At 55.1% G+C, this 56,414-nt stretch overlaps 3 protein-coding genes across 3 annotated transcripts; 2 read left to right on the top strand and 1 right to left on the bottom strand.

Moving 5' to 3' along the window:
- Positions 1–8,896: 8,896 nt before the first annotated feature.
- Positions 8,897–10,228, top strand: LOC122154141 (the record flags this gene model as incomplete). Its single annotated transcript, XM_042800734.1, has 2 exons — positions 8,897–9,246; positions 9,281–10,228. Coding segments are annotated over 2 exons (741 nt in total), but the record flags the coding sequence as incomplete, so codon positions are not given.
- A 5,074-nt stretch (positions 10,229–15,302) lies between these two features.
- LOC122154187 lies at positions 15,303–17,994 on the bottom strand. The gene is made up of 2 exons (XM_042801305.1): positions 17,420–17,994; positions 15,303–17,037 (listed from the first exon to the last, which is right to left on the bottom strand). The coding sequence occupies exons 1-2, from the start codon at positions 17,435–17,437 to the stop codon at positions 16,030–16,032; spliced, it is 1,026 nt and encodes a 341-aa protein (XP_042657239.1). The 5' UTR covers positions 17,438–17,994; the 3' UTR covers positions 15,303–16,029.
- A 1,964-nt stretch (positions 17,995–19,958) lies between these two features.
- On the top strand, positions 19,959–21,290 carry LOC122154140 (the record flags this gene model as incomplete). Its single annotated transcript, XM_042800733.1, has 2 exons — positions 19,959–20,308; positions 20,343–21,290. Coding segments are annotated over 2 exons (741 nt in total), but the record flags the coding sequence as incomplete, so codon positions are not given.
- Between the last annotated feature and the right edge of the window lie 35,124 nt (positions 21,291–56,414).

Here is a 56,414-nt window from a genome sequence, read left to right as displayed (position 1 = left end):
TTGATGTCAAAGATATGTTTTCATGGTTCCCCTGCAGGAAGGGGACCGTGATCGTTTTGCCTTCACATGGGAGGGACAACAATGTACCTTCACTCACCTCCCTCAGGGCTGTAAACATGCTCCCACGTTAGCACATCGTGCTTTGGCCTCAGAATTAGACCAAATTCCTCTGGAATCAGGAGTTAGAGTATCAGTGTATTGATGAAGCTTTGATAGGAGGGGACGAAGCTATCCAGTCCAGGTAACACAGAAAAGACGGTACAAACACTTAGTCTCTGGGACTCCAGATAGCCAAGGAGAAAACAGAAGCTGCTGCGGATGAGGTGAAATTTTTAGGGATAGGGTGGGAAGGGGGTCAGTTTGTATCTCACCGGACACCCTGTCAGTACTAGATCAGGTAAAGATTCCAGAAAAGAAAAGGGAGCTGCGGCACGCCTTGGGTTTATTGCTCTTTTGGAGAAAACACATCTGAGACTTTGCGATAACTGCACGGCTCTTACACAATCTGCTGCGAAAAGGAGCAGCTTGGGAATGGACTCTTGTACGTGATGAAGCATTACTGCTTTTAGTGTTTGAAGCAAGTGCTCACCAGGCTTTGGGTCCTACCCACCCCACTGACCCTGTCCAGGTTGAATGGGGTTTGCACGCTCGGGATTATCAATTCATTGTTGGCAAAAGGGACCAGAAGGTCCTATCCAAGCAATTGGATTTTACCCCAGGAGCTTTAAGGATGCTGAGAAGCAATATTGCGGGTGGGAAAAGGATTCTTGGTTGTGAGCTTAGCTCTTAGAGAAGCGGAGTATGGGATAGTGGAACGGACTAACAGGCTCTTAAAGCATTGCTGAAACCTCACGAGCCATGCTGAGGGGAATGCCTTTGGGATGTGGTTAACCAGGTCAATGATCGCTGCGGGGTAAACGGATGACCCCGCCTAAATGCCTTTTGCCCTAAAGCCCCGACTTTAACCCCAAAGCCCCAGACTCTCGGTGCTCCTGAAGGAACGGTTTTCTCTCCTGGGCAGCCAGTGCTGGTAGAACTGCCAACTAGAGGAGCCGTCCCTCTCATACTCACTGAACCCCTTAACAGGTATGCCTGGAAGGCAAAGGATGCCTGTGAAAAAACTCACAAAATCAACTCTAGGTGGATTGTTCCCTCCTTTTAACCCGAGAAGCTAATTTTGTTTTTTCATTATTTTAGAAGAAGAAAACAAGGGAGCAAACCCAGACAGGCGCATGGCCAAAGTCTGTGTTATCTGCGGTTGTGTTGTTTTACGAACTTCTCTGTAAGGGTGAGGAAGGGCCAACCCCCCCCCTCCCTCCGACCCACACAATCCCCTTGAAGATAATGAATTTATTTTGTTAGCAGAACACGGTGAGTAAAACTTTAATTTGAGTCACTTTGCAGGGGACCTTTAGGGCTGTCAAGTTGGCCGTGGACCTCCACACCCCTCACTGCAGCACAAATTGTAAGCAATTATAGTGAAACCGATAGCACCGCCTGAGACAATGATGAGACATGACCAATCCAATTTCTGCGGTGCGTAGACGTTGCCTAAACCGGCCCGAGGAGGGAGGGTTAATGTGGGGAAAAGCAAGTGTCAGTGGGCACTTACGCATAAATTGATTAACAAGGATAGTGGCATTCGTGTATGGATGTGGGTTAATGAAGCTGGGCGCAATAAAGGATTTGGAGGATTTTGGTCAAATGAAAACGAAAGCCTTGTTGCTCCAGGGCCCGATGGCCAGAGTTTTATCCAAAACTGTGAGTGAGAAAACCACAGGTGCCTGGTATTGTACCATCCAGATGAAAGGCTATCAAAGAAGTAGAAGCAATACCTTTTTTAGCCCTTTGGGAAATGATAATGCGACTTATTCCCAGAACCCAAAGGCCCCAGTTGGACCGTTTGCTAGCAGTGCCAAAGCCAAAAAGGGACAGTATTGGATTTGTGGACATACTGCCTAGAAACAACTGCCAGCAAACTGGTCAGGAATTTGTCACGTTGGGATCATCTGGCCTCTATTTTTAATTCTTCCAAAACCAGGTGGTTCCCAACTGGGCATAAGGCTATACGATACCTTAGGTGACAAAGGTGTTGCTCGCAATAAGCGATCTCTTGAGGCTGATATTTTTGCGGGACGCAAAAGGGGGAAAACGAGTGGCCTCCCGAGAGAATAATAGAACATTGCGGGCTGGCCACTTGGAATCCCAATGACCGGATAGCAGGGGCAAGGAACCAATTTATAATCTGAATCGCATAATTCGGTTGCGAGCGGTTCCGGAGATTATTACCAGCAAAAGCACCAGTGCTATAGATCTTTTGAATCAACAATCTCAACAGATGCACACCGCAATCCTGCAAACCGCATGGTTTTGGATTGTTTCTTGGCCAAAAAGGAGGGGTATGTGGAAAATGAAATGTTTGTAACTGTTGTCTGGAAAGCAGTGATGTAGGTGAAGTGGTTCTTCAGTTAACCATGGACATTCGGAAAATAGCCCACGTCCCCACTCAAATATGGAACGGTTGGAATGGTGAATTATGGTCTTGCTTACCGCGGACTCCAGGGGTGAAACAACTTTTATTTCAGCTGTTGTGCAGGCTAGCAGCTGCAGTGCTTTTACCCTGCAATACCATGCCTGGTACGGTTAATCCAGAGCGTTGTGAGCAACATGCAAGCAATTGCTGTGACTTCGTCTGACGGAACAAATCAGGTTAGATTTGTGAAACAAGACAAGCATGAAACCATCCAAATCGTATGAGTTGTAGCTTTTGCTTTTTACTTCTTTTTTTCCTTTCCCCTCCTCCTCCTCTTTCTCTTTCTCTTTTTCTTCCCTTGTTCTATACCACCCTCGAGTGTTGGCAATCTTGAGCCACGGGGTGGAGAAATTGGTGGACACAGACAGAAATTGATTAGCTTTGCCTAACTTTGGGGTAGAAGATTCTATACCCAGACTGCACATGCACCTTAGGCAAAAGGGGGGTGTGGAAATCGATTTTCTTGCTGCACGTGCCATTCCAGACCCCGGCGGAGCAAAGCAATGGATGTGCAGACCATGAGGGCCTAAACTACATGGCATCGAGGCAAAAGTGTGGAATGCATGCCTGCAATAACCTGAATTTTTTATATGACCTTAACCTTCCAAATATTTGCTCTAAAAGTCCTTTTGACAGTGGTGTTTTGCCCTTATAAATGCCCACCCTGTAATAATCCACGTAAACAATCTCTCCCCTTTTCTTCTGATGCCACCGAACCTTAAAAAAAAAAAAAAAAAAGTCGGTTTATAGCACACTCTGGTTTTATAAAGTTTGTTAAACATGTTATACTTGTTGCCAGTTGTTAACTAGATGATATTGGTGACGGTGTTTATACAGTTAATTCCTTGCGCACTACCTCTTTCCTTCTCACTTTCTCCTTCTACCATCACAGAAAATCCTCCGTGAGACAGCACTGTCGAGTCACGGGGTGCTGTCAGAGACTGTATCGCTTTGTTTGCCTCGACATTGCTGGAGCAAAATCACCAATACCACCACTGCCATAGCAACGGAGCTACCTCACCCCCGCGCAGGCGCCCAGACCGGGGATCAGAAACCACCTCCCAGTGACAGAGTTGGGCATGCGCACCACTGCTAGTGGTAGGTGGGGTTACGGGAATGAAATAGGGACGAGGGCTGAGAGTAGGGGCTTTCTTCTCCACATCATCACCGCTCTGCTTCTCCTCGCCACCATCATTGCTTCACAGGCACCTCTCACTTTTGCTCTACGGACCCATCTTCTAACCATACTGTTGGGCATCATTTGCGTGGCGGTAGATATCACAAGAAACTATTTACCCTTTTGAGCCTTAATCCTGTTGCCGAGAATACGAGCGGAACCCTGCTCTGGTCTCTGAGCGGCTTGCAACACCCCAGCATCGGAAAACTTTCTCCCCCTCGTACTCGGCCTCAGCCAGTCCGGAGGGGTAACGAGGAGAACAGGAGTTCCCCGGAGCTCCAGGAAAGGCAAGGGAGGGCTCTGGGTGGCACGCGAGGGCACGCGGCGGGCTGAGGCAGGTGCCCCGAGGCACGCAAAGGGCTGGGGCTGGGCACTGAAAGGCACACGAGGAGTCCTGAGCCGCACCAGGGGGCACACGGAGGGCCCTAGGGGCCTGCAAAGGGAAATGGAGGGCTGTGGGGGCACCAAAAAGCAAACGGCGCAACCTCAGTTGCCCCAGAAAGGGTCGTGGCGGGGGGCCTGAGGGGAAATGGAAAGGCCTTGAGAGAGGCCTTGAGGAGGCCACGGGACGGCCTGGCTTGAATGAAGGTAGGCTGTCCTGGTTCGGGCTGGAATAGAGTTCCTCTTTGGTTTTGGTAGCTGGAGGAGTGCTGGTGGCACACTGAGAGTTCAGGGACTCTCCAGCTCCGCGTGCCCCGCCTGTGTGCAGGCACGCAAGAAGCAGGGAGGGAACACAGCTGGAGCCCTGGGCCCGGACTGGCCGATACTCCATGTCATGTGACGTTATGCTCACCCTATAAAGGAAGGAATGGGCGGGAAGGTGCACGCTCTCCTTTCTGGGATGGCTCCTGTGGCATCTTTGTGTTTCGGGATCGCTAGCCGGGAAGGGGCAGGGTGTCGGTCGGCGGGTGATGAACAATTAATTGCATTGCACATTACCCGTTTCTACTGTCACCATATTATTTTATTACAATTCCGCTTATTAAGCAGTTTTTATCTCAACCGCGATTCTCCCTTTGCCCCTCCAATTCCCTCCCCATTCCCAAGTGGGGGTGGGTAGGCGAGTGACTGCGTGGTGTTTCGCTGCCGACCAGGCTCAAACCACGACATAGGCACAAGGCGAGCACTCGGGAGTCAACTCTTATTGGAAGCACAAGGCTGTAAGGTCCGTCTTTGCTGCCTGCTGGAGTTGCCCAGGGGCTCTCCAGCTCTCTTGGCCACACACCTGCTGAGGCCATTGTCCGCAAGTCTCCCAACTAACGCCCTCGTTTGTACATGGGCTGCTGGGGCTTGCCTTGGACGAGCTCAATGTTCACCAATCTGTGCCGTGCTCCTGTCTGGACAGGGGGCTTCAGAGCCGCCAGAGGGACGGGCTGCCTGGGAAAGGGTGGGCCCAAGGAGGGAAGGGCGTCCTCAGCGGGATAGCTCTCCTTTCCATCTCGTTGGAGCCAGGGGGTTGCGACAGGCCTTCCAAAATTCAATTTCAGTGTCAGTGCAGGCCCAGGTGCACACGTCCACACTAATACAGTGTCAACGCTGTCATCAGGTATGGTCCTTGGAGCCAAAGATGTGGCTAAGGCTGTTGGCATTGGCTTCATTTCTAATTTCTTTTTCCCCGTTCCAAGCACCTCAGGGACAACGGTTCTACCATAGCCAGTCCGCTCTGCATGGCGCTGCTGAACTCTCGAGATGGCACGTTGGATGCTTTCCCTGACAATCGTGTGGCAGAGTTGCGAGACTTCAGCAGCGGCTGCATTTGGCAGCGGTGGTAACACAGGCAACTTTGCTCCCTTGCTGGCTTCCAGGCTCTGCTGTTCAGATGCTCCGGGGAATCCTTCTCCTTCTTCCAGGTGCAGCCTTGAGAAAGGCGTCTGGGATGGCTGTGGCTCTCTCTTAGGGAGATTCACCGTCTCCAACACTTGCTGCACTGCAGTCTCAGACAGCTCTTCAAGCTTCTGGGCTCCTCCTGCAGTTTGCTGTTCAAATGCAGCTTCGAACACACCATTTGCAAGGATGCCTGGCGGAATCCTCTCGGAGTCAGCGTCACTACTGAGCCTCCAGGGCGGCTTGGCACCTTCCTCTCCCTGCTCAGGTTGGGAGCACGTTTGGCGCCGTGATCTCAGGGAGACTTTTCTGCTCCTGGGTTGAGGTGGGCAAGATGTTTTTCGAGGCTGCAGCAGCCGCTCTGCCTGGCGAGAAGTGTCCACAGCTCCCGGCACCTTGGGGGCATCCTTTAATTCGGGCAGGTGCTGCTGAAGCCTTCCCTGAAAGGGGACGACACCGGGTCACTGTGGCTCGCTGCAGCCCGGACGAGCGCTCAGGGCCCGGCGTGCTGAGGCTTCACACGGGCCCAGGCCAGCGCTCCGCTTCAGCCACGCGACGAGGGCCGAAGAGAAGGGCTTCTTCCCTCAGGACGCCGCACGCTTGCCACCCACGACCTTCCTGCCCATGCCCACCCCAGCACCCTGCGTGAGCTCAGCTCCGAGCCGGGCAGTGCCTTTTCCCCGCCACCCCAACGCCCGGCCCACCAGCAGCACGGCCCTCACCTCTGCTGCACTGACCGCCTCCCCGAGATGCAGCCAGCACAGCCCCAGCCCTGGGCAGCATGCCGCTCGTGTTTGTCCACTAACACTCTGCTTTGCCTACCTCTGCTTGCCTGGACATTTTCTTTGCCTCCAGCTTGAGAGTGCTCAGATATTGCCTGTATTCATTGAACTCTTTGAGATTGCAAATCACCTAGGGAGCAACGAGAGGAGAAATCAGCCATGCACTCTCAAGCCAGCTACGCAGAGCGCCTCCCCGAAGCAGCCCGAACCTGGTGGGCGAGAAGGTGCCCCCTCTGAACCCACTCCCTCTTTGCTCGGGGAAGACCACTTGGGGGGAACCGGTTTGATCAACCTGACGATGTCAAAACCTACTTTGCCATCGCTGGTGACATAACCGGCCCTCTTCAGGCTCCTAAAGTTATGACTGCGCCTGTGGTACGCCTCCAGATGTGGGTCGTGCAGGCAGTTGTACTCCGTGCTCAAGAGGCGACAGTATGGATCTCCCAGGTTAAAAGTACAGGAGGGCCGGTGAAGCTGGAAGAGAGATGTTGCCGAGTCAGAATGGGGCAAGAGAGTGTTCTTGGGAGGGAGGGATGCTCTTGTGAGCTCCTCAGGCACACGGGGTGGCACTTCCAGTCCTCCGAGCTATAGCCTAATCCCTGGAGTCCTTCCCACCCAGAGGAAAGGTCTCCCTACTACAGAGACTCTGCAACAGAGAAGTAACCCTGCGCCTAGATGCTCTGTCTGGTGGCAGAAGAGAGCTCTTTTCTACCCCTTTCTACTTCCTTTACCTTTTCCCCCAGCTTTCCCCTGCTGAAGAGAGGCCTGGAGCCGCGTGGCACAGGGATCTTGACCCCGAGTGGGAGGTCCAGCAGCTCAGGGTCCAGCAGCCTGGGACCGTCCTCCTCTTTCCAGGTGCTGTCTTCTGTGCCCGAGCTAAGGAAACAGAGACACTCAGCTGCTAGATGAACAACAAGCCTCCCGCACAGCTGTGGAAGACAAGGCACATCCGAGGCCCCAGAGCAGCCCCGCCATGCCCCGGGCTGCCTGGCTGAGCCCTCTCCATGGGCCCGCTGCTCACCTCTCCCCTCTCTCCCCGGGTGTTCAGCCGTGCCTCTGCCTTTCGGACGCCAGCAGCGCGACGATGTTCCATGGCTCCTTCCAAGAGCTCTCCTGGCGCTGCGACCCTGCGCTGTCTCCTCTTGTTGCAGAGGCACCCAGCTGCTGCCGCTTCAGCCGGTCTCCCAGCCAGCGGCTCTATATATAGCGGCTCGCTGGCAGTCTGGCTGATGCGCATCATGGTGTTGTCACATTGCTGCATTGTGACATCACCGCTTTGCCACTCGACGTGATGTTGTATGACAGTTGCCGTGTAACCGCCGGACTGGTGTGCACCCGCCCGGGTGGGGGTCCCGCCTGGAGGCCCCTCTGGCCAGGCCTGTGGGCCGGCCGCTCTTGCTGACCCGGCCTTGAGAGGTCACCTCCCCCGGCCCCTTCCCACCTCAACGGCTCTGCCATTCTGAGCAGCAAAGCAGGCGTCCTCACCAGCCGGCAAGAGACGCCAGCAACCGCCACACCAACGATGCTCACGTTTGGCGCGGCGTTATCCCCTTTGTCTTTTCAGAAGAAGCTCCCTGGAAAAACTTTAATATGAAACATAAGGCAGGACGCAAAAGGAATACAGTGGTGGACCTGGTTGTCAAATCTATTTCTTTCTCCTGCCCCATGTCAGAGACTGTGCTGGTTTGTTTTCCTTGACGTTACTGGAGCAAAATCACCAATACCACCAGTGCCATAGCAACGGAGCTACCTCAGCCCCGCGCACCCGCCCAGACCGGGGGTCGGAAATCACCTAAATCTCCTGGTTTGGAAACCACCTCCCAGCAACGGAGTTGGGCATGCGCACCACTGCTAGTGGTAGGTGGGGTTACGGGAATAAAACAGAGAGGAGGGCTGAGAGCAGGGACTTTCTTCCCCGCACCATTACTGCTCTGCTTCTCCTTGCCACCGCCATCGCTTCTCCTCGCCACCATCATTGCTTCACGGGTGCCTCTCACCTTTGCTCTACAGACCCATTTTCTAACCAGACTGCCGGCCGTCAGTTGCGTGGTGGTAGCTATTGAAAGGAACCCTTTCCCCTTCCTCTTTCTCCCTTTCTCCCTTTCTCCCTTTCTCCCATTCTCCCATTCTCCCATTCTCCATTTCTCTCTTACTCTCTTTCTCTCTTTCTTCTCCTTTTGCACTTGTGACAGGCAAATAAAGTTCTGCAGCACTTGACTCCGTTTTGATTCTTAATTCTGTTCCTGGGAATACAAGCGGAACCTCGCTCCGGTCTCTGACCGGTTTGCGACACTGTAATTGGCATCACGGACAGGATTCTCAGAGAAACGGGAAATGCCCAGTTACTTTATCCGGGGTTTCTGTGAGTGTGTGGCTGAGGCGTACTTTGGTAGGAAAGTAACTTTTTAAGGTGTGTCCTCCTGAGAGTGATAGAGGGGGAATTGTGAATTTAAGGTGTGACCCTCTCAGGACGAAATAACCCCCCTTTGGTGAAATGGGTGCTTGCACACTTGTTGATGTTCCTGACCATTCTTCACTGAACGAATGGAATGTGGATGTAGATAAACCAATGGCTTTTTGGGAACCTATCGTGCTCGCCCGTCTCCCCAAGGGCGAGAATGGGTGAAAAATCATTGGTTCCGGCCACAGAGTATAGTGGATAGGATCAGGGTAGTGCAGGAGTCTACAGTTAGGCGTGGGAAGGGAGAAGCCATAATTTGTGCTGTTTTGGGAGCAAGTTTGACAGCGGCCATAGAGGATAGGAGGCAGAAACTGTGTCAAGATAATACTGTGGTAGACTCTCTGGAAAGAACACTTGCATCGCTACGAGAGCAGTTAAAAGAGACCAAGCAGGTGTTAGAGGAGGAAAGAACCCAAAATTCTGTACTAAAGAACGCATTGAGAGACGAATTGTGGAAAGAAAGCGACTCGTTTGGAGGGGTAGAGAGGTGGAGGCAAAGTTAGAAGTCCCCAGGGGGGCTTGCAGAAAGCAGAGGGCACGGTAGGAAATCTTCCTCATATGCACCCCGTAGTTAAGACGGAGTATTTGCATGACGCAGATGATGACCATCCCCAAATTGTTACTAAAGAGGTTCCGTTTACAGAGACTGAATTAAAGAAGGATTTTGCAAGGTCTCCAGAGGAATCAGAAACAGCGTATTGGGCCGTAGGGCTGAACCCTGTGGAGAGGGGAGAGCCCCTAGCTACAACAGGTACGGTGGATCAACTGGTAGAAAGTGTGCAAAAGGCGGCTTGTTTGCAGATGATGTATGATAGAGAACTTAAACCTAACCAGGGCTCTCCGATGGTGATGCCTGTGGATCCAGAACGGACAACTCCTCTAACCCGAGTGTGACAATTTACAAATACCCAAATGAAATAGCTTGAATTTTAGAATCTGATCTTGAATTTTGGTTATGTGGGTGATACAGAGTTATAGTAGCTATGAGAACAGAAGGTACGTTAAGTTCTGAGGCATGAGCAACTAGTATCGTGCTTGCCTCGATTACTGTGGAAATAGCTATGGACTTTGAATTAAAACAAGGGGTGCCAGGAAAAACTGGCCTTGGCTTGGGAGATCAGCCAAAGGATGAAATGAGCACGCGCACGGATGGAGGTCAGCCGGCGGACACAGTGAGGAAGACTATCGGCGACCACCAGAGGACGCCCGTCCAACATAACCACGCATGGATTAGAGGCATTTGCATATGATAATGATTTCCAGGAAATAACAAGAGTATGCTAATCACTACTCTCCCCCCAGTCTATTCAAATCAATCAGTAAAGATGACCGATGATTTCTGTAGAATAGGAATACGGGTAAGGTGAGGTAAGCGAAAGCCAATCATTAGTAGGGTCAAATTAAACTTTATGAATTTTGTTGATCTCACGTGAACCATGACTCTGCTGAAAAAGTGTGTAACTATGTTGTACTTTGTACCTGTTGGTGAACACATCTGTGGTAGAGCTATCCCCCCTGTTCCCCAGCACTGGAATAAAGGAGTGCCTGTTTATCTACTTTGTGTAGATCAGTTCTATTGGCGATTGCAACCGCTAACAATAGGGCCACGGAAGAAACCAGTAACTTTTTTCATTGATACAGGGGCACAAATCACCACACTGATGTGGACTGAGGCAGAGCAATGTGGAATTCCCACTTCATCTAAAAACCTAACCGCTCTAGATGTTTTGGGGGAAACCCGATCGGTATCTGTGGTCTTGGAAACATCGTGGTTGCCCGGGGAGGAAGACTCAGTTAACACCAAGGCTGCAGTAGGCCCGTTCCCAACAAATGTCTTGGGCGTAGAGGTATTGAAGGGCAGACAGTGGTATGATACTCCGGGAGACTCGTGGTCCTTTGGCACTCCTCAAATCAGAAGATTAGCTGAAATGTCCTGGACCGAAGTGTGCCTGTTGCAAGTGGCGCCTGCCTTGCCCCCTTCCAAGATAACTAATGTGAAACCCTCCCCGTTGCCGTTAGGGGCCCGAGAAGGGATAGCCCCCGTGACTGAGGATCTTAAACAATGGGGAATCTTAATGTTTACTCACTCCCCGTATAATTCCCCAGTGTGGCCAGTGCGTATACCGAACGGGAAGTGGAGACTGATGGTAGATCATCGTCGACTCAGTGCTAATACTGGCCCCTTGATGGCAGCAGTGCCTAATATAGCTGAACTAATCTCACAAATTCAGGAACAAGCTCACCAGGTGATGGCCACGATTGATGTCAAAGATATGTTTTTCATGGTTCCCCTGCAGGAAGGGGACCGTGATCGTTTTGCCTTCACATGGGAGGGACAACAATGTACCTTCACTCACCTCCCTCAGGGCTGTAAACATGCTCCCACGTTAGCACATCGTGCTTTGGCCTCAGAATTAGACCAAATTCCTCTGGAATCAGGAGTTAGAGTCTATCAGTGTATTGATGAAGCTTTGATAGGAGGGGACGAAGCTATTCCAGTCCAGGTAACACAGAAAAAGACGGTACAACACTTAGAGTCTCTGGGACTCCAGATAGCCAAGGAGAAAACAGAAGCTGCTGCGGATGAGGTGAAATTTTTAGGGATAGGGTGGGAAGGAGGGTCAGTTTGTATCTCACCGGACACCCTGTCAGTACTAGATCAGGTAAAGATTCCAGAAAAGAAAAGGGAGCTGCGGCACGCCTTGGGTTTATTGCTCTTTTGGAGAAAACACATCTGAGACTTTGCGATAACTGCACGGCTCTTACACAATCTGCTGCGAAAAGGAGCAGCTTGGGAATGGACTCTTGTACGTGATGAAGCATTACTGCTTTTAGTGTTTGAAGCAAGTGCTCACCAGGCTTTGGGTCCTACCCACCCCACTGACCCTGTCCAGGTTGAATGGGGGTTTGCACGCTCGGGATTATCAATTCATTGTTGGCAAAAGGGACCAGAAGGTCCTATCCAAGCAATTGGATTTTACCCCAGGAGCTTTAAGGATGCTGAGAAGCAATATTGCGGGTGGGAAAAGGGATTCTTGGTTGTGAGCTTAGCTCTTAGAGAAGCGGAGTAATGGGATAGTGGAACGGACTAACAGGCTCTTAAAGCAATTGCTGAAACCTCACGAGCCATGCTGAGGGGAATGCCTTTGGGATGTGGTTAACCAGGTCAATGATCGCTGCGGGGTAAACGGATGACCCCGCCTAAATGCCTTTTGCCCTAAAGCCCCGACTTTAACCCCAAAGCCCCAGACTCTCGGTGCTCCTGAAGGAACGGTTTTCTCTCCTGGGCAGCCAGTGCTGGTAGAACTGCCAACTAGAGGAGCCGTCCCTCTCATACTCACTGAACCCCTTAACAGGTATGCCTGGAAGGCAAAGGATGCCTGTGAAAAAACTCACAAAATCAACTCTAGGTGGATTGTTCCCTCCTTTTAACCCGAGAAGCTAATTTTGTTTTTTCATTATTTTAGGAAGAAGAAAACAAGGGAGCAAACCCAGACAGGCGCATGGCCAAAGTCTGTGTTATCTGCGGTTGTGTTGTTTTACGAACTTCTCTGTAAGGGTGAGGAAGGGCCAACCCCTCCCCCTCCCTCCGACCCACACAATCCCCTTGAAGATAATGAATTTATTTTGTTAGCAGAAACAGTGAGTAAAACTTTTAATTTGAGTCACTTTGCAGGGGACCTTTAGGGCTGTCAAGTTGGCCGTGGACCTCCACACCCCTCACTGCAGCACAAATTGTAAGCAATTATAGTGAAACCGATAGCACCGCCTGAGACAATGATGAGACATGACCAATCCAATTTCCTGCGGTGCGTAGACGTTGCCTAAACCGCGCCCGAGGAGGGAGGGTTAATGTGGGGAAAAGCAAGTGTCAGTGGGCACTTACGCATAAATTGATTAACAAGGATAGTGGCATTCGTGTATGGATGTGGGTTAATGAAGCTGGGCGCAATAAAGGATTTGGAGGATTTTGGTCAAATGAAAATGAAAGCCTTGTTGCTCCAGGGCCCGATGGCCAGAGTTTTATCCAAAACTGTGAGTGAGAAAACACCACAGGTGCCTGGTATTGTACCATCCAGATGAAAGGCTATCAAAGAAGTAGAAGCAATACCTTTTTTAGCCCTTTGGGAAATGATAATGCGACTTATTCCCAGAACCCAAAGGCCCCAGTTGGACCGTTTGCTAGCAGTGCCAAAGCCAAAAAGGGACAGTATTGGATTTGTGGACATACTGCCTAGAAACAACTGCCAGCAAACTGGTCAGGAATTTGTCACGTTGGGATCATCTGGCCTCTATTTTTAATTCTTCCAAAACCAGGTGGTTCCCAACTGGGCATAAGGCTATACGATACCTTAGGTGACAAAGGTGTTGCTCGCAATAAGCGATCTCTTGAGGCTGATATTTTTGCGGGACGCAAAAGTGGGGGGAAAACGAGTGGCCTCCCGAGAGAATAATAGAACATTGCGGGCTGGCCACTTGGAATCCCAATGACCGGATAGCAGGGGCAAGGGAACCAATTTATAATCTGAATCGCATAATTCGGTTGCGAGCGGTTCCGGAGATTATTACCAGCAAAAGCACCAGTGCTATAGATCTTTTGAATCAACAATCTCAACAGATGCACACCGCAATCCTGCAACACCGCATGGTTTTGGATTGTTTCTTGGCCAAAAAGGGAGGGGTATGTGGAAAATGAAATGTTTGTAACTGTTGTCTGGAAAGCAGTGATGTAGGTGAAGTGGTTCTTCAGTTAACCATGGACATTCGGAAAATAGCCCACGTCCCCACTCAAATATGGAACGGTTGGAATGGTGAATTATGGTCTTGCTTACCGCGGACTCCAGGGGTGAAACAACTTTTATTTCAGCTGTTGTGCAGGCTAGCAGCTGCAGTGCTTTTACCCTGCATTATACCATGCCTGGTACGGTTAATCCAGAGCGTTGTGAGCAACATGCAAGCAATTGCTGTGACTTCGTCTGACGGAACAAATCAGGTTAGATTTGTGAAACAAGACAAGCATGAAACCATCCAAATCGTATGAGTTGTAGCTTTTGCTTTTTACTTCTTTTTTTCCTTTCCCCCTCCTCCTCCTCTTTCTCTTTCTCTTTTTCTTCCCTTGTTCTATACCACCCTCGAGTGTTGGCAATCTTGAGCCACGGGGTGGAGAAATTGGTGGACACAGACAGAAATTGATTAGCTTTGCCTAACTTTGGGGTAGAAGATTCTATACCCAGACTGCACATGCACCTTAGGCAAAAGGGGGGTGTGGAAATCGATTTTCTTGCTGCACGTGCCATTCCAGACCCCGGCGGAGCAAAGCAATGGATGTGCAGACCATGAGGGCCTAAACTACATGGCATCGAGGCAAAAGTGTGGAATGCATGCCTGCAATAACCTGAATTTTTTATATGACCTTAACCTTCCAAATATTTGCTCTAAAAGTCCTTTTGACAGTGGTGTTTTGCCCTTATAAATGCCCACCCTGTAATAATCCACGTAAACAATCTCTCCCCTTTTCTTCTGATGCCACCGAACCTTAAAAAAAAAAAAAAAAAGTCGGTTTATAGCACACTCTGGTTTTATAAAGTTTGTTAAACATGTTATACTTGTTGCCAGTTGTTAACTAGATGATATTGGTGACGGTGTTTATACAGTTAATTCCTTGCGCACTACCTCTTTCCTTCTCACTTTCTCCTTCTACCATCACAGAAAATCCTCCGTGAGACAGCACTGTCGAGTCACGGGGTGCTGTCAGAGACTGTATCGCTTTGTTTGCCTCGACATTGCTGGAGCAAAATCACCAATACCACCACTGCCATAGCAACGGAGCTACCTCACCCCCGCGCAGGCGCCCAGACCGGGGATCAGAAACCACCTCCCAGTGACAGAGTTGGGCATGCGCACCACTGCTAGTGGTAGGTGGGGTTACGGGAATGAAATAGGGACGAGGGCTGAGAGTAGGGGCTTTCTTCTCCACATCATCACCGCTCTGCTTCTCCTCGCCACCATCATTGCTTCACAGGCACCTCTCACTTTTGCTCTACGGACCCATCTTCTAACCATACTGTTGGGCATCATTTGCGTGGCGGTAGATATCACAAGAAACTATTTACCCTTTTGAGCCTTAATCCTGTTGCCGAGAATACGAGCGGAACCCTGCTCTGGTCTCTGAGCGGCTTGCAACACCCCAGCATCGGAAAACTTTCTCCCCCTCGTACTCGGCTCCAGCCAGTCCGGAGGGGTAACGAGGAGAACAGGAGTTCCCCGGAGCTCCAGGAAAGGCAAGGGAGGGCTCTGGGTGGCACGCGAGGGCACGCGGCGGGCTGAGGCAGGTGCCCCGAGGCACGCAAAGGGCTGGGGCTGGGCACTGAAAGGCACACGAGGAGTCCTGAGCCGCACCAGGGGGCACACGGAGGGCCCTAGGGGGCCTGCAAAGGGAAATGGAGGGCTGTGGGGGCACCAAAAAGCAAACGGAGCAACCTCAGTTGCCCCAGAAAGGGTCGTGGCGGGGGGCCTGAGGGGAAATGGAAAGGCCTTGAGAGAGGCCTTGAGGAGGCCACGGGACGGCCTGGCTTGAATGAAGGTAGGCTGTCCTGGTTCGGGCTGGAATAGAGTTCCTGTTTGGTTTTGGTAGCTGGAGGAGTGCTGGTGGCACACTGAGAGTTCAGGGACTCTCCAGCTCCGCGTGCCCCGCCTGTGTGCAGGCACGCAAGAAGCAGGGAGGGAACACAGCTGGAGCCCTGGGCCCGGACTGGCCGATACTCCATGTCATGTGACGTTATGCTCACCCTATAAAGGAAGGAATGGGCGGGAAGGTGCACGCTCTCCTTTCTGGGATGGCTCCTGTGGCATCTTTGTGTTTCGGGATCGCTAGCCGGGAAGGGGCAGGGTGTCGGTCGGCGGGTGATGAACAATTAATTGCATTGCACATTACCCGTTTCTACTGTCACCATATTATTTTATTACAATTCCGCTTATTAAGCAGTTTTTATCTCAACCGCGATTCTCCCTTTGCCCCTCCAATTCCCTCCCCATTCCCAAGTGGGGGTGGGTAGGCGAGTGACTGCGTGGTGTTTCGCTGCCGACCAGGCTCAAACCACGACATAGGCACAAGGCGAGCACTCGGGAGTCAACTCTTTATTGGAAGCACAAGGCTGTAAGGTCCGTCTTTGCTGCCTGCTGGAGTTGCCCAGGGGCTCTCCAGCTCTCTTGGCCACACACCTGCTGAGGCCATTGTCCGCAAGTCTCCCAACTAACGCCCTCGTTTGTACATGGGCTGCTGGGGCTTGCCTTGGACGAGCTCAATGTTCACCAATCTGTGCCGTGCTCCTGTCTGGACAGGGGGCTTCAGAGCCGCCAGAGGGACGGGCTGCCTGGGAAAGGGTGGGCCCAAGGAGGGAAGGGCGTCCTCAGCGGGATAGCTCTCCTTTCCATCTCGTTGGAGCCAGGGGGTTGCGACAGGCCTTCCAAAATTCAATTTCAGTGTCAGTGCAGGCCCAGGTGCACACGTCCACACTAATACAGTGTCAACGCTGTCATCAGGTATGGTCCTTGGAGCCAAAGATGTGGCTAAGGCTGTTGGCATTGGCTTCATTTCTAATTTCTTTTTCCCCGTTCCAAGCACCTCAGGGACAACGGTTCTACCATAGCCAGTCCGCTCTGCATGGCGCTGCTGAACTCTCGAGATGGCACGTTGGATGCTTTCCCTGACAATCGTGTGGCAGAGTTGCGAGACTTCAGCAGCGGCTGCATTTGGCAGCGGTGGTAACACAGGCAACTTTGCTCCCTTGCTGGCTTCCAGGCTCTGCTGTTCAGATGCTCCGGGGAATCCTTCTCCTTCTTCCAGGTGCAGCCTTGAGAAAGGCGTCTGGGATGGCTGTGGCTCTCTCTTAGGGAGATTCACCGTCTCCAACACTTGCTGCACTGCAGTCTCAGACAGCTCTTCAAGCTTCTGGGCTCCTCCTGCAGTTTGCTGTTCAAATGCAGCTTCGAACACACCATTTGCAAGGATGCCTGGCGGAATCCTCTCGGAGTCAGCGTCACTACTGAGCCTCCGGGGCGGCTTGGCACCTTCCTCTCCCTGCTCAGGTTGGGAGCACGTTTGGCGCCGTGATCTCAGGGAGACTTTTCTGCTCCTGGGTTGAGGTGGGCAAGATGTTTTTCGAGGCTGCAGCAGCCGCTCTGCCAGGCGAGAAGTGTCCACAGCTCCCGGCACCTTGGGGGCATCCTTTAATTCGGGCAGGTGCTGCTGAAGCCTTCCCTGAAAGGGGACGACACCGGGTCACTGTGGCTCGCTGCAGCCCGGACGAGCGCTCAGGGCCCGGCGTGCTGAGGCTTCACGCGGGCCCAGGCCAGCGCTCCGCTTCAGCCACGCGACGAGGGCCGAAGAGAAGGGCTTCTTCCCTCAGGACGCCGCACGCTTGCCACCCACGACCTTCCTGCCCATGCCCACCCCAGCACCCTGCGTGAGCTCAGCTCCGAGCCGGGCAGTGCCTTTTCCCCGCCACCCCAACGCCCGGCCCACCAGCAGCACGGCCCTCACCTCTGCTGCACTGACCGCCTCCCCGAGATGCAGCCAGCACAGCCCCAGCCCTGGGCAGCCTGCCGCTCGTGTTTGTCCACTAACACTCTGCTTTGCCTACCTCTGCTTGCCTGGACATTTTCTTTGCCTCCAGCTTGAGAGTGCTCAGATATTGCCTGTATTCATTGAACTCTTTGAGATTGCAAATCACCTAGGGAGCAACGAGAGGAGAAATCAGCCATGCACTCTCAAGCCAGCTACGCAGAGCGCCTCCCCGAAGCAGCCCGAACCTGGTGGGCGAGAAGGTGCCCCCTCTGAACCCACTCCCTCTTTGCTCGGGGAAGACCACTTGGGGGGAACCGGTTTGATCAACCTGACGATGTCAAAACCTACTTTGCCATCGCTGGTGACATAACCGGCCCTCTTCAGGCTCCTAAAGTTATGACTGCGCCTGTGGTACGCCTCCAGATGTGGGTCGTGCAGGCAGTTGTACTCCGTGCTCAAGAGGCGACAGTATGGATCTCCCAGGTTAAAAGTACAGGAGGGCCGGTGAAGCTGGAAGAGAGATGTTGCCGAGTCAGAATGGGGCAAGAGAGTGTTCTTGGGAGGGAGGGATGCTCTTGCGAGCTCCTCAGGCACACGGGGTGGCACTTCCAGTCCTCCGAGCTATAGCCTAATCCCTGGAGTCCTTCCCACCCAGAGGAAAGGTCTCCCTACTACAGAGACTCTGCAACAAAGAAGTAACCCTGCGCCTAGATGCTCTGTCTGGTGGCAGAAGAGAGCTCTTTTCTACCCCTTTCTACTTCCTTTACCTTTTCCCCCAGCTTTCCCCTGCTGAAGAGAGGCCTGGAGCCGCGTGGCACAGGGATCTTGACCCCGAGTGGGAGGTCCAGCAGCTCAGGGTCCAGCAGCCTGGGACGTCCTCCTCTTTCCAGGTGCTGTCTTCTGTGCCCGAGCTAAGGAAACAGAGACACTCAGCTGCTAGATGAACAACAAGCCTCCCGCACAGCTGTGGAAGACAAGGCACATCCGAGGCCCCAGAGCAGCCCCGCCATGCCCCGGGCTGCCTGGCTGAGCCCTCTCCATGGGCCCGCTGCTCACCTCTCCCCTCTCTCCCCGGGTGTTCAGCCGTGCCTCTGCCTTTCGGACGCCAGCAGCGCGACGATGTTCCATGGCTCCTTCCAAGAGCTCTCCTGGCGCTGCGACCCTGCGCTGTCTCCTCTTGTTGCAGAGGCACCCAGCTGCTGCCGCTTCAGCCGGTCTCCCAGCCAGCGGCTCTATATATAGTGGCTCGCTGGCAGTCTGGCTGATGCGCATCATGGTGTTGTCACATTGCTGCATTGTGACATCACCGCTTTGCCACTCGACGTGATGTTGTATGACAGTTGCCGTGTAACCGCCGGACTGGTGTGCACCCGCCCGGGTGGGGGTCCCGCCTGGAGGCCCCTCTGGCCAGGCCTGTGGGCCGGCCGCTCTTGCTGACCCGGCCTTGAGAGGTCACCTCCCCCGGCCCCTTCCCACCTCAACGGCTCTGCCATTCTGAGCAGCAAAGCAGGCGTCCTCACCAGCCGGCAAGAGACGCCAGCAACCGCCACACCAACGATGCTCACGTTTGGCGCGGCGTTATCCCCTTTGTCTTTTCAGAAGAAGCTCCCTGGAAAAACTTTAATATGAAACATAAGGCAGGACGCAAAAGGAATACAGTGGTGGACCTGGTTGTCAAATCTATTTCTTTCTCCTGCCCCATGTCAGAGACTGTGCTGGTTTGTTTTCCTTGACGTTACTGGAGCAAAATCACCAATACCACCAGTGCCATAGCAACGGAGCTACCTCAGCCCCGCGCACCCGCCCAGACCGGGGGTCGGAAATCACCTAAATCTCCTGGTTTGGAAACCACCTCCCAGCAACGGAGTTGGGCATGCGCACCACTGCTAGTGGTAGGTGGGGTTACGGGAATAAAACAGAGAGGAGGGCTGAGAGCAGGGACTTTCTTCCCCGCACCATTACTGCTCTGCTTCTCCTTGCCACCGCCATCGCTTCTCCTCGCCACCATCATTGCTTCACGGGTGCCTCTCACCTTTGCTCTACAGACCCATTTTCTAACCAGACTGCCGGCCGTCAGTTGCGTGGTGGTAGCTATTGAAAGGAACCCTTTCCCCTTCCTCTTTCTCCCTTTCTCCCTTTCTCCCTTTCTCCCATTCTCCCATTCTCCCATTCTCCATTTCTCTCTTACTCTCTTTCTCTCTTTCTTCTCCTTTTGCACTTGTGACAGGCAAATAAAGTTCTGCAGCACTTGACTCCGTTTTGATTCTTAATTCTGTTCCTGGGAATACAAGCGGAACCTCGCTCCGGTCTCTGACCGGTTTGCGACACTGTAATTGGCATCACGGACAGGATTCTCAGAGAAACGGGAAATGCCCAGTTACTTTATCCGGGGTTTCTGTGAGTGTGTGGCTGAGGCGTACTTTGGTAGGAAAGTAACTTTTTAAGGTGTGTCCTCCTGAGAGTGATAGAGGGGGAATTGTGAATTTAAGGTGTGACCCTCTCAGGACGAAATAACCCCCCTTTGGTGAAATGGGTGCTTGCACACTTGTTGATGTTCCTGACCATTCTTCACTGAACGAATGGAATGTGGATGTAGATAAACCAATGGCTTTTTGGGAACCTATCGTGCTCGCCCGTCTCCCCAAGGGCGAGAATGGGTGAAAAATCATTGGTTCCGGCCACAGAGTATAGTGGATAGGATCAGGGTAGTGCAGGAGTCTACAGTTAGGCGTGGGAAGGGAGAAGCCATAATTTGTGCTGTTTTGGGAGCAAGTTTGACAGCGGCCATAGAGGATAGGAGGCAGAAACTGTGTCAAGATAATACTGTGGTAGACTCTCTGGAAAGAACACTTGCATCGCTACGAGAGCAGTTAAAAGAGACCAAGCAGGTGTTAGAGGAGGAAAGAACCCAAAATTCTGTACTAAAGAACGCATTGAGAGACGAATTGTGGAAAGAAAGCGACTCGTTTGGAGGGGTAGAGAGGTGGAGGCAAAGTTAGAAGTCCCCAGGGGGGCTTGCAGAAAGCAGAGGGCACGGTAGGAAATCTTCCTCATATGCACCCCGTAGTTAAGACGGAGTATTTGCATGACGCAGATGATGACCATCCCCAAATTGTTACTAAAGAGGTTCCGTTTACAGAGACTGAATTAAAGAAGGATTTTGCAAGGTCTCCAGAGGAATCAGAAACAGCGTATTGGGCCGTAGGGCTGAACCCTGTGGAGAGGGGAGAGCCCCTAGCTACAACAGGTACGGTGGATCAACTGGTAGAAAGTGTGCAAAAGGCGGCTTGTTTGCAGATGATGTATGATAGAGAACTTAAACCTAACCAGGGCTCTCCGATGGTGATGCCTGTGGATCCAGAACGGACAACTCCTCTAACCCGAGTGTGACAATTTACAAATACCCAAATGAAATAGCTTGAATTTTAGAATCTGATCTTGAATTTTGGTTATGTGGGTGATACAGAGTTATAGTAGCTATGAGAACAGAAGGTACGTTAAGTTCTGAGGCATGAGCAACTAGTATCGTGCTTGCCTCGATTACTGTGGAAATAGCTATGGACTTTGAATTAAAACAAGGGGTGCCAGGAAAAACTGGCCTTGGCTTGGGAGATCAGCCAAAGGATGAAATGAGCACGCGCACGGATGGAGGTCAGCCGGCGGACACAGTGAGGAAGACTATCGGCGACCACCAGAGGACGCCCGTCCAACATAACCACGCATGGATTAGAGGCATTTGCATATGATAATGATTTCCAGGAAATAACAAGAGTATGCTAATCACTACTCTCCCCCCAGTCTATTCAAATCAATCAGTAAAGATGACCGATGATTTCTGTAGAATAGGAATACGGGTAAGGTGAGGTAAGCGAAAGCCAATCATTAGTAGGGTCAAATTAAACTTTATGAATTTTGTTGATCTCACGTGAACCATGACTCTGCTGAAAAAGTGTGTAACTATGTTGTACTTTGTACCTGTTGGTGAACACATCTGTGGTAGAGCTATCCCCCCTGTTCCCCAGCACTGGAATAAAGGAGTGCCTGTTTATCTACTTTGTGTAGATCAGTTCTATTGGCGATTGCAACCGCTAACAATAGGGCCACGGAAGAAACCAGTAACTTTTTTCATTGATACAGGGGCACAAATCACCACACTGATGTGGACTGAGGCAGAGCAATGTGGAATTCCCACTTCATCTAAAAACCTAACCGCTCTAGATGTTTTGGGGGAAACCCGATCGGTATCTGTGGTCTTGGAAACATCGTGGTTGCCCGGGGAGGAAGACTCAGTTAACACCAAGGCTGCAGTAGGCCCGTTCCCAACAAATGTCTTGGGCGTAGAGGTATTGAAGGGCAGACAGTGGTATGATACTCCGGGAGACTCGTGGTCCTTTGGCACTCCTCAAATCAGAAGATTAGCTGAAATGTCCTGGACCGAAGTGTGCCTGTTGCAAGTGGCGCCTGCCTTGCCCCCTTCCAAGATAACTAATGTGAAACCCTCCCCGTTGCCGTTAGGGGCCCGAGAAGGGATAGCCCCCGTGACTGAGGATCTTAAACAATGGGGAATCTTAATGTTTACTCACTCCCCGTATAATTCCCCAGTGTGGCCAGTGCGTATACCGAACGGGAAGTGGAGACTGATGGTAGATCATCGTCGACTCAGTGCTAATACTGGCCCCTTGATGGCAGCAGTGCCTAATATAGCTGAACTAATCTCACAAATTCAGGAACAAGCTCACCAGGTGATGGCCACGATTGATGTCAAAGATATGTTTTTCATGGTTCCCCTGCAGGAAGGGGACCGTGATCGTTTTGCCTTCACATGGGAGGGACAACAATGTACCTTCACTCACCTCCCTCAGGGCTGTAAACATGCTCCCACGTTAGCACATCGTGCTTTGGCCTCAGAATTAGACCAAATTCCTCTGGAATCAGGAGTTAGAGTCTATCAGTGTATTGATGAAGCTTTGATAGGAGGGGACGAAGCTATTCCAGTCCAGGTAACACAGAAAAAGACGGTACAACACTTAGAGTCTCTGGGACTCCAGGTAGCCGAGGAGAAAACAGAAGCTGCTGCGGATGAGGTGAAATTTTTAGGGATAGGGTGGGAAGGAGGGTCAGTTTGTATCTCACCGGACACCCTGTCAGTACTAGATCAGGTAAAGATTCCAGAAAAGAAAAGGGAGCTGCGGCACGCCTTGGGTTTATTGCTCTTTTGGAGAAAACACATCTGAGACTTTGCGATAACTGCACGGCTCTTACACAATCTGCTGCGAAAAGGAGCAGCTTGGGAATGGACTCTTGTACGTGATGAAGCATTACTGCTTTTAGTGTTTGAAGCAAGTGCTCACCAGGCTTTGGGTCCTACCCACCCCACTGACCCTGTCCAGGTTGAATGGGGGTTTGCACGCTCGGGATTATCAATTCATTGTTGGCAAAAGGGACCAGAAGGTCCTATCCAAGCAATTGGATTTTACCCCAGGAGCTTTAAGGATGCTGAGAAGCAATATTGCGGGTGGGAAAAGGGATTCTTGGTTGTGAGCTTAGCTCTTAGAGAAGCGGAGTAATGGGATAGTGGAACGGACTAACAGGCTCTTAAAGCAATTGCTGAAACCTCACGAGCCATGCTGAGGGGAATGCCTTTGGGATGTGGTTAACCAGGTCAATGATCGCTGCGGGGTAAACGGATGACCCCGCCTAAATGCCTTTTGCCCTAAAGCCCCGACTTTAACCCCAAAGCCCCAGACTCTCGGTGCTCCTGAAGGAACGGTTTTCTCTCCTGGGCAGCCAGTGCTGGTAGAACTGCCAACTAGAGGAGCCGTCCCTCTCATACTCACTGAACCCCTTAACAGGTATGCCTGGAAGGCAAAGGATGCCTGTGAAAAAACTCACAAAATCAACTCTAGGTGGATTGTTCCCTCCTTTTAACCCGAGAAGCTAATTTTGTTTTTTCATTATTTTAGGAAGAAGAAAACAAGGGAGCAAACCCAGACAGGCGCATGGCCAAAGTCTGTGTTATCTGCGGTTGTGTTGTTTTACGAACTTCTCTGTAAGGGTGAGGAAGGGCCAACCCCTCCCCCTCCCTCCAACCCACACAATCCCCTTGAAGATAATGAATTTATTTTGTTAGCAGAAACAGTGAGTAAAACTTTTAATTTGAGTCACTTTGCAGGGGACCTTTAGGGCTGTCAAGTTGGCCGTGGACCTCCACACCCCTCACTGCAGCACAAATTGTAAGCAATTATAGTGAAACCGATAGCACCGCCTGAGACAATGATGAGACATGACCAATCCAATTTCCTGCGGTGCGTAGACGTTGCCTAAACCGCGCCCGAGGAGGGAGGGTTAATGTGGGGAAAAGCAAGTGTCAGTGGGCACTTACGCATAAATTGATTAACAAGGATAGTGGCATTCGTGTATGGATGTGGGTTAATGAAGCTGGGCGCAATAAAGGATTTGGAGGATTTTGGTCAAATGAAAACGAAACCCTTGTTGCTCCAGGGCCCGATGGCCGGAGTTTTATCCAAAACTGTGAGTGAGAAAACACCACAGGTGCCTGGTATTGTACCATCCAGATGAAAGGCTATCAAAGAAGTAGAAGCAATACCTTTTTTAGCCCTTTGGGAAATGATAATGCGACTTATTCCCAGAACCCAAAGACCCCAGTTGGACCGTTTGCTAGCAGTGCCAAAGCCAAAAAGGGACAGTATTGGATTTGTGGACATACTGCCTAGAAACAACTGCCAGCAAACTGGTCAGGAATTTGTCACGTTGGGATCATCTGGCCTCTATTTTTAATTCTTCCAAAACCAGGTGGTTCCCAACTGGGCATAAGGCTATACGATACCTTAGGTGACAAAGGTGTTGCTCGCAATAAGCGATCTCTTGAGGCTGATATTTTTGCGGGACGCAAAAGTGGGGGGAAAACGAGTGGCCTCCCGAGAGAATAATAGAACATTGCGGGCTGGCCACTTGGAATCCCAATGACCGGATAGCAGGGGCAAGGGAACCAATTTATAATCTGAATCGCATAATTCGGTTGCGAGCGGTTCCGGAGATTATTACCAGCAAAAGCACCAGTGCTATAGATCTTTTGAATCAACAATCTCAACAGATGCACACCGCAATCCTGCAACACCGCATGGTTTTGGATTGTTTCTTGGCCAAAAAGGGAGGGGTATGTGGAAAATGAAATGTTTGTAACTGTTGTCTGGAAAGCAGTGATGTAGGTGAAGTGGTTCTTCAGTTAACCATGGACATTCGGAAAATAGCCCACGTCCCCACTCAAATATGGAACGGTTGGAATGGTGAATTATGGTCTTGCTTACCGCGGACTCCAGGGGTGAAACAACTTTTATTTCAGCTGTTGTGCAGGCTAGCAGCTGCAGTGCTTTTACCCTGCATTATACCATGCCTGGTACGGTTAATCCAGAGCGTTGTGAGCAACATGCAAGCAATTGCTGTGACTTCGTCTGACGGAACAAATCAGGTTAGATTTGTGAAACAAGACAAGCATGAAACCATCCAAATCGTATGAGTTGTAGCTTTTGCTTTTTACTTCTTTTTTTCCTTTCCCCTCCTCCTCCTCCTCTTTCTCTTTCTCTTTTTCTTCCCTTGTTCTATACCACCCTCGAGTGTTGGCAATCTTGAGCCACGGGGTGGAGAAATTGGTGGACACAGACAGAAATTGATTAGCTTTGCCTAACTTTGGGGTAGAAGATTCTATACCCAGACTGCACATGCACCTTAGGCAAAAGGGGGGTGTGGAAATCGATTTTCTTGCTGCACGTGCCATTCCAGACCCCGGCGGAGCAAAGCAATGGATGTGCAGACCATGAGGGCCTAAACTACATGGCATCGAGGCAAAAGTGTGGAATGCATGCCTGCAATAACCTGAATTTTTTATATGACCTTAACCTTCCAAATATTTGCTCTAAAAGTCCTTTTGACAGTGGTGTTTTGCCCTTATAAATGCCCACCCTGTAATAATCCACGTAAACAATCTCTCCCCTTTTCTTCTGATGCCACCGAACCTTAAAAAAAAAAAAAAAAAAAAGTCGGTTTATAGCACACTCTGGTTTTATAAAGTTTGTTAAACATGTTATACTTGTTGCCAGTTGTTAACTAGATGATATTGGTGACGGTGTTTATACAGTTAATTCCTTGCGCACTACCTCTTTCCTTCTCACTTTCTCCTTCTACCATCACAGAAAATCCTCCGTGAGACAGCACTGTCGAGTCACGGGGTGCTGTCAGAGACTGTATCGCTTTGTTTGCCTCGACATTGCTGGAGCAAAATCACCAATACCACCACTGCCATAGCAACGGAGCTACCTCACCCCCGCGCAGGCGCCCAGACCGGGGATCAGAAACCACCTCCCAGTGACAGAGTTGGGCATGCGCACCACTGCTAGTGGTAGGTGGGGTTACGGGAATGAAATAGGGACGAGGGCTGAGAGTAGGGGCTTTCTTCTCCACATCATCACCGCTCTGCTTCTCCTCGCCACCATCATTGCTTCACAGGCACCTCTCACTTTTGCTCTACGGACCCATCTTCTAACCATACTGTTGGGCATCATTTGCGTGGCGGTAGATATCACAAGAAACTATTTACCCTTTTGAGCCTTAATCCTGTTGCCGAGAATACGAGCGGAACCCTGCTCTGGTCTCTGAGCGGCTTGCAACACCCCAGCATCGGAAAACTTTCTCCCCCTCGTACTCGGCTCCAGCCAGTCCGGAGGGGTAACGAGGAGAACAGGAGTTCCCCGGAGCTCCAGGAAAGGCAAGGGAGGGCTCTGGGTGGCACGCGAGGGCACGCGGCGGGCTGAGGCAGGTGCCCCGAGGCACGCAAAGGGCTGGGGCTGGGCACTGAAAGGCACACGAGGAGTCCTGAGCCGCACCAGGGGGCACACGGAGGGCCCTAGGGGGCCTGCAAAGGGAAATGGAGGGCTGTGGGGGCACCAAAAAGCAAACGGAGCAACCTCAGTTGCCCCAGAAAGGGTCGTGGCGGGGGGCCTGAGGGGAAATGGAAAGGCCTTGAGAGAGGCCTTGAGGAGGCCACGGGACGGCCTGGCTTGAATGAAGGTAGGCTGTCCTGGTTCGGGCTGGAATAGAGTTCCTCTTTGGTTTTGGTAGCTGGAGGAGTGCTGGTGGCACACTGAGAGTTCAGGGACTCTCCAGCTCCGCGTGCCCCGCCTGTGTGCAGGCACGCAAGAAGCAGGGAGGGAACACAGCTGGAGCCCTGGGCCCGGACTGGCCGATACTCCATGTCATGTGACGTTATGCTCACCCTATAAAGGAAGGAATGGGCGGGAAGGTGCACGCTCTCCTTTCTGGGATGGCTCCTGTGGCATCTTTGTGTTTCGGGATCGCTAGCCGGGAAGGGGCAGGGTGTCGGTCGGCGGGTGATGAACAATTAATTGCATTGCACATTACCCGTTTCTACTGTCACCATATTATTTTATTACAATTCTGCTTATTAAGCAGTTTTTATCTCAACCGCGATTCTCCCTTTGCCCCTCCAATTCCCTCCCCATTCCCAAGTGGGGGTGGGTAGGCGAGTGACTGCGTGGTGTTTCGCTGCCGACCAGGCTCAAACCACGACATAGGCACAAGGCGAGCACTCGGGAGTCAACTCTTTATTGGAAGCACAAGGCTGTAAGGTCCGTCTTTGCTGCCTGCTGGAGTTGCCCAGGGGCTCTCCAGCTCTCTTGGCCACACACCTGCTGAGGCCATTGTCCGCAAGTCTCCCAACTAACGCCCTCGTTTGTACATGGGCTGCTGGGGCTTGCCTTGGACGAGCTCAATGTTCACCAATCTGTGCCGTGCTCCTGTCTGGACAGGGGGCTTCAGAGCCGCCAGAGGGACGGGCTGCCTGGGAAAGGGTGGGCCCAAGGAGGGAAGGGCGTCCTCAGCGGGATAGCTCTCCTTTCCATCTCGTTGGAGCCAGGGGGTTGCGACAGGCCTTCCAAAATTCAATTTCAGTGTCAGTGCAGGCCCAGGTGCACACGTCCACACTAATACAGTGTCAACGCTGTCATCAGGTATGGTCCTTGGAGCCAAAGATGTGGCTAAGGCTGTTGGCATTGGCTTCATTTCTAATTTCTTTTTCCCCGTTCCAAGCACCTCAGGGACAACGGTTCTACCATAGCCAGTCCGCTCTGCATGGCGCTGCTGAACTCTCAAGATGGCACGTTGGATGCTTTCCCTGACAATCGTGTGGCAGAGTTGCGAGACTTCAGCAGCGGCTGCATTTGGCAGCGGTGGTAACACAGGCAACTTTGCTCCCTTGCTGGCTTCCAGGCTCTGCTGTTCAGATGCTCCGGGGAATCCTTCTCCTTCTTCCAGGTGCAGCCTTGAGAAAGGCGTCTGGGATGGCTGTGGCTCTCTCTTAGGGAGATTCACCGTCTCCAACACTTGCTGCACTGCAGTCTCAGACAGCTCTTCAAGCTTCTGGGCTCCTCCTGCAGTTTGCTGTTCAAATGCAGCTTCGAACACACCATTTGCAAGGATGCCTGGCGGAATCCTCTCGGAGTCAGCGTCACTACTGAGCCTCCGGGGCGGCTTGGCACCTTCCTCTCCCTGCTCAGGTTGGGAGCACGTTTGGCGCCGTGATCTCAGGGAGACTTTTCTGCTCCTGGGTTGAGGTGGGCAAGATGTTTTTCGAGGCTGCAGCAGCCGCTCTGCCAGGCGAGAAGTGTCCACAGCTCCCGGCACCTTGGGGGCATCCTTTAATTCGGGCAGGTGCTGCTGAAGCCTTCCCTGAAAGGGGACGACACCGGGTCACTGTGGCTCGCTGCAGCCCGGACGAGCGCTCAGGGCCCGGCGTGCTGAGGCTTCACGCGGGCCCAGGCCAGCGCTCCGCTTCAGCCACGCGACGAGGGCCGAAGAGAAGGGCTTCTTCCCTCAGGACGCCGCACGCTTGCCACCCACGACCTTCCTGCCCATGCCCACCCCAGCACCCTGCGCGAGCTCAGCTCCGAGCCGGGCAGTGCCTTTTCCCCGCCACCCCAACGCCCGGCCCACCAGCAGCACAGCCCTCACCTCTGCTGCACTGACCGCCTCCCCGAGATGCAGCCAGCACAGCCCCAGCCCTGGGCACCGTGCCGCTGACGGGTGTCCGTGAACACTCCGCTTTGCCTGGACGCTTTTTGCGCCTACAGCTTGAGAGTGCTCCGGTACTGCCTGTACTCGTTGAACTCCTTCAGAGTGCAAACCACCTAGGGAGCGACGAGAGGAGAAATTAGCCAGGGGCTCTCAAGCCAGCTACGCAGAGTGCCTCCCCAAAGCAGCTCGAACCCGGTGGGCGGGGAGGTGCCCCTCTGCACCCACTCCCTCTGCGCTCAGGGAAGCCCGCTTGGAGGCAAGTGGCTTGATCAACCCGACGACGTCCAAACCTACTTTGCCATCGCTGGTGATGTAACCGCCCCTCTTCAGGCTCCTAAAGTTATGACTGCGCCTGCGGTACGCCTCCAGATGCGGGTTGTGCAGGCAGTTGTACTCTGTGCTCAAGAGGTGACAGTATGGATCTCCCAGGTTAAAAGAGCAGGAGGGCCAGTGAAGCTGAGAAATGCTGCCGAGTCGGAACGGGGCAGGAGAGAAGAGCAGGGAGGGACGCACTTGCGAGCTCCTCAGGCACACGGGGTGGCGTTTCCAGACCTCTGAGCTATAGCCTAATCCCTGGAGTCCTTCCCACCCAGAGGAAAGGTCTCCCTACTACAGAGACTCTGCAACAGAGAAGTAACCCTGCGCCTAGATGCTCTGTCTGGTGGCAGCTACTGCTGCAGCAGGAATTACAGGGAGCTGTTTACTGCAGGTGTGAGCCCAGTGCTGCACCTGTACGGAGAGCTGTGGAAGGATTTTTTGGGGATCAGGGTCATGCACTGATCCTACAGGGTCTGGACAATCCAGGCTGAGTCTCTGAGCAGAAAACTGCCACGTGGTAATCCTGCCCTTGAGGTCACCTGGAAGGGCAAGAATGAGGAAGTCAAGTTAGTGCTTCCTTCCTGCTCGAATGCCCAGATACACTAACCACAAAGTAGATGTAGTTTGTACACGTGTACTAACGATGCAGACCTATCACAGCACTTACAGGCGCGTGATAAGTGCCTTTAGCCAATAGATTGTAAAGCATAGAGGGCGTGACCCTCTGGCTCTATATATTTGGCGCTATTCGGGTAAATAAAGGAGAACGACTTTCATCGCATCGGGGTGAGGTCGCCACTCCGGTCTCGCCCTCCATACGAGGTCCCTCCTACAGAGAGCCAAGCTGTAGTGTTTCCCTCTGGCAGTTCATTTGGACTGCAAAATGGGATTGCTTTCTGCAGAGGGGCCCATCTGCTCTCCCTGTGGAAAAGGGAAAGGTGCTTTGAGGACCTGACACCAACACTCTCTTTCCGCTCAGGTCTGCCACCAGATTTCCCCAGCTACAACTCTGGCACATGCTCTCTGGGTCCCTAGTGCCACATTTCCCCAGTGTCGTGGTTTGGGCTGAAATAGAGTTAATATTCCTTTTCAGGGACCAGATGAGTGCTGTGTTTTGGATTTAGCTTTGGGTTTGGTATGAGAAGAATGCTGACAGCACACTGATGTTTTCAGCTGCTGCCGAGACTTCAAGGACTCTCCGACTCCCCATGTTCTGCCCGTGCACAAGGGCACAGGAAGCTGGGAGGGAGCACGGACAGCGCACCAGAATGAAATATTCTGTATCATGGAACGTCATGCTCACTATATAGAGGAGGGGTGGTTGGGAAGGAGCTCTCTCTTGCTTCCGGGATTGCGATTGCGGGATCTTGGTATCTTGGGGTCACTAGCCGGGAACGGGCTGGATATTGGTTAGCGAGTGGTGAGCAATTACGTTGTGCATTGCCTGTTTATATATTTCCTTTTTTTTCCTATCATCATCACTGTTCTCATTTTATTGCCATTATTAAGCTGTTCCTATCTCAGCCTGCGAGTCTCCCTTCACCCCTCTAATTCCCTCCCCCATTCCCAGGTGGGGAGGGGGAAGGGAGGGTGACCAGCTGTGGTGGTTGGTTGCCGACCAGGCTCAAACCACGACACCCAGCTACAACTTTGGCACCAGCCCTCTGGGCCCTTGGCGCCCGTCCGACACACAGAACCAGCCCTCCCTTAGCAACTCCCATGTTATCAGATAAACGGCATATATTAACAAACGAAGGGCATGTTTTAAGAAACAATCGGCATGTCTTCTCAAATAATCGATATGCCTTAACAAACAAAGGGAATGATTTAACAATCTTATCAAACAAATGGCATGTCAAACGGCATGTCTCAAGCCCAAGGTGCTACTGACGTGCGGAAAAGACTCCACAATCTGATAGATTGTAAAGTAGGTATGTTTATTCAGCGCTGGGCACACAGGGGATCACTCCTCCAAATATGTGCTACCATGTGGCACCATTGCCTTAGATTTATAGAGCAAATGATTACATATTCATAATATTTCGCAATACGCCTATACATATGCATCACCTATCCCGCTTCGTATTAAAATTAGCATTTCCATGATCTCCTCCCAGTTGAGTCTGCGCAGTGAGTTCCTTTGGTCCTTGGCAGGGGTCGTGAAGGACTGGGTGGTGGTCGTGGGAGGAAGTATCTCCTCTTCCTCAGTGCTGAACTTTTCACCCCGAATTCCTGCGCAGTCTCTGTCACCCCCCTGGACCCGCAGAGCAGGTTTGTGCCGTTGTGGGGTAATCTTGGCTTACTCAGGGGTGGAGGAGGCTTTTTACTTAAACAGGAGATAGTGGTCCATAAACACAAACATCTTCACTTACTCAGGGGTAGAGGAGGCTTTTTACTTAAACAGGAGATAGTGGTCGAGCAACACAAACACCTCGTACAAGCTAGGCAAACTCTTATCTCGACTATTTCCCTCCTCATCCCCTTCTTGCTATTCCCACATTAACCCTTACATCCCCTGTTCCTATCTAGGCCCTGTATCACTACTTCCTTTCCATCAAGGGTTGAAAAACTTTCTCCCCCTCGTACTCGGCTCCAGCCAGTCCGGAGGGGTAACGAGGAGTACAGGAGTTCCCCGGAGCTCCAGGAAAGGCAAGGGAGGGCTCTGGGTGGCACGCGAGGGCACGCGGCGGGCTGAGGCAGGTGCCCCGAGGCACGCAAAGGGCTGGGGCTGGGCACTGAAAGGCACACGAGGAGTCCTGAGCCGCACCAGGGGGCACACGGAGGGCCCTAGGGGGCCTGCAAAGGGAAATGGAGGGCTGTGGGGGCACCAAAAAGCAAACAGCGCAACCTCAGTTGCCCCAGAAGGGTCGTGGCAGGGGGCCTGAGGGGAAATGGAAAGGCCTTGAGAGAGGCCTTGAGGAGGCCACAGTACGGCCTGGCTTGAATGAAGGCAGGCACAGATGAGCACTTGGGAGGCAACTCTTTATTGCACACAGAGAAGGCTGCAAGGTCACTCTCTGCTGCCTGCCGGAGCTTCCCAGGGGCTGCTCCACACCTTCTTCCAGGCCCTGCCTCGAGAAAGGCGTCTGGGATGACTGCGGCTCTCTCTTGGGGAGATTTTGCCGGGGGAAGCTGGCTCTGCTGCTCTGGTGCTGCCACAGAGCCTTCCTCTGCTCCCCAGGGCAGCCCTCCCTCAAATGCAGACAGACTGATCCCGAGGAGCCTACACCCTCTCCACTTCCTGCCCCACGGTCTCAGCCAGCTCTTCAAGCTTCTGGGCTCCTGTGGCAGTTTGTTGTTCAAACCCAGCTCTGAACGCACCGTTTGCAGTGATGTCTGGCTTCCTCCTCTCGCAGTCAGCGTCACGACTGAGGCTCCAGTCCCCAGAGCCCGACCCACCTTTGATTATTCTTTCAAACATATCTTACATCTTGATACAAAATTCTTCATAGTCTGAAATAGGTTCCTAGCTATTATTTGGCGTGTCAGGGACTTACGTAAGGCCTCAGTTCCCCAAACAATAGCAGTTACGTTCCGTTCTAAAAAGGATCCACAGTATTCTAAAAGGAACCAGTATTTGCACCTTGCCTGGACACCCTGAAGACTCTCTGAACCCCTGCACCCTCTCTGGGTCCCCTGCATTCCAAACAGACCCCCAGCAACCCAACCAGAACCCCATGTACTCCCCTTGTACCCCCTGAACCCTTTCTGGAGTCCCCAAACCCCAATCAGATGCCCTGCGCAATGCCTTGATGCCCTGCATCACAAAGAGACCCTCTGAACCCTAACCAGAACCCCCTGCACCTTACCTGTACCCACTGTACCCTGTCCGATTTCCGTGCACCCAAACAAGAAACCCTGCAACGTGGCTGGGCCCCCTGCATCACAGCCAAACCCCGTACACCCCTGCCAGAACACCCTGCACCTTCCCTGGAACCCCTGAACCCTGTCTGAAACCCCTGCACCACAACAAGAGCCCCTGAACCCTGCCTGTGCTCCCTGCAACCCAACCAGAACCCCCTGTGCCTTGCCTGGACCCCAGGCAAGTCTTTTTGCACCGCAAAAAGACCCCCTGCTCCATGTCAGGGCCCCCTGCATCACAAACACACCCCATGCACCCCAACCAGAAACCTCCGCACCTTCACTGGACCACCTGAACCCTTTCTGAAACCATAGCATGACACCCTGCACGCTGCCTGGGCCCCCTGAATCCCAAACAGACCCCTGGCACCACAAACAGAACAAGAAGTTGTTGTTCAATATCAGAAGAAGACTCTAACCTACTATATTTACGCACTGCAGATCTCAATTTTTCTACAAACGTGGTAGGGGTTTCAGTTCAACCCTGCTTAATAGCATCCAGGGCTGACCAACTTACAGTTTTTGGTATTGCATCTTCCAATCCAAATTTGATCCATCCTCGATATTGTTTCAACAACCTATATTCTGCATCACCATTAGGGTTCCATGCAGGCTCAGGAGGGGGAATATAGGCGCCCACCCTCCCCTGCAAGACCGCTGCCCTCATCTGTGCCTCTACCTGGGTTCTGGCCGTCTTTAAGACAAGCTGTTTCTCTGTCTCTGTCAATGCATCCAGAATTAAGTCGGTACCTTTCCAATCGGGGTCTTGATTCTTTACAGTTAATTAACATCATTTAGCTACCCCTGAGGGATCATCGCTGTATCCTTTAACTATGTCTTTCCAGGTACCTGAATCCCCCATGGAGGAAGGAACTTGAATTCTAGTGGGCCCTGCAGCCCCTACAGCTTGCCTTAAAGGGGCCTGAATTATTGGTCCCAATTCACTACCAGTTCAGGGGGTAACAGGAGAGAAATCTTCACTTGTCCCTGCGGAGCCGCGGACGAACGACACGCCGAGACGGGTTCAGTGTGGGTGATAGAGCATCAATCAACGTGAGTCTTTATTGGTCCAGGGTACATGTATTTATACAGACAATGATAATTATTATGCCTACTAGTCACGAGCTGATTGGCTTAAGGTCTAAAGGTCGTATTCGCACGGTCCACCTACTTGCAGTTAGCTTTCAGCCCAAGCTTCTCATAACACTAAGTTTCTCATGCTACTATTTCTGATTCCCGTTGACTTGTTTTCGATACACGACAGTACCGTAACACAATGTTTCTCAGACCACCGTTATCATAACACTGGGTTTCTCAGACCACTATTCCTAATTCCCCTTAGCCTGTTTTCGACACACCACGGTACACAGGGCTGAAGCGTCCTTGACATTCCTCCTGTATCAGCAGCTGCGAGCAGCTGCAGGCAAACCCTAGTGAGGCTCAGCATCAGCAGCTAGAGCAGGCTCTGATCATACAATTGCTCGGTGGGCTCAGGACCCTTGTCTCTGAGCCATTCTCCAACATGTCCCCAACTCCTTTATTTCTTCTCTTTCACGTCTGTTCCCTCCTTGCGCACCTGCTTCTCTCTTTCAGCAAGTGTTTGTGCTGTGCTCCTGGGGGAGCTGGCGCTGAGCAGAAGGGGCCCTGGAAAAAGGACCTCAAGGCAAAGACCAACATCGTCCTTCACCCAAGGTGAAAACCACGCTTCCTAGAACTGGACCTGCCCACACTAGCCCGGCAGCAAAGTTTGCTAAACGAGACAAAAATGCTGGCTTCGTCTCGCCTCCCTAGTTCAGATTCCCTGTAAAACTGAGTGCTTCCGTGACAGAGGCTGAAGGAGGGAAGAACACGAGACAGATTACGGCAGGGAAAATACCCAGGCACGGTACAGCCCCGTTTGAATGAAGCTAGGCATGAGCAAGCACTCGGGAGGCAGCTCTTTCTTGTGCACAAAAGGCTGTAAGGTCTGTGTTCGCTGCCTGCTGGAGCTGCCAAGGGGCTCTACGTGTTCTTCCACGCCCTGCCTCAAGAAGGGCGACTGGGATGGCTGCAGCGCTCTCTTAGGGACATTTCCCCTGGGAAGCTCCAGGATTTGGGGATATTTGCAGCTAGAATCTTGTTCAAACTGAGAAGCTACAATGGATTCAAAAATGCACCAAACTTCTGTGGTACAAACTACCGGCTCCTTGGCCAACAGTCCAAGGTCCTGACGGTGATGTGGATGAGAAGACTCCGAAGGTTCTGCTCTTCCAGTGCTGTCACAAAATCTTCCTCTGCTCCCCAGGGCAGCCCTCCTTCAAATGCAACCACACTAATCATGAGAAGCCGTGACCAGCTGCATCACAGTATCAGCCAGCCTCTTCACATTCCCGCAATTAACTCTCACACTGTACCCGAGCTAAGGAAACAGAGACACTCAGCTGCTAGATGCACAAGCCTCCCGCACAGCGGTTTCAAGACAAGGCACATCCAAGGCCCCGGAGAAGCCCCGTCATGCCACGGGCTGCCTGGCTGAGCCCTCTCCATGGGCACACTGCTCACCTCTCTCCTCTCTCCACAGGCGCGCAGCAGCGCCTCTGCCTTTCGGACGCCAGCAGCGAGACGGTGCTCCACAGCTCCTATCGCTGTTTGTTTTTCAAACGACACTTTGAACACATCGTTTGCAGCGAAGTCTGGCTTCCTCCTCTCACAGTCAGCATCACAACTGAGACTCCTGGGTAGCTTAGCACCTTCCTGTCCCTGCTCAGGCTGGGCGCAGGCTTGGCTGGCAAGAGGCTTTTGAGGCTGCAGCAGCCGCTCTGCCTGGCGAGAAGTGTCAACCGCTCCCGGCCCCTTGGGAGCATCCTTTAGTTTGGGCAGGTGCTGCTGAAGCCTTCCCTGAAAGGGGATGACACCAGGTAACTGTGGCTCGCTGCAGCCCGGACGAGCGCTCACGGCCCGGCGTGCTGAGGCTTCACGAGGGCCCAGGCCAGCGCTCCGCTTCAGCCACGCGACGAGGGCCGAAGAGAAGGGCTTCTTCCCTCAGGACGCCGCACGCTTGCCACCCACGACCTTCCTGCCCATGCCCACCCCAGCACCCTGCGTGAGCTCAGCTCCGAGCCGGGCAGTGCCTTTTCCCCGCCACCCCAACGCCCGGCCCACCAGCAGCACGGCCCTCACCTCTGCTGCACTGACCGCCTCCCCGAGATGCAGCCAGCACAGCCCCAGCCCTGGGCACCGTGCCGCTGACGGGTGTCCGTGAACACTCCGCTTTGCCTGGACGCTTTTTGCGCCTACAGCTTGAGAGTGCTCCGGTACTGCCTGTACTCGTTGAACTCCTTCAGAGTGCAAACCACCTAGGGAGCGACGAGAGGAGAAATTAGCCAGGGGCTCTCAAGCCAGCTACGCAGAGTGCCTCCCCAAAGCAGCTCGAACCCGGTGGGCGGGGAGGTGCCCCTCTGCACCCACTCCCTCTGCGCTCAGGGAAGCCTGCTTGGAGGCAACCGGCTTGATCAACCCGACGACAGTCCAAACCTACTTTGCCATCGCTGGTGATGTAACCGCCCCTCTTCAGGCTCCTAAAGTTATGACTGCGCCTGCGGTACGCCTCCAGATGCGGGTTGTGCAGGCAGTTGTACTCTGTGCTCAAGAGGTGACAGTATGGATCTGCCAGGTTAAAAGAGCAGGAGGGCCAGTGAAGCTGAGAAATGCTGCCGAGTCGGAACGGGGCAGGAGAGAAGAGCAGGGAGGGACGCACTTCGCGAGCTCCTCAGGCACACGGGGTGGCGTTTCCAGACCTCTGAGCTATAGCCTAATCCCTGGAGTCCTTCCCACCCAGAGGAAAGGTCTCCCTACTACAGAGACTCTGCAACAGAGAAGTAACCCTGTGCCTAGATGCTCTGTCTGGTGGCAGCTACTGCTGCAGCAGGAATTACAGGGAGCTGTTTACTGCAGGTGTGAGCCCAGTGCTGCACCTGTACGGAGAGCCAAGCTGTAGTGTTTCCCTCTGGCAGTTCATTCTGACTGCAAAATGGGATTGCTTTCCGCAGAGGGGCCCATCTGCTCTCCCTGTGGAAAAGGGAAAGGCGCTTTGAAGACCTGACACCAACACTCTCTTCCACTCAGGTCTGGCCAGCCCAGAGCGCTGCTGTGGGCAATCCTCCTTTCTCTCGGCCCCACAGAACCTGGAGCTTCCCTCAACTCCCCAGCCCTGTCCAAATGAAGGGCTGCAGCTCCCGCTGTAGAGCAGGTGGCCACAAGATCTCCTCTGAATGACGGCGTCCCCCGAAAAGTAGAGAGTTCCTTTCTACCCCTTTCTACTTCCTTTAGCTTTTCCCCCAGCTTTCCCCTGCTGAAGACAGGCCTGGAGCTGGGCGGCACAGGGATCTTGACCCCGAGTGGGACGTCCAGCAGCTCAGGGTCCAGCAGACGGGGACCCCCTCCACTTTCCAGGTGCCGTCTTCTGTACCCGAGCTAAGGAAACAGAGACACTCAGCTGCTAGATGCACAAGCCTCCCGCACAGCGGTTTCAAGACAAGGCACATCCAAGGCCCCGGAGAAGCCCCGTCATGCCACGGGCTGCCTGGCTGAGCCCTCTCCATGGGCACACTGCTCACCTCTCTCCTCTCTCCGCAGGCGCGCAGCAGCGCCTCTGCCTTTCGGACGCCAGCAGCGAGACGGTGCTCCACAGCTCCTATCGCTGTTTGTTTTTCAAACGACACTTTGAACACATCGTTTGCAGCGAAGTCTGGCTTCCTCCTCTCACAGTCAGCATCACAACTGAGACTCCTGGGTAGCTTAGCACCTTCCTGTCCCTGCTCAGGCTGGGCGCAGGCTTGGCTGGCAAGAGGCTTTTGAGGCTGCAGCAGCCGCTCTGCCTGGCGAGAAGTGTCAACCGCTCCCGGCCCCTTGGGAGCATCCTTTAGTTTGGGCAGGTGCTGCTGAAGCCTTCCCTGAAAGGGGATGACACCAGGTAACTGTGGCTCGCTGCAGCCCGGATGAGCGCTCACGGCCCGGCGTGCTGAGGCTTCACGAGGGCCCAGGCCAGCGCTCCGCTTCAGCCACGCGACGAGGGCCGAAGAGAAGGGCTTCTTCCCTCAGGACGCCGCACGCTTGCCCACGACCTTCCTGTACCGTGCCCTCCCCAGCACCCTGTGCGAGCTCCAAGCCGGGCAGTGCCTTTTCCCCGCCACCCCAACGCCCAGCCCACCAGCAGCACGGCCCTCACCTCTGCTGCACTGACCGCCTCCCCGAGATGCAGCCAGCACAGCCCCAGCCCTGGGCACCGTGCCGCTGACGGGTGTCCGTGAACACTCCGCTTTGCCTGGACGCTTTTTGCGCCTACAGCTTGAGAGTGCTCCGGTACTGCCTGTACTCGTTGAACTCCTTCAGAGTGCAAACCACCTAGGGAGCGACGAGAGGAGAAATCAGCCAGGGGCTCTCAAGCCAGCTACGCAGAGTGCCTCCCCAAAGCAGCTCGAACCCGGTGGGCGGGGAGGTGCCCCTCTGCACCCACTCCCTCTGCGCTCAGGGAAGCCCGCTTGGAGGCAACCGGCTTGATCAACCCGACGACGTCCAAACCTACTTTGCCATCGCTGGTGATGTAACCGCCCCTCTTCAGGCTCCTAAAGTTATGACTGCGCCTGCGGTACGCCTTCCAGATGCGGGTTGTGCAGGCAGTTGTACTCTGTGCTCAAGAGGTGACAGTATGGATCTGCCAGGTTAAAAGAGCAGGAGGGCCAGTGAAGCTGAGAAATGCTGCCGAGTCGGAACGGGGCAGGAGAGAAGAGCAGGGAGGGACGCACTTGCGAGCTCCTCAGGCACACGGGGTGGCATTTCCAGACCTCTGAGCTATAGCCTAATCCCTGGAGTCCTTCCCACCCAGAGGAAAGGTCTCCCTACTACAGAGACTCTGCAACAGAGAAGTAACCCTGCGCCTAGATGCTCTGTCTGGTGGCAGCTACTGCTGCAGCAGGAATTACAGGGAGCTGTTTACTGCAGGTGTGAGCCCAGTGCTGCACCTGTACGGAGAGCCAAGCTGTAGTGTTTCCCTCTGGCAGTTCATTCTGACTGCAAAATGGGATTGCTTTCCGCAGAGGGGCCCATCTGCTCTCCCTGTGGAAAAGGGAAAGGCGCTTTGAAGACCTGACACCAACACTCTCTTCCACTCAGGTCTGGCCAGCCCAGAGCGCTGCTGTGGGCAATCCTCCTTTCTCTCGGCCCCACAGAACCTGGAGCTTCCCTCAACTCCCCAGCCCTGTCCAAATGAAGGGCTGCAGCTCCCGCTGTAGAGCAGGTGGCCACAAGATCTCCTCTGAATGACGGCGTCCCCCGAAAAGTAGAGAGTTCCTTTCTACCCCTTTCTACTTCCTTTAGCTTTTCCCCCAGCTTTCCCCTGCTGAAGACAGGCCTGGAGCTGGGCGGCACAGGGATCTTGACCCCGAGTGGGACGTCCAGCAGCTCAGGGTCCAGCAGACGGGGACCCCCTCCACTTTCCAGGTGCCGTCTTCTGTACCCGAGCTAAGGAAACAGAGACACTCAGCTGCTAGATGCACAAGCCTCCCGCACAGCGGTTTCAAGACAAGGCACATCCAAGGCCCCGGAGAAGCCCCGTCATGCCACGGGCTGCCTGGCTGAGCCCTCTCCATGGGCACACTGCTCACCTCTCTCCTCTCTCCGCAGGCGCGCAGCAGCGCCTCTGCCTTTCGGACGCCAGCAGCGAGACGGTGCTCCACAGCTCCTATCGCTGTTTGTTTTTCAAACGACACTTTGAACACATCGTTTGCAGCGAAGTCTGGCTTCCTCCTCTCACAGTCAGCATCACAACTGAGACTCCTGGGTAGCTTAGCACCTTCCTGTCCCTGCTCAGGCTGGGCGCAGGCTTGGCTGGCAAGAGGCTTTTGAGGCTGCAGCAGCCGCTCTGCCTGGCGAGAAGTGTCAACCGCTCCCGGCCCCTTGGGAGCATCCTTTAGTTTGGGCAGGTGCTGCTGAAGCCTTCCCTGAAAGGGGATGACACCAGGTAACTGTGGCTCGCTGCAGCCCGGATGAGTGCTCACGGCCCGGCGTGCTGAGGCTTCACGCAGGTCCCAGGCCAGCGCTCCGCTTCAGCCACGCGACGAGGGCCGAAGAGAAGGGCTTCTTCCCTCAGGACGCCGCACGCTTGCCCACGACCTTCCTGTCCGTGCCCTCCCCAGCACCCTGTGCGAGCTCTGAGCCGGGCAGTGCCTTTTCCCCGCCACCCCAACGCCCGGCCCACCAGCAGCACGGCCCTCACCTCTGCTGCACTGACCGCCTCCCCGAGATGCAGCCAGCACAGCCCCAGCCCTGGGCACCGTGCCGCTGACGGGTGTCCGTGAACACTCCGCTTTGCCTGGACGCTTTTTGCGCCTACTAGCTTGAGAGTGCTCCGGTACTGCCTGTACTCGTTGAACTCCTTCAGAGTGCAAACCACCTAGGGAGCGACGAGAGGAGAAATTCAGCCAGGGGCTCTCAAGCCAGCTACGCAGAGTGCCTCCCCAAAGCAGCTCGAACCCGGTGGGCAGGGAGGTGCCCCTCTGCACCCACTCCCTCTGCGCTCAGGGAAGCCCTGCTTGGAGGCAACCGGCTTGATCAACCCGACGACGTCCAAACCTACTTTGCCATCGCTGGTGATGTAACCGCCCCTCTTCAGGCTCCTAAAGTTATGACTGCGCCTGCGGTACGCCTCCAGATGCGGGTTGTGCAGGCAGTTGTACTCTGTGCTCAAGAGGTGACAGTATGGATCTGCCAGGTTAAAAGAGCAGGAGGGCCAGTGAAGCTGAGAAATGCTGCCGAGTCGGAACGGGGCAGGAGAGAAGAGCAGGGAGGGACGCACTTGCGAGCTCCTCAGGCACACGGGGTGGCGTTTCCAGACCTCTGAGCTATAGCCTAATCCCTGGAGTCCTTCCCACCCAGAGGAAAGGTCTCCCTACTACAGAGACTCTGCAACAGAGAAGTAACCCTGCGCCTAGATGCTCTGTCTGGTGGCAGCTACTGCTGCAGCAGGAATTACAGGGAGCTGTTTACTGCAGGTGTGAGCCCAGTGCTGCACCTGTACGGAGAGCCAAGCTGTAGTGTTTCCCTCTGGCAGTTCATTCTGACTGCAAAATGGGATTGCTTTCCGCAGAGGGGCCCATCTGCTCTCCCTGTGGAAAAGGGAAAGGCGCTTTGAAGACCTGACACCAACACTCTCTTCCACTCAGGTCTGGCCAGCCCAGAGCGCTGCTGTGGGCAATCCTCCTTTCTCTCGGCCCCACAGAACCTGGAGCTTCCCTCAACTCCCCAGCCCTGTCCAAATGAAGGGCTGCAGCTCCCGCTGTAGAGCAGGTGGCCACAAGATCTCCTCTGAATGACGGCGTCCCCCGAAAAGTAGAGAGTTCCTTTCTACCCCTTTCTACTTCCTTTAGCTTTTCCCCCAGCTTTCCCCTGCTGAAGACAGGCCTGGAGCTGGGCGGCACAGGGATCTTGACCCCGAGTGGGACGTCCAGCAGCTCAGGGTCCAGCAGACGGGGACCCCCTCCACTTTCCAGGTGCCGTCTTCTGTACCCGAGCTAAGGAAACAGAGACACTCAGCTGCTAGATGCACAAGCCTCCCGCACAGCGGTTTCAAGACAAGGCACATCCAAGGCCCCGGAGAAGCCCCGTCATGCCACGGGCTGCCTGGCTGAGCCCTCTCCATGGGCACACTGCTCACCTCTCTCCTCTCTCCTGCAGGCGCGCAGCAGCGCCTCTGCCTTTCGGACGCCAGCAGCGAGACGGTGCTCCACAGCTCCTATCGCTGTTTGTTTTTCAAACGACACTTTGAACACATCGTTTGCAGCGAAGTCTGGCTTCCTCCTCTCACAGTCAGCATCACAACTGAGACTCCTGGGTAGCTTAGCACCTTCCTGTCCCTGCTCAGGCTGGGCGCAGGCTTGGCTGGCAAGAGGCTTTTGAGGCTGCAGCAGCCGCTCTGCCTGGCGAGAAGTGTCAACCGCTCCCGGCCCCTTGGGAGCATCCTTTAGTTTGGGCAGGTGCTGCTGAAGCCTTCCCTGAAAGGGGATGACACCAGGTAACTGTGGCTCGCTGCAGCCCAGGATGAGCGCTCACGGCCCGGCGTGCTGAGGCTTCACGCAGGTCCCAGGCCAGCGCTCCGCTTCAGCCACGCGACGAGGGCCGAAGAGAAGGGCTTCTTCCCTCAGGACGCCGCACGCTTGCCCACGACCTTCCTGTCCGTGCCCTCCCCAGCACCCTGTGCGAGCTCCTGAGCCGGGCAGTGCCTTTTCCCCGCCACCCCAACGCCCGGCCCACCAGCAGCACGGCCCTCACCTCTGCTGCACTGACCGCCTCCCCGAGATGCAGCCAGCACAGCCCCAGCCCTGGGCACCGTGCCGCTGACGGGTGTCCGTGAACACTCCGCTTTGCCTGGACGCTTTTTGCGCCTACAGCTTGAGAGTGCTCCGGTACTGCCTGTACTCGTTGAACTCCTTCAGAGTGCAAACCACCTAGGGAGCGACGAGAGGAGAAATCAGCCAGGGGCTCTCAAGCCAGCTACGCAGAGTGCCTCCCCAAAGCAGCTCGAACCCGGTGGGCGGGGAGGTGCCCCTCTGCACCCACTCCCTCTGCGCTCAGGGAAGCCCGCTTGGAGGCAACCGGCTTGATCAACCCGACGACATCCAAACCTACTTTGCCATCGCTGGTGATGTAACCGCCCCTCTTCAGGCTCCTAAAGTTATGACTGCGCCTGCGGTACGCCTCCAGATGCGGGTTGTGCAGGCAGTTGTACTCTGTGCTCAAGAGGTGACAGTATGGATCTGCCAGGTTAAAAGAGCAGGAGGGCCAGTGAAGCTGAGAAATGCTGCCGAGTCGGAACGGGGCAGGAGAGAAGAGCAGGGAGGGACGCACTTCGCGAGCTCCTCAGGCACACGGGGGTGGCGTTTCCAGACCTCTGAGCTATAGCCTAATCCCTGGAGTCCTTCCCACCCAGAGGAAAGGTCTCCCTACTACAGAGACTCTGCAACAGAGAAGTAACCCTGTGCCTAGATGCTCTGTCTGGTGGCAGCTACTGCTGCAGCAGGAATTACAGGGAGCTGTTTACTGCAGGTGTGAGCCCAGTGCTGCACCTGTACGGAGAGCCAAGCTGTAGTGTTTCCCTCTGGCAGTTCATTCTGACTGCAAAATGGGATTGCTTTCCGCAGAGGGGCCCATCTGCTCTCCCTGTGGAAAAGGGAAAGGCGCTTTGAAGACCTGACACCAACACTCTCTTCCACTCAGGTCTGGCCAGCCCAGAGCGCTGCTGTGGGCAATCCTCCTTTCTCTCGGCCCCACAGAACCTGGAGCTTCCCTCAACTCCCCAGCCCTGTCCAAATGAAGGGCTGCAGCTCCCGCTGTAGAGCAGGTGGCCACAAGATCTCCTCTGAATGACGCCGTCCCCCGAAAAGTAGAGAGTTCCTTTCTACCCCTTTCTACTTCCTTTAGCTTTTCCCCCAGCTTTCCCCTGCTGAAGACAGGCCTGGAGCTGGGCGGCACAGGGATCTTGACCCCGAGTGGGACGTCCAGCAGCTCAGGGTCCAGCAGACGGGGACCCCCTCCACTTTCCAGGTGCCGTCTTCTGTACCCGAGCTAAGGAAACAGAGACACTCAGCTGCTAGATGCACAAGCCTCCCGCACAGCGGTTTCAAGACAAGGCACATCCAAGGCCCCGGAGAAGCCCCGTCATGCCACGGGCTGCCTGGCTGAGCCCTCTCCATGGGCACACTGCTCACCTCTCTCCTCTCTCCGCAGGCGCGCAGCAGCGCCTCTGCCTTTCGGACGCCAGCAGCGAGACGGTGCTCCACAGCTCCTATCGCTGTTTGTTTTTCAAACGACACTTTGAACACATCGTTTGCAGCGAAGTCTGGCTTCCTCCTCTCACAGTCAGCATCACAACTGAGACTCCTGGGTAGCTTAGCACCTTCCTGTCCCTGCTCAGGCTGGGCGCAGGCTTGGCTGGCAAGAGGCTTTTGAGGCTGCAGCAGCCGCTCTGCCTGGCGAGAAGTGTCAACCGCTCCCGGCCCCTTGGGAGCATCCTTTAGTTTGGGCAGGTGCTGCTGAAGCCTTCCCTGAAAGGGGATGACACCAGGTAACTGTGGCTCGCTGCAGCCCGGATGAGCGCTCACGGCCCGGCGTGCTGAGGCTTCACGAGGGCCCAGGCCAGCGCTCCGCTTCAGCCACGCGACGAGGGCCGAAGAGAAGGGCTTCTTCCCTCAGGACGCCTGCACGCTTGCCCCACGACCTTCCTGTCCGTGCCCTCCCCAGCACCCTGTGCGAGCTCCGAGCCGGGCAGTGCCTTTTCCCCGCCACCCCAACGCCCGGCCCACCAGCAGCACGGCCCTCACCTCTGCTGCACTGACCGCCTCCCCGAGATGCAGCCAGCACAGCCCCAGCCCTGGGCACCGTGCCGCTGACGGGTGTCCGTGAACACTCCGCTTTGCCTGGACGCTTTTTGCGCCTACAGCTTGAGAGTGCTCCGGTACTGCCTGTACTCGTTGAACTCCTTCAGAGTGCAAACCACCTAGGGAGCGACGAGAGGAGAAATCAGCCAGGGGCTCTCAAGCCAGCTACGCAGAGTGCCTCCCCAAAGCAGCTCGAACCCGGTGGGCGGGGAGGTGCCCCTCTGCACCCACTCCCTCTGCGCTCAGGGAAGCCCGCTTGGAGGCAACCGGCTTGATCAACCCGACGACGTCCAAACCTACTTTGCCATCGCTGGTGATGTAACCGCCCCTCTTCAGGCTCCTAAAGTTATGACTGCGCCTGCGGTACGACTTCCAGATGCGGGTTGTGCAGGCAGTTGTACTCTGTGCTCAAGAGGTGACAGTATGGATCTGCCAGGTTAAAAGAGCAGGAGGGCCAGTGAAGCTGAGAAATGCTGCCGAGTCGGAACGGGGCAGGAGAGAAGAGCAGGGAGGGACGCACTTGCGAGCTCCTCAGGCACACGGGGTGGCGTTTCCAGACCTCTGAGCTATAGCCTAATCCCTGGAGTCCTTCCCACCCAGAGGAAAGGTCTCCCTACTACAGAGACTCTGCAACAGAGAAGTAACCCTGCGCCTAGATGCTCTGTCTGGTGGCAGCTACTGCTGCAGCAGGAATTACAGGGAGCTGTTTACTGCAGGTGTGAGCCCAGTGCTGCACCTGTACGGAGAGCCAAGCTGTAGTGTTTCCCTCTGGCAGTTCATTCTGACTGCAAAATGGGATTGCTTTCCGCAGAGGGGCCCATCTGCTCTCCCTGTGGAAAAGGGAAAGGCGCTTTGAAGACCTGACACCAACACTCTCTTCCACTCAGGTCTGGCCAGCCCAGAGCGCTGCTGTGGGCAATCCTCCTTTCTCTCGGCCCCACAGAACCTGGAGCTTCCCTCAACTCCCCAGCCCTGTCCGAATGAAGGGCTGCAGCTCCCGCTGTAGAGCAGGTGGCCACAAGATCTCCTCTGAATGACGCCGTCCCCCGAAAAGTAGAGAGTTCCTTTCTACCCCTTTCTACTTCCTTTAGCTTTTCCCCCAGCTTTCCCCTGCTGAAGACAGGCCTGGAGCTGGGCGGCACAGGGATCTTGACCCCGAGTGGGACGTCCAGCAGCTCAGGGTCCAGCAGACGGGGACCCCCTCCACTTTCCAGGTGCCGTCTTCTGTACCCGAGCTAAGGAAACAGAGACACTCAGCTGCTAGATGCACAAGCCTCCCGCACAGCGGTTTCAAGACAAGGCACATCCAAGGCCCCGGAGAAGCCCCGTCATGCCACGGGCTGCCTGGCTGAGCCCTCTCCATGGGCACACTGCTCACCTCTCTCCTCTCTCCGCAGGCGCGCAGCAGCGCCTCTGCCTTTCGGACGCCAGCAGCGAGACGGTGCTCCACAGCTCCTATCGCTGTTTGTTTTTCAAACGACACTTTGAACACATCGTTTGCAGCGAAGTCTGGCTTCCTCCTCTCACAGTCAGCATCACAACTGAGACTCCTGGGTAGCTTAGCACCTTCCTGTCCCTGCTCAGGCTGGGCGCAGGCTTGGCTGGCAAGAGGCTTTTGAGGCTGCAGCAGCCGCTCTGCCTGGCGAGAAGTGTCAACCGCTCCCGGCCCCTTGGGAGCATCCTTTAGTTTGGGCAGGTGCTGCTGAAGCCTTCCCTGAAAGGGGATGACACCAGGTAACTGTGGCTCGCTGCAGCCCGGATGAGCGCTCACGGCCCAGGCGTGCTGAGGCTTCACGAGGGCCCAGGCCAGCGCTCCGCTTCAGCCACGCGACGAGGGCCGAAGAGAAGGGCTTCTTCCCTCAGGACGCCGCACGCTTGCCCACGACCTTCCTGTCCGTGCCCTCCCCAGCACCCTGTGCGAGCTCTGAGCCGGGCAGTGCCTTTTCCCCGCCACCCCAATGCCCGGCCCACCAGCAGCACGGCCCTCACCTCTGCTGCACTGACCGCCTCCCCGAGATGCAGCCAGCACAGCCCCAGCCCTGGGCACCGTGCCGCTGACGGGTGTCCGTGAACACTCCGCTTTGCCTGGACGCTTTTTGCGCCTACAGCTTGAGAGTGCTCCGGTACTGCCTGTACTCGTTGAACTCCTTCAGAGTGCAAACCACCTAGGGAGCGACGAGAGGAGAAATCAGCCAGGGGCTCTCAAGCCAGCTACGCAGAGTGCCTCCCCAAAGCAGCTCGAACCCGGTGGGCGGGGAGGTGCCCCTCTGCACCCACTCCCTCTGCGCTCAGGGAAGCCGCTTGGAGGCAACCGGCTTGATCAACCCGACGACGTCCAAACCTACTTTGCCATCGCTGGTGATGTAACCGCCCCTCTTCAGGCTCCTAAAGTTATGACTGCGCCTGCGGTACGCCTCCAGATGCGGGTTGTGCAGGCAGTTGTACTCTGTGCTCAAGAGGTGACAGTATGGATCTGCCAGGTTAAAAGAGCAGGAGGGCCAGTGAAGCTGAGAAATGCTGCCGAGTCGGAACGGGGCAGGAGAGAAGAGCAGGGAGGGACGCACTTGCGAGCTCCTCAGGCACACGGGGTGGCGTTTCCAGACCTCTGAGCTATAGCCTAATCCCTGGAGTCCTTCCCACCCAGAGGAAAGGTCTCCCTACTACAGAGACTCTGCAACAGAGAAGTAACCCTGTGCCTAGATGCTCTGTCTGGTGGCAGCTACTGCTGCAGCAGGAATTACAGGGAGCTGTTTACTGCAGGTGTGAGCCCAGTGCTGCACCTGTACGGAGAGCCAAGCTGTAGTGTTTCCCTCTGGCAGTTCATTCTGACTGCAAAATGGGATTGCTTTCCGCAGAGGGGCCCATCTGCTCTCCCTGTGGAAAAGGGAAAGGCGCTTTGAAGACCTGACACCAACACTCTCTTCCACTCAGGTCTGGCCAGCCCAGAGCGCTGCTGTGGGCAATCCTCCTTTCTCTCGGCCCCACAGAACCTGGAGCTTCCCTCAACTCCCCAGCCCTGTCCAAATGAAGGGCTGCAGCTCCCGCTGTAGAGCAGGTGGCCACAAGATCTCCTCTGAATGACGGCGTCCCCCGAAAAGTAGAGAGTTCCTTTCTACCCCTTTCTACTTCCTTTAGCTTTTCCCCCAGCTTTCCCCTGCTGAAGACAGGCCTGGAGCTGGGCGGCACAGGGATCTTGACCCCGAGTGGGACGTCCAGCAGCTCAGGGTCCAGCAGACGGGGACCCCCTCCACTTTCCAGGTGCCGTCTTCTGTACCCGAGCTAAGGAAACAGAGACACTCAGCTGCTAGATGCACAAGCCTCCCGCACAGCGGTTTCAAGACAAGGCACATCCAAGGCCCCGGAGAAGCCCCGTCATGCCACGGGCTGCCTGGCTGAGCCCTCTCCATGGGCACACTGCTCACCTCTCTCCTCTCTCCGCAGGCGCGCAGCAGCGCCTCTGCCTTTCGGACGCCAGCAGCGAGACGGTGCTCCACAGCTCCTATCGCTGTTTGTTTTTCAAACGACACTTTGAACACATCGTTTGCAGCGAAGTCTGGCTTCCTCCTCTCACAGTCAGCATCACAACTGAGACTCCTGGGTAGCTTAGCACCTTCCTGTCCCTGCTCAGGCTGGGCGCAGGCTTGGCTGGCAAGAGGCTTTTGAGGCTGCAGCAGCCGCTCTGCCTGGCGAGAAGTGTCAACCGCTCCCGGCCCCTTGGGAGCATCCTTTAGTTTGGGCAGGTGCTGCTGAAGCCTTCCCTGAAAGGGGATGACACCAGGTAACTGTGGCTCGCTGCAGCCCGGATGAGCGCTCACGGCCCGGCGTGCTGAGGCTTCACGAGGGCCCAGGCCAGCGCTCCGCTTCAGCCACGCGACGAGGGCCGAAGAGAAGGGCTTCTTCCCTCAGGACGCCTGCACGCTTGCACCACGACCTTCCTGTCCGTGCCCATCCCCAGCACCCTGCGTGAGCTAGCTCCGAGCCGGGCAGTGCCTTTTCCCCGCCACCCCAACGCCCGGCCCACCAGCAGCACGGCCCTCACCTCTGCTGCACTGACCGCCTCCCCGAGATGCAGCCAGCACAGCCCCAGCCCTGGGCACCGTGCCGCTGACGGGTGTCCGTGAACACTCCGCTTTGCCTGGACGCTTTTTGCGCCTACAGCTTGAGAGTGCTCCGGTACTGCCTGTACTCGTTGAACTCCTTCAGAGTGCAAACCACCTAGGGAGCGACGAGAGGAGAAATCAGCCAGGGGCTCTCAAGCCAGCTACGCAGAGTGCCTCCCCAAAGCAGCTCGAACCCGGTGGGCGGGGAGGTGCCCCTCTGCACCCACTCCCTCTGCGCTCAGGGAAGCCCGCTTGGAGGCAACCGGCTTGATCAACCCGACGACGTCCAAACCTACTTTGCCATCGCTGGTGATGTAACCGCCCCTCTTCAGGCTCCTAAAGTTATGACTGCGCCTGCGGTACGCCTCCAGATGCGGGTTGTGCAGGCAGTTGTACTCTGTGCTCAAGAGGTGACAGTATGGATCTGCCAGGTTAAAAGAGCAGGAGGGCCAGTGAAGCTGAGAAATGCTGCCGAGTCGGAACGGGGCAGGAGAGAAGAGCAGGGAGGGACGCACTTGCGAGCTCCTCAGGCACACGGGGTGGCAGTTTCCAGACCTCTGAGCTATAGCCTAATCCCTGGAGTCCTTCCCACCCAGAGGAAAGGTCTCCCTACTACAGAGACTCTGCAACAGAGAAGTAACCCTGCGCCTAGATGCTCTGTCTGGTGGCAGCTACTGCTGCAGCAGGAATTACAGGGAGCTGTTTACTGCAGGTGTGAGCCCAGTGCTGCACCTGTACGGAGAGCCAAGCTGTAGTGTTTCCCTCTGGCAGTTCATTCTGACTGCAAAATGGGATTGCTTTCCGCAGAGGGGCCCATCTGCTCTCCCTGTGGAAAAGGGAAAGGCGCTTTGAAGACCTGACACCAACACTCTCTTCCACTCAGGTCTGGCCAGCCCAGAGCGCTGCTGTGGGCAATCCTCCTTTCTCTCGGCCCCACAGAACCTGGAGCTTCCCTCAACTCCCCAGCCCTGTCCGACTGAAGGGCTGCAGCTCCCGCTGTAGAGCAGGTGGCCACAAGATCTCCTCTGAATGACGCCGTCCCCCGAAAAGTAGAGAGTTCCTTTCTACCCCTTTCTACTTCCTTTAGCTTTTCCCCCAGCTTTCCCCTGCTGAAGACAGGCCTGGAGCTGGGCGGCACAGGGATCTTGACCCCGAGTGGGACGTCCAGCAGCTCAGGGTCCAGCAGACGGGGACCCCCTCCACTTTCCAGGTGCCGTCTTCTGTACCCGAGCTAAGGAAACAGAGACACTCAGCTGCTAGATGCACAAGCCTCCCGCACAGCGGTTTCAAGACAAGGCACATCCAAGGCCCCGGAGAAGCCCCGTCATGCCACGGGCTGCCTGGCTGAGCCCTCTCCATGGGCACACTGCTCACCTCTCTCCTCTCTCCGCAGGCGCGCAGCAGCGCCTCTGCCTTTCGGACGCCAGCAGCGAGACGGTGCTCCACAGCTCCTATCGCTGTTTGTTTTTCAAACGACACTTTGAACACATCGTTTGCAGCGAAGTCTGGCTTCCTCCTCTCACAGTCAGCATCACAACTGAGACTCCTGGGTAGCTTAGCACCTTCCTGTCCCTGCTCAGGCTGGGCGCAGGCTTGGCTGGCAAGAGGCTTTTGAGGCTGCAGCAGCCGCTCTGCCTGGCGAGAAGTGTCAACCGCTCCCGGCCCCTTGGGAGCATCCTTTAGTTTGGGCAGGTGCTGCTGAAGCCTTCCCTGAAAGGGGATGACACCAGGTAACTGTGGCTCGCTGCAGCCCGGATGAGCGCTCACGGCCCGGCGTGCTGAGGCTTCACGAGGGCCCAGGCCAGCGCTCCGCTTCAGCCACGCGACGAGGGCCGAAGAGAAGGGCTTCTTCCCTCAGGACGCCGCACGCTTGCCCCACGACCTTCCTGTCCGTGCCCTCCCCAGCACCCTGTGCGAGCTCCGAGCCGGGCAGTGCCTTTTCCCCGCCACCCCAACGCCCGGCCCACCAGCAGCACGGCCCTCACCTCTGCTGCACTGACCGCCTCCCCGAGATGCAGCCAGCACAGCCCCAGCCCTGGGCACCGTGCCGCTGACGGGTGTCCGTGAACACTCCGCTTTGCCTGGACGCTTTTTGCGCCTACAGCTTGAGAGTGCTCCGGTACTGCCTGTACTCGTTGAACTCCTTCAGAGTGCAAACCACCTAGGGAGCGACGAGAGGAGAAATCAGCCAGGGGCTCTCAAGCCAGCTACGCAGAGTGCCTCCCCAAAGCAGCTCGAACCCGGTGGGCGGGGAGGTGCCCCTCTGCACCCACTCCCTCTGCGCTCAGGGAAGCCCGCTTGGAGGCAACCGGCTTGATCAACCCGACGACGTCCAAACCTACTTTGCCATCGCTGGTGATGTAACCGCCCCTCTTCAGGCTCCTAAAGTTATGACTGCGCCTGCGGTACGCCTCCAGATGCGGGTTGTGCAGGCAGTTGTACTCTGTGCTCAAGAGGTGACAGTATGGATCTGCCAGGTTAAAAGAGCAGGAGGGCCAGTGAAGCTGAGAAATGCTGCCGAGTCGGAACGGGGCAGGAGAGAAGAGCAGGGAGGGACGCACTTCGCGAGCTCCTCAGGCACACGGGGTGGCGTTTCCAGACCTCTGAGCTATAGCCTAATCCCTGGAGTCCTTCCCACCCAGAGGAAAGGTCTCCCTACTACAGAGACTCTGCAACAGAGAAGTAACCCTGCGCCTAGATGCTCTGTCTGGTGGCAGCTACTGCTGCAGCAGGAATTACAGGGAGCTGTTTACTGCAGGTGTGAGCCCAGTGCTGCACCTGCACGGAGAGCTGTGGAAGGATTTTTTGGGGATCAGGGTCATGCACTGATCCTACAGGGTCTGGACAATCCAGGCTGAGTCTCTGAGCAGAAAACTGCCACGTGGTAATCCTGCCCTTGAGGTCACCTGGAAGGGCAAGAATGAGGAAGTCAAGTTAGTGCTTCCTTCTTGCTCGAATGCCCAGATACACTAACCACAAAGTAGATGTAGTTTGTACACGTGTACTAACGATGCAGACCTATCACAGCACTTACAGGCGCGTGATAAGTGCCTTTAGCCAATAGATTGTAAAGCATAGAGGGCGTGACCCTCTGGCTCTATATATTTGGCGCTATTCGGGTAAATAAAGGAGAACGACTTTCATCGCATCGGGGTGAGGTCGCCCACTCCGGTCTCGCCCTCCATACGAGGTCCCTCCTACAGAGAGCCAAGCTGTAGTGTTTCCCTCTGGCAGTTCATTTGGACTGCAAAATGGGATTGCTTTCTGCAGAGGGGCCCATCTGCTCTCCCTGTGGAAAAGGGAAAGGTGCTTTGAGGACCTGACACCAACACTCTCTTTCCACTCAGGTCTGCCACCAGATTTCCCCAGCTACAACTCTGGCACATGCTCTCTGGTCCCTAGTGCCACATTTCCCCAGTGTCGTGGTTTGGGCTGAAATAGAGTTAATATTCCTTTTCAGGGACCAGATGAGTGCTGTGTTTTGGATTTAGCTTTGGGTTTGGTATGAGAAGAATGCTGACAGCACACTGATGTTTTCAGCTGCTACCGAGACTTCAAGGACTCTCCGACTCCCCATGTTCTGCCCGTGCACAAGGGCACAGGAAGCTGGGAGGGAGCACGGACAGCGCACCAGAATGAAATATTCCGTATCATGGAACGTCATGCTCACTATATAGAGGAGGGGTGGTTGGGAAGGAGCTCTCTCTTGCTTCCGGGATTGCGATTGCGGGATCTTGGTATCTTGGGGTCACTAGCCGGGAACGGGCTGGATATTGGTTAGCGAGTGGTGAGCAATTACGTTGTGCATTGCCTGTTTATATATTCCTTTTTTTTCCTATCATCATCACTGTTCTCATTTTATTGCCATTATTAAGCTGTTCCTATCTCAGCCTGCGAGTCTCCCTTCACCCCTCTAATTCCCTCCCCCATTCCCAGGTGGGGAGGGGGAAGGGAGGGTGACCAGCTGTGGTGGTTGGTTGCCGACCAGGCTCAAACCACGACACCCAGCTACAACTTTGGCACCAGCCCTCTGGGCCCTTGGCGCCCGTCCGACACACAGAACCAGCCCTCCCCTAGCAACTCCCATGTTATCAGATAAACGGCATGTATTAACAAACGAAGGGCATGTTTTAAGAAACAATCGGCATGTCTTCTCAAATAATCGATATGCCTTAACAAACAAAGGGAATGATTTAACAGTCTTATCAAACAAATGGCATGACAAACGGCATGTCTCAAGCCCAAGGTGCTACTTCCTTTCCATCAAGCGTTGAAAAACTTTCTCCCCCTCGTACTCGGCTCCAGCCAGTCCGGAGGGGTAACGAGGAGAACAGGAGTTCCCCGGAGCTCCAGGAAAGGCAAGGGAGGGCTCTGGGTGGCACGCGAGGGCACGCGGCGGGCTGAGGCAGGTGCCCCGAGGCACGCAAAGGGCTGGGGCTGGGCACTGAAAGGCACACGAGGAGTCCTGAGCCGCACCAGGGGGGCACACGGAGGGCCCTAGGGGGCCTGCAAAGGGAAATGGAGGGCTGTGGGGGCACCAAAAAGCAAACGGCGCAACCTCAGTTGCCCCAGAAGGGTCGTGGCGGGGTGCCTGAGGGGAAATGGAAAGGCCTTGAGAGAGGCCTTGAGGAGGCCACGGGACGGCCTGGCTTGAATGAAGGTAGGCTGTCCTGGTTCGGGCTGGAATACAGTTCCTGTTTGGTTTTGGTAGCTGGAGGAGTGCTGATGGCACAATGAGAGTTCAGGGACTCTCCAGCTCCACGTGCTCCTCCACAAGCCTCAGCCCCTCAGAGCCGCCGCCGCCGCCGCGCAGCGCCTCCGGCCCAGGCTGCGTCCCCAGCTGCGTCCCCTCCTCCCCGCGGCCGCCTCCTCCTGCGTCCCCCACCAGGCGCCCCCCCGCCTCCTGCCCCGGCAGCCCCACACAGCCCGCAGCCGCAGCGCCTCCGCTCCTCCCTTGGGCGGGGCCGCTCCCATTGGCCGCAGCCGTTTTGGCGGGCCGCTCCCATTGGCCGCAGCCGTTTTGGCGGGCCGCTCCCATTGGTCGCATCTCCCCTGGGCGGGCGGGCTGCACCGGCTGTTGCTGCGCGAGCTGCAAGCCGCTGTGACAGACCCGGCGCGGCTCCGGGCCGACCCCCACAGGCGGCTGCGCCCAGAGCCCGACCCGCACCCGCAGCCGCACGCAGCATTTGTGCCCCGTACTTCTCCCGGCTTTCTGCTGAGGAGGACAGGCTGATGGGCCAGCGGCTGCAGCTGCGCTGCTCGCTTCTGCTCTCGCTGCCTACGGCTTTTTCTCTTTTGACGGGCGTTCTACCTCTTTTGCCTTTCTGCTCCCTCCTCCCCTCACTGTTTCCTGAGGAAGGCAGGTAGGAGCCTGGCTGCCGGCTCCGGCTGCGCTTACCTTCTACCTCCCGCTCTTTACGTAGAACAAACCTGCAAAAAGCCCCTCCTGACAAGCCTCTGTTTACACAAGAAGAAGGGCATAGCTAAAAGAAGTCCCCCCGGGGCACCAGGAAAGGCAAGGGAGGGCGCTGGGTGGCACCCGAGGGCACGCGGCGGGCCGAGGCAGGTTCCCAGAGGCCCGCAAAAGGGCTGGCGCTGGGCACTGCCGGGCACGCGAGTGTCTCGGAGCCGCACCAGAAGGCACACGGAGGGTTCTGGGCTGCACCAGAAGGCACGTGGCGGGCCCTAGGAGGCCTGCAGAGGGGAACGGAGGCAATTGGGGCACCAAAAAGCAAACGGCACAACCTCGCTTGCCCCAGAAGGCCCACGGCGGGGGGCCTGAGGGGAAACGGAAAGGCCTCGAGAGAGGCCTTGAGGAGGCCACGGGATGGCCTGCCTTGAATGAAGCCAGGCACAGGGCGAGCCCTCGGGAGGCAACTCTTTATTGCACACGCGAGGCTTTGAGGTCTGCGTTTGCTGCCTGCTGGAGCTGCCCGGGGCTCCACACCTCTCTTGTCACACGCCTCCTGAGGACACTGTGCGCAAGCCTCCCAGCTGTTGCCCTCGTTCCTCCACAGGCTGCTGGGGCTTGTCTTGGACAAGCTTTCTGTGCATCAGTCTGTGCCATGCTCCTGTGCGGGCAGGGGGCTTCGGGCCTGCCGGAGGGATGGGCTGTCTGGAAAACGGTGGCCCCAGGGTGGGAAGGGCTTCCTCAGCGGGATAGCTCTCCTTTCCATCTTGTTGGAGCGGGGGTGTTGTGACATGTCTTCTAAAAATCAGTTTGGGTGTCAGTGCGGGCCCACGTAGACATGTCCGCTCTAATAGAGCGTCAGCGTTCTCACCTGCCGTGAGCCGTATAGCCAAAGTTTTGGCTAAGACTGTTGGCTTTGGATATATTTCTCTAACGGACTTCTTCTCTACCATTCCAAGAACCTCAGCGTAGATGGTTCTGGCATGTCCAGCCCATTCTGCACGGCGCTGCTAACTCTGGAGACGACATTTTGGATGCTCTCCCTGGCAATCGTGTGGCACAGCTGCGAGACTTCAGCAGCGGTGGTGTTTGGCAGTGGTGGCAACACAGGCAACTTTGCTGCCTTGCTGGCTTGCAGGCCCTGCCTTGAGAACGGCGTCTGGGATGGCTGTGGCTGTCTGTCACTGACATTTCTCCTGGAAGCTCTTTCACTCTTCTGCATCGCCCCGATCTCAGGGAGATGTTTTTTCTGCTCTTGGGTGGAGGTGGGCAAGGTAATTTTTGAGGCTGCAGCAGCCGCTCCGTCCGGCGAGAAGCCTCCATCATTCCTGGCACCTTGGGGGCATCCTTTGACTGGGGCCGGTGCTGCTGAAGCCTTTCCTGAAAACGATGGCAACAGGCTATGGCTCGCTGCAGCCCGGACGAGCGCTCACGGCCCGGCGTGCTGAGGCTTCACGCAGTCCCAGGCCAGCGCTCCGCTTCAGCCACGCGACGAGGGCCGAAGAGAAGGGCTTCTTCCCTCAGGACTCTGCACGCTTGCCACCCACGACCTTCCTGCCCATGCCCACCCCAGCACCCTGCGTGAGCTCAGCTCCGAGCCGGGCAGTGCCTTTTCCCCGCCACCCCAACGCCCGGCCCACCAGCAGCACGGCCCTCACCTCTGCTGCACTGACCGCCTCCCCGAGATGCAGCCAGCACAGCCCCAGCCCTGGGCACCGTGCCGCTGACGGGTGTCCGTGAACACTCCGCTTTGCCTGGACGCTTTTTGCGCCTACAGCTTGAGAGTGCTCCGGTACTGCCTGTACTCGTTGAACTCCTTCAGAGTGCAAACCACCTAGGGAGCGACGAGAGGAGAAATCAGCCAGGGGCTCTCAAGCCAGCTACGCAGAGTGCCTCCCCAAAGCAGCTCGAACCCGGTGGGCGGGGAGGTGCCCCTCTGCACCCACTCCCTCTGCGCTCAGGGAAGCCCGCTTGGAGGCAACCGGCTTGATCAACCCGACGACGTCCAAACCTACTTTGCTATCGCTGGTGATGTAACCGCCCCTCTTCAGGCTCCCAAAGTTATGACTGCGCCTGCGGTACGCCTCCAGATGCGGGTTGTGCAGGCAGTTGTACTCTGTGCTCAAGAGGTGACAGTATGGATCTCCCAGGTTAAAAGAGCAGGAGGGCCAGTGAAGCTGAGAAATGCTGCCGAGTCGGAACGGGGCAGGAGAGAAGAGCAGGGAGGGACGCACTCGCGAGCTCCTCAGGCACACGGGGTGGCGTTTCCAGACCTCTGAGCTATAGCCTAATCCCTGGAGTCCTTCCCACCCAGAGGAAAGGTCTCCCTACTACAGAGACTCTGCAACAGAGAAGTAACCCTGCGCCTAGATGCTCTGTCTGGTGGCAGCTACTGCTGCAGCAGGAATTACAGGGAGCTGTTTACTGCAGGTGTGAGCCCAGTGCTGCACCTGTACGGAGAGCTGTGGAAGGATTTTTTGGGGATCAGGGTCATGCACTGATCCTACAGGGTCTGGACAATCCAGGCTGAGTCTCTGAGCAGAAAACTGCCACGTGGTAATCCTGCCCTTGAGGTCACCTGGAAGGGCAAGAATGAGGAAGTCAAGTTAGTGCTTCCTTCTTGCTCGAATGCCCAGATACACTAACCACAAAGTAGATGTAGTTGTACACGTGTACTAACGATGCAGACCTATCACAGCACTTACAGGCGCGTGATAAGTGCCTTTAGCCAATAGATTGTAAAGCATAGAGGGCGTGACCCTCTGGCTCTATATATTTGGCGCTATTCGGGTAAATAAAGGAGAACGACTTTCATCGCATCGGGGTGAGGTCGCCACTCCGGTCTCGCCCTCCATACGAGGTCCCTCC

This window comes from Tyto alba, unplaced genomic scaffold (genome assembly GCF_018691265.1).
Source record: "Tyto alba isolate M040663 unplaced genomic scaffold, T.alba_DEE_v4.0 Super-Scaffold_33, whole genome shotgun sequence".
Taxonomy (NCBI): Eukaryota; Metazoa; Chordata; class Aves; order Strigiformes; family Tytonidae; genus Tyto; species Tyto alba.
Note: the sequence above shows the minus strand (reverse complement) of the source record. Positions and strands in the feature narration are given on the sequence as shown.